This window comes from Eucalyptus grandis, chromosome 6, assembly GCF_016545825.1.
Source record: "Eucalyptus grandis isolate ANBG69807.140 chromosome 6, ASM1654582v1, whole genome shotgun sequence".
NCBI classification, from domain to species: Eukaryota; Viridiplantae; Streptophyta; class Magnoliopsida; order Myrtales; family Myrtaceae; genus Eucalyptus; species Eucalyptus grandis.
Genome location: NC_052617.1, coordinates 23,125,503 through 23,186,450, shown reverse-complemented (window position 1 = coordinate 23,186,450; position 60,948 = coordinate 23,125,503). Strand labels below are relative to the sequence as shown.

At 39.2% G+C, this 60,948-nt stretch overlaps 6 protein-coding genes across 10 annotated transcripts; 2 read left to right on the top strand and 4 right to left on the bottom strand.

Annotated features, from left to right (window-relative positions):
* Window positions 1-717: 717 nt before the first annotated feature.
* Window positions 718-2,481, bottom strand: LOC104448960 (secoisolariciresinol dehydrogenase). 2 transcript variants are annotated; one of them, XM_010062926.3, is made up of 3 exons: window positions 2,359-2,481; window positions 1,976-2,077; window positions 718-1,762 (listed from the first exon to the last, which is right to left on the bottom strand). In XM_010062926.3, the coding sequence occupies exons 2-3, from the start codon at window positions 2,011-2,013 to the stop codon at window positions 967-969; spliced, it is 834 nt and encodes a 277-aa protein (XP_010061228.2). In that variant the 5' UTR covers window positions 2,014-2,077; window positions 2,359-2,481; the 3' UTR covers window positions 718-966. The 2 variants fall into 2 exon arrangements, with proteins under 2 accessions (XP_010061228.2, XP_018731995.2); XM_018876450.2 differs by lacking the exon at window positions 2,359-2,481 and having other exon boundaries at window positions 1,976-2,142.
* Window positions 2,482-4,206: 1,725 nt separating this feature from the next.
* On the bottom strand, window positions 4,207-11,131 carry LOC104448959 (AT-rich interactive domain-containing protein 6). Of its 3 annotated transcripts, none has more exons than XM_010062924.3 (14): window positions 10,873-11,131; window positions 9,580-10,098; window positions 9,353-9,486; window positions 9,227-9,266; window positions 8,335-8,387; window positions 8,034-8,079; window positions 7,321-7,413; window positions 6,228-6,323; window positions 6,057-6,108; window positions 5,816-5,888; window positions 5,525-5,591; window positions 5,376-5,426; window positions 4,869-4,961; window positions 4,207-4,516 (listed from the first exon to the last, which is right to left on the bottom strand). In XM_010062924.3, the coding sequence occupies exons 2-14, from the start codon at window positions 10,036-10,038 to the stop codon at window positions 4,406-4,408; spliced, it is 1,368 nt and encodes a 455-aa protein (XP_010061226.1). In that variant the 5' UTR covers window positions 10,039-10,098; window positions 10,873-11,131; the 3' UTR covers window positions 4,207-4,405. The 3 variants fall into 3 exon arrangements, with proteins under 3 accessions (XP_010061226.1, XP_010061225.1, XP_039171462.1); XM_010062923.3 differs by having other exon boundaries at window positions 9,580-10,065; XM_039315528.1 differs by lacking the exon at window positions 10,873-11,131 and having other exon boundaries at window positions 9,580-10,603.
* A 2,073-nt stretch (window positions 11,132-13,204) lies between these two features.
* On the bottom strand, window positions 13,205-15,460 carry LOC104448958 (cyclin-dependent kinase B2-2). The gene is made up of 8 exons (XM_010062922.3): window positions 15,092-15,460; window positions 14,557-14,698; window positions 14,409-14,470; window positions 14,203-14,314; window positions 14,019-14,112; window positions 13,843-13,912; window positions 13,578-13,716; window positions 13,205-13,492 (listed from the first exon to the last, which is right to left on the bottom strand). Exons 1-8 carry the CDS (start codon window positions 15,319-15,321, stop codon window positions 13,400-13,402), a joined length of 942 nt encoding a protein of 313 aa, XP_010061224.1. The 5' UTR covers window positions 15,322-15,460; the 3' UTR covers window positions 13,205-13,399.
* A 7,099-nt stretch (window positions 15,461-22,559) lies between these two features.
* Window positions 22,560-28,576, top strand: LOC104448956 (AT-hook motif nuclear-localized protein 10). 2 transcript variants are annotated; one of them, XM_010062918.3, is made up of 6 exons: window positions 22,560-22,715; window positions 23,253-23,768; window positions 25,230-25,282; window positions 26,762-26,893; window positions 27,291-27,452; window positions 28,007-28,576. In XM_010062918.3, the coding sequence occupies exons 2-6, from the start codon at window positions 23,300-23,302 to the stop codon at window positions 28,241-28,243; spliced, it is 1,053 nt and encodes a 350-aa protein (XP_010061220.1). In that variant the 5' UTR covers window positions 22,560-22,715; window positions 23,253-23,299; the 3' UTR covers window positions 28,244-28,576. The 2 variants fall into 2 exon arrangements, with proteins under 2 accessions (XP_010061220.1, XP_010061223.1); XM_010062921.3 differs by lacking the exon at window positions 22,560-22,715 and adding an exon at window positions 22,756-23,040.
* A 109-nt stretch (window positions 28,577-28,685) lies between these two features.
* Window positions 28,686-32,554, bottom strand: LOC104448955 (short-chain dehydrogenase/reductase family 42E member 1). The gene is made up of 5 exons (XM_010062915.3): window positions 32,298-32,554; window positions 31,498-31,840; window positions 30,843-31,114; window positions 30,459-30,655; window positions 28,686-29,499 (listed from the first exon to the last, which is right to left on the bottom strand). Exons 1-5 carry the CDS (start codon window positions 32,485-32,487, stop codon window positions 29,068-29,070), a joined length of 1,434 nt encoding a protein of 477 aa, XP_010061217.2. The 5' UTR covers window positions 32,488-32,554; the 3' UTR covers window positions 28,686-29,067.
* Window positions 32,555-37,306: 4,752 nt separating this feature from the next.
* LOC104448954 (probable inorganic phosphate transporter 1-8) lies at window positions 37,307-40,029 on the top strand. The gene is made up of 4 exons (XM_018875283.2): window positions 37,307-37,538; window positions 37,730-38,033; window positions 38,143-38,430; window positions 38,942-40,029. The coding sequence occupies exons 1-4, from the start codon at window positions 37,463-37,465 to the stop codon at window positions 39,765-39,767; spliced, it is 1,494 nt and encodes a 497-aa protein (XP_018730828.2). The 5' UTR covers window positions 37,307-37,462; the 3' UTR covers window positions 39,768-40,029.
* The last annotated feature ends 20,919 nt before the right edge of the window (window positions 40,030-60,948 follow it).

The window sequence follows — 60,948 nt, the reverse complement described above, 5'->3', positions numbered from 1 at the left end:
GGGTCTTTTTATCTTTTAATATTTTTTTCTTTTTTTCTTCCTCTTCTCTCTTCCCTCCGTCAGCCATGGCGGAGAGAAGTCGGCGTCCGGCGAGGGTCACCCTCGCCTGAGCTAGCTAGGGCCGCCCTCGCCGGCATCGGGCAAGGGCCGTCCTCACCTGGGGTGGTCCTCGTCGGCGTCGGGCGAGGGCACCCCTCGCCCAAGTTTGGTGAGGGCGACCCCTGCCGACGTCGGGCGAGGGGTGCTCTCACCAAATCTGGCAAGGGCTGCCCTCGCTGAGTTGCTGGGTTCACAGGTCGCGCCACAAGGGAGCGCAGGGCTTGGTGTAGAGGCTGGAGGAGGTCGTGGTGGTGCCGACAAAGGGAGGCCGAGGTTCGAAGCGGGTGTAGGGGGATTGGGTGCTTTGGCGTCACTAGAGCTGTGGTGAGAAGAGAAGAGGGAGGCCAAGGAAATACAGACTTGGTGGAGGAGCCATGCGGTGGGCATCCTTGTCTTGTGGCCTCGTGCAGTGGGGCTCGGCGAGTCGCGACAGGGGGAGGCGTCAAGGTCCCTTCGGTGGAATTCTGCATGTCCCTCCCGTGGGTCGGCGAGGGTGGCCCTAGCCTGCGTCGAGCGAGGGCGACCCTTGCCGAATGCCAGCTTCCCTCCGCCATGGCCGACAGAGGGAAGAGAGAAGAAGAAGAAGAAGAAAGGAAAAATAGTAATGAAATGACTAAATTGAACATTTGTTAATAGTTCAGGATCAAATTGAGCCAATCAAAAGTACATGGACGAAATTGAACATTACATAAAACTTCAGGGATCAATTGTGACATTTTCCCAAAAATTAAAATTAATCTCTCCCTTCTTTTTCAGCAGATCGATGCGGCCGTGGGCCCTTCAGATCTCCGGCCTGACCCGAGAAAATGAGGCCGTAATCGAATCGGGTCGAATGGGGGCAATCACATGAGACCCGGCCCGGCCCAATCAGGCCTCCTCGGGGGGATAATGGAACAAGCGGAACGAAGAGTTGACGACGCTGAAGCCGCCATCGATGGACAGGTTGTGGCCGCTGACATACCTCGCCTCGTCGCCTGCCAGGAACAGGGCGGCGTTCGCCACGTCCTCCACCTTCAACGTCACCCCCTTCAGGTTCGCCACCGCATCTATCGCTGCCTCCAGCTCCGCGGGGCTCATGCCGAAGAACCCGGTCGCCAGCGGCGTCGCGCAGGCGTTGGGCGACAGGCAGTTCACCCGGATCCCGAACTGCCCCAGCTCCACGGCGGCGTTCCTCGTCAGCCCCAGCACCGCGTGCTTTGCGCACGTGTAGGCATGCGAGGTCATGCCGGCGAGGCCAGAGCTGATGCTGGCGGTGTTGATGATGCACCCGCGCCGCACCGGGATCATGGCCTGCGCCGCGTGCTTCATCCCGAGGAAGACGCCGGTGACGTTCACGGCAAGGACGCGCTCGAAGTCCGCCTTGTCGTTGTCGATGATGCGGGTCTCGTTCGGGCCGGTGATCCCGGCGTTGTTGAACATGATGTCGAGCTTGCCGTAGGTGGAGACAGCCTCAGCAACAGCGGCCTTGATTTGGGACCCGTCAGTGACGTCGCAGTGGACGAAGGAGGCGTTGTCCCGGCTGAGGGAGTCGCGGACGGAGTGGCCGAGCGAGTCGTTGACGTCGGCGATGACCACCTTGGCACCGTGGTGGGCAAAGACCCTGGCTGTGATCTCGCCGATCCCGCTGGCTCCTCCGGTGATTAGCGCGACCTTGCCCTCTAGCCTGTGAAATTTCAGAAAATGAATTGAAAATGGTACTTGTTTAGTACCTCAAATCCATGAAGAGATGCATGTTGAACATGAATAGTGGAGCTCGAGTATGGTAAATTAGTGAAGCAGGAGTCAACTACCAGAACGAAGAAAACCCACCAAAAAAAAAGAAGAACCAGAAAAGGAGATTAAAAAGAGAAAAAAAAAAATTGAAGGAATTACTCACCTTTTAGTGGCTGCGGAGATGAATGAAGAGCCTGCCATTGTTGCACAGTAAGTGTAGAATAAGACTGCTGCTGCTGATGTTGTTATTGCTGCATATGGTAATCTGATGATGAAGAGAGATGGAATGGAGTTTATCATCTAGGACATTAAGCACTTGGTTCACCATTAAAAAAAGGCTCCACATTTGTGCTGTGATTAAGATATAATACACGTTTATCAAGCGGTATAGTCAAAAACCTATTCCAGCCACGACGAGTTAGTGAATTAATCAAAGAAATGAGAGAAATTCTATTAAGGTACCATGTTTATGTCATGTGGTCGTATTTACTCAATTTGTTTCTTAAAAAAAGAAAGCCTATGTCGTAACCAAGAGCCAATACTCACTACGAATTTGTAGGCTTGCCCAATCAAGAACAGATGGCATTTTCTTCTTCCCTATTGGAGTAGATCCCTCCATCTCTACCTCATCAATGGGCTAACAATGACAAACATACCTTTCAAGTCTCATCCGCCTCTCCTCTGTTGCTAATAACGCGACATATTGATAACAAACCAATATCCACCAACTCAACATTTTATATTGTTTTCTTTTTCTTTACATCCAGTGTCTCACAGTTTCGTTCACCTACTACCTTTTCAAAGTTAATGAAGATCACCATCCCTAGTCGAATGCTTTAGAATTGTACAAAACAGAGGCTGTTCGAGAATAATATGAGGACTATAGTTAGTATATATTTTAACAAATATAAATTTCTGAAATACGTGCCAAGCACAATGATATCTTCATCATCCAGCTCAAGGAAAGGGAAGCTCAACCTTCACTTGGTTGGATGACTATTGCATCATGAATGTAGCTCTCATCCAATTATTATGAGCATGCCATCAAAGAGTTCATTCTGTGTCAGTATTGATTTGTTTCATTTTTATGTTATCTATTTTGAACTTTTTATTATTTTTTATTCTATGTGTTTATCTTTTATTGATTGTTGCTTTTGACCGACTATGATTTTTGTCATTGCGTTTACTTTCATTTACTTAGTCAAAAACGAAAAAAAAAAAAAAGGAAGAAAAAAGAAATTTATTTAGTTTTCGAATTGATCCTGAAATTGACTCTAATACTTATTGATAGGATTTTCAAATTAGAGGATATGTAAGGTGGCTTTGAGTTCCAAAAATTACAGAACTGATTTTGATAGAATATATTCCAAATTTTGGATAGAATTTAAATTGATTTTGAAACCACTCACTTTTAACATACATTGAAGTCCTAATAAGTTCGGATGCTTGGTAATAGCTAGATTAGCTTTGGCCTGCAAGAATCGTTCCCGATTGGGACACTTAACAAAGTCAGATCGATTTGACCTACGTGGGTATCCTATTCGATCGTGACCATGTGCTGCAGGTTGTACTTGCGTCCAGATCCAATCTGACTTGTAGGATTTCATTGTGAACATATACCAAAAGATGACATCACGAGGGAAGTCCCAGAAGCCAGCTAAACCACGATCAGTGACCCTGACTAGCTTCATCGATGGTCAGATCCCCATATGGATTTGAGATCACGCCGAAAGAGACCTTGACATGTCATCATGTACAGTGATTACGGGCGCACATGGATTAGAGAGGCTTCCACGTGAAGGACAAAAGGAGCAAAGGTCAAACACGCCCGAGGGAACTTCTCCTGCTACTCGCACGATGAGGTAAGGCTTTTCGAGTTCTTCCGATCACGTTCATCGGTAGGCCACTAGACTTGCTGGCCGAGGCCGTGAAATAGTTAATTTATTGCCAGCCAATCCCCAAGTCAACTTCAATTTCCTGGAGTTGGGCATGGAGATACCTGATTGAATTCGAAAACCTGATTGCACAGCACACATCACGATTTTGATGACCGAATCAAGAACAAGAAACGCAAATTTAGGGGCCGAATATGCACATTTTTCCCTACGTCACAGAAGAGGCTACATCCGGATTCTGTTTAAAAAGTGCCGCCGAGGCACTTGTCTAGCAACCATATACAGACATAATAAAATTTCCAATTCACAAAAACTTTGCTATGAAAATCGAATATTTTCTTATTAGATATGCTATAACATATGCCGTGAGATTTCTCCTTAACAAGTCACAGAAATCATTCCAAACATCAGAAGCGGATCTCGAGAGGACTTACAAGCCCTAAGCGGTGGAGCATAACCAGTTCAGGAACCCTCAATTAGTTCATGGCATCTTACTAGCTGCAGGACGTGAAATTCAAATAGACATAGCTTGCACGTAACACGTGGTACATTTTTAGATCATTAACAGGATCCTCATTTTTCTTCCCTTCTGAAGACTGAGGAGAGTCAAATGTGATTGCAAAACTGACATTCATACTCAATCTGCTCTGAGACAGCCTCCAAGCAATAACAAATGACAGGACTTTAATATTCATATATTAAGTTAATGCCGATCCTTGTTCGAAAGGTACGCGTACAAAGAGTCTGCCATGAAGGCTAACAACAGCTGATGTCTGCAGTGGGTCGATTCTCGATGGTAAGCTCACAACCTGAAAATTGCAATTCCATTAGTTTCTGAAATTTAAATCCTCTAAAGTAATTCTAGATAATTCTATGGCGTGAATGTTTTTTCTGTATCCCACAAAAAATGTGAACATTCTACTGCCTGTCAGTATTGCATCTATTAAATAATTCGTAATTTGACATGGACATATTGGTGCCTCGCATAGTTTGAACCCATTGGTCTAAGGAGCTAGATCCCTAGTGATGTAAGGTAAAAGGCCAAACAAGAACACCCTCGCCCGAAATATATCCTTCAAAAATGGAAAATTGAGAACTTGTAGGGCACTAGTTATCTGATTTATCTTAGTTAGTCTCAACTTTAAGAATTCAAGAAAACACCTTCTTAAAGGGAGTGATGCCCCAAGGATTCTCGAGCTGCTCTGGTTGACCTGTTATAACTAGACGTCCAGCTGGATCTGACTGAACTCGCACCTGAGTGAGTAGACAAAATGAGAAGGTCAAGCACAAAAACATACATCTGCTTAAAGTTCACAATTCAGACCCATCTAGAAAATTGCAAGTGTGAGCATGTTCAAAACAAAACAGATGTCCCATTCTAAGGCATAACAGGAAATTTATGAGGTACCTCATTAAGTGCTCTTCTATAACTTACTCTTATATCACTATAGACGAGCAAGAAATGAAAACATGATGTAACACAAGACACGGTGAAGAACAGTTACTTCCTTTTATGTGCCCTTGTCTCAGTAATTGTGACTATCACTTATCTTGACTAACCTTTTCATATGATATTGCCAAACAAACCCAAGTTAGTTCCAGTGCAAGACTAAAGAATAATTTGGCAAACTAAAAGGTTGAGCAGACAAGAGTTCCTGGAGTTCTTACTTCTTCACGCAAAAGGCCAGGGACCAGAGCATATACTTCGAAGCAATCTTTCTGTAAACAGAAGAGAGGCATTCAATATATATTGAACTGGTCTCAGCTGAATTATAAATCTAGAGTTAGCACAAGCCTCTGAGAAAGAAAAAGCATACAGCTTCCCGAACACTGATCTTCACCCAATCAGCAGGAGGTCCAACATCAACGACACTCGTCATAATCCTAGCAAAAGGAAATCATTAAAAGCTTTTAGAAACCAGACATATCAGGAGGTCTTCAGCTCAATCAGTTCCATTCCTCCCCTATCTCCTAAGGAATCTACAGCATTAAAGGCTCCTTTTGAGGTCAAAAAGTATAACAAACCTCATCAGACTAATATTGCACACAATGCAAAGGAGGATTGTTAAAAAGGAAAGAAATAGAAAACGAGAGAAAGTAAACGGAACTGCTTATCTGCCTCATGATGAACAGCTCTCTCCCCGTGCTCCAAAGCAGTTGCTGTCTTCTCTCTAGGTAAACCTGTCTCCACACGCGATAGATAATATGAACATATGCTGGCATCAGATATATATTTCAAAGGAGGGATCTTCAGGGAGACATATCTTGCTTAATATGGGATACACATCATAATAATGACACTCACATGATCATGGACGTTCAAAAGGAAAGATATTAAGGAAGGTATACCTATGCTTTTGAGATTCCTTTCACGCTTCGTTGTAGGGGCAGAGTTTTTGTCCTATAAAAGGACATTAATAAAGAGTAACAACAAATAAGTATCTTTCTGTGCTGGATTCTAAAGAAAGAAACATACTGCAGGAAATAATTGCTGTAAGCTATAGCAACATGTTGGCAAACCTCGCCATATTCAAGATAGCGCTGAGATTGCCAACCCTTCATAGCACGCGATGCAGCACCCCTGCGTGCCCTATTTGATCCTGAAGATTGGTTTGCCTGTGTGTGAAATTTCAGAATAAGAGAGGAGAAAAAGAAGATGATTGCTGTCAGAAGAGTTTTCCAGCTAACCAGTGTTCTTCAAATCAGCCTTCTGCTTTAAAAGCGAGAAGTCAATAGTGTCCAAACAATAACTCAAGATTAAGAGAAGGGGGACTACAGGAAAAGCAGAGACGCCAGTGTCTAGGGAGCAATTATAAGTCCCCAATCCAATAAAATCATCGTCTCAGCATGTCACACAGTATGAAGAGTTTTACAGTGCTAATGACACCAAATTAATTTATTCCACTTTCTAAAGGTTTAACTAACCTTCTGACAGTAAAGACAGTGCATCTTGGCCCAATATAAAAATCTCTAGCCTTCTACATTGCCAGCAAGTATGCAGTTAAGAAGGCAAAACTAGTCCCATTTTAATCCAGCGAACTACACATGAAAACAACTCTCTCCACCTAATGATTATTATGGAAATGAAACTGAACAGCCACTTTGACAGCTCCACGTCAGAATTGGGCTTAAGTCCAATCAGGTTGAACCTCTTGATCTAGAGTTACTGAGAACCAATCTTACACAGGCTCCAGCTAATTAGGCTGATCACCTGCCAATCTAGACTAAATAGGTGGCATTTACAATATGGGACAAGAATTGATAGAGGACACTTGAACATTTTAACCAAAGATTCAGAAGAGGTGACTCAGCAGAATTGGATTTTGCTAAGAACTACGATTCCGTATCTTCCATTTAATTAAAACTTGAGAAGACATAAGCATCTCCACTATTGAAAAATTGCACCTGACTAATACTCTGGATCTTAGTACCTTTTTATCAGCTATATGGCCTTCTCAAATAACATAAAGATTTTCTCAAATCTATTGCTATCCCATGTCGACTACCAGCCACGCAAGTGAAAGAACAAAATGTACACCAAACGAAAAAGTCCAAATCAGCAAGATTGATTAAAATTTAATGGAGGAACATATATCAACCATGAAACCTATACCTCCTTTTCAATGCTTGTAGGTTGAAGGATGGGTGCGGCAGGTAATTGGAGTGCACCAGTTTGTGTCTTATGCCTTTCATATTCCAAAAGAGCCTGTAATAACCATATAACATCACAAGGTAGAGACTGGCAATCATGAAGAATAAAGATGCTATGACAACTCATCCATAAGGCGATTAGCTATTTTTAAGAATATCAGATAGATTATAGCAACTTGATAATTAATTGTGTCTACTGTCCTTTGTTGTTCAACGTAAACAGCACTCTTAAGGACGTACAAGGATACAAGTGAACACGTCCGTTATAATATTTTAATCACTAAGTTGATATCAAGACACACATGAAAAATATTTAACTGTTACTAACATTTAAGAACAGGAGCTGGCTCGAACTTGCTGTGGCATGAAAATAATCCAATATACGAGTTGAGCTTACAAGAACCAAAGCCATTGATTTGCGCTTGGAGAACGCTAGAAAAGAATACCCATTTTACAACGATGACTAGCTTTTCATGAAAAGCACGCTCGCACCTTGAAAGAAAAGATAGCTTTCATACATGCGAGTCCACCGAAAATATGTGCTGATTTTAATGGATAAATGACAGTTCGCCATAGGAAGTTTCTGCTAACAACTCAGTTATTATGGGACTGGAATTTCCCTTTGTAAACCATCTTGCAAAGCAAACAAGTCCCAAAAACTGATTAGAGCATTACCTTCTCATAGAAAATTCGAAATGTCCAAGAGACTGTCGTGCAGGTCCTGAGAGAGAGATATCATTAAATTGGACATGAATGTGTGAGAAATAATGTCTTGCCATGCAAACTACAAGTTTGAATATGGAAGTGTAAGCAAGAAATCTGACTAAAATCAAATGGCAAAGGCACAGAAGGCATTTTTGCTGCTAGTAACAGTCTTATATGCAAAGCACCTAAGGCAAATTGAACTTGAACTGATTATATCGACTAAATGAGATCTCCTGAGAAACAATTCATTGAATTTTTAGAAGGTACTTACTTTGGGGGATGGAAAGACTCTCCTACTATACGCCACAATTTGGATCCAGTCACCTACAAAAACCCATCCCATGGCAGCAGGTAAGTCAGTTGTTGCCAGACAACTTATATTGGAAACTATCAAGCCATATTTGATCCTGTCATTGCTTTATCAAAGTGGAAGACAGCAATTGAAGAACTAAATGTTCAAGAATGCTATATGATATGTAATTTTACCACATTCTGATAGCATTAAATGCAAAAAGAAGAAAAAACCTATAAATATGCAATCCTTATGGGGAAATGACAACCACCGAAAGAAAGAACGCAAACAAAAGGTTCCCTTGTGTAAAACCAAAGAAATTTGTGTCACTGGGCTTCAATAAAATACCCTTTTTTAAACAAAGCTCATAGTCCCATTCTCCAAATAGATTCTGTTATTCTGTTTTGCAGAAGTAATAGCACTCTAAGCCATATTACCTTCCATGCCATTTACAGCAATTATTGGATGGGCATTATACCTGGATTACATAGACCTATCTACAACAAACCATAAAATTTTGCTTCGCATTGAAAAAAATATAGCATAATCAAGTCATACAAAAGATATAGCTGTCTGGAGCACTTTGTGTGTCATTCGCTGTTAAAGCTGATCTAGTCAGAATCATGATTTCATCCCACTAGCAAAAGGATCAACTGTACATCCACATCCATAGCCATTCTCAACTAAATCATGCAAGAGCCCTCCCACTAGAATTTTGATCTTCATGTTCGCACTTCTTCAGCCTCATATTATTGTTCACACACAAGAATCCAAAGACAAAGGTAAACAGATACAAAGCTCAACACAGGAGAACTTAAAAGAATGTACCAACATAAAACAGAAACACCAAAATACAGGAGAACTTACGCACCACGTCATAGCCACCAAGTTTAATGACAGCTCTCCATAACCTACTCCAAGAAGAAGGATACAGCTATTAGGCACACAGAAAAGCAAACCTATACAGTTGCTTCAAGAAAAGACCAAATGTACTAACTTCAGACAATTCAGTGGCTCTCCATAAAACTTAGGTGGTTTAAATTCCAAGGCCTTGTCCTTGTGAAACCTTTCCAGTTCCTTCATAAATGCCGCTTGCTCCTCCACAGTCCCGGATTCATCCGCCATCCCCATCTGTAATTTTCATGAAGTAAATAAAAAGGGCTCTCTTTGTTTAGACTAAAAACAATTAGGTTTATTAGCTCTTTCTGGTTTGACCGGAGTTACCTTGGGATCAATCAACCAATTGTTGGAATTTCTCATGCTCTCCGCCTCAGCCTTTGGAGTTACTACTTCCTCAGCTTTTGGAGTTGCTACTTCCTCATGATGAAGTTTTTGGGAAATTTCTGACTGATTCCGGTCTTGGTCACGCGTCATGCCCTCGTTCTTATTTTCCTGGTTTTCATCTAGAGGACCGACCTTTTCCTTAGCACCATTAGCAGCAGCAACTCCATCATTGGCCTTCTCAGGCATTTCATGACTTTCTTTCATGGGAACATCACTCGGTAATGTAAGAGTCTTGTCATTGTCAGTCTGCAGAGCAACCAATTGCCCATTCGTGCTATGTTTTTTATCCTCTTTATCCTCACTCGGAAGGGATGGCTCTTGCTGTTCTATGCTGGCATCAACAAGAGTGGCAACAGACTCATCTGGCAATCTCTCTGCTGGCTTCTCAGTGACATCCATCTCTCTGTTTTGATTATACTCCACAGTCTATTATGTAAGGTGTGTTATTATGCCACACAACTAACCTCATCAACAAAAAACAATATACAAATTTGGGTTTATGCGCACAATAGGTAACTTAAATGTCACAGACACTTCATCACGAGGAAGGGGTAAAAATAAGTAATTTTGCAAGAAGAGCAGCACAATAGATAAAAAAAATTACACAGATATCAGTCAAATCAAACCAAATCAAATTCCTCCTTTACCATCTCTAAGCAACATTCAAATTACACCTTTTGCAAAGGGTTATACCCTACTTTCCGTTTAAGACATATTGTACAGTACACTATAAAGGTTTAACTAGATAACAAGTCGAGAAATTTATGCTGGAGCTTAATCAAGTCCACAATAAAAGTCGAAATGAATCTACCCATTAGCACTCCTGGGCAAGGAACCATACATGGATGTCTGACGTATGTCCAACTATCACCATCTAACCCGTATACTCAGCAATCAAACTCCTCATGAACACAGTAACATTCTAAAACCAAACCACACATCTAAGGCTTATCATTACCAGGAAAAATAATACCTCCTAATAGCAGTCATTCATGTACTCTCTCGCGTTTCTTCAAACAGAACTAAAAACAGTGCTTGAACCCCCCAAAAAAAAAAAAAAAAAGCACCATAAGTGCCCGGACAACGAGATAAATCGGATGAACAAGGCATTTTATTTTATCAAAAACTAAGGATCTTCTTCTCCACACACTCGGGGCAATTTCCTTCACCTCCCACAACATTCGCGCAAATTAACAACTGAAACAGAGAGACACGAAAAGCGACTGCCGGAACCTGAACGCCCTCGCCGGCGAAGCCCGAAGAACTCAGAGCCCTCGCGCACCGGAGAAAGGAGGAGGAGGAGCGGGGGCCGAGAGGCAAAAAGGCGAGGCGGCGCCGCGGAAAGGATTTCCTCGGCGGTCCGGAATGCGACCGCGACGGAACCCGGCGCGGAGGGGCGAGGTTTTGAATAGGACGCGAGCTCCGATTGCGGTCTAATTTCCGGCGAGGCGGAGAGAGATTTCGGTCGCCATGGCTAGAGAGAGAGAGAGGGGGGGGACTGAGGTGAGGTAAGCGATTTTTAGAGTTTCTCGAACAGCGCCAATTGACTCGGCAAAACTCGACACCTGGACTCACCTCGGGCGGCGGAATTACCAAAAATGTCCTCCCGAGGATTCGAATCCTCGCACCGCAGATCGCCGATCAACCGAACGGCCGTGGCGATTTTTCTTTTTTTTTTTTCCCCAGTAATTTCGAGGTTTTCGTGTTAGATGTTTATTAGCATCATTAGAGTCGACAGAAAGTATGAAATCTTCGGGCATTTATTAAATTTAAGCCCCCATTATACGGCTATTGGATGTATTGATTAATTCGAAACCTGTTTGGGGAATTTCCTTTTTATATTTTTCTCAGAGCCTATATGGAAAAAAAAAAAAGGAAAAAAAGAAGAAGGAAATATCCTGTTGTGGAAGATTTGTATCTATTAAATAAAGAATTCGATACTAGGCTGTTTTGGGAACGTTATTTCTTATTTGTCTATTGACTAACGGCCGGATCAGATCGGACGAAATCAGATCAAGTGATTGGTCCCTTTAGAATTGGTTGCTCATAGAAAAGATACAAAATGTGTATATTAGTTTTTCTATTTAGCTGTCCACTACATAACAATTAGCATATACGGCAGATACGCATAATATAGAAAAGACTAGTACTAGTATGTCCAACTCTTTTTTTACGCTTTACTTGATTTGCGAGGATGGCAAAATAATCGTTGACCCCAAATTAATTTTAATGATTCCGTAGTCATCTCTAAATATATTTGTTATTTATTCCAAATATTAGAGGTACAGGTTTGTGAACTTTTGAAAGGTAACAAGTAATCAAACTTATAGCCCAAGTGATCGAACATTTGTGTAGAATGGCTCAACCCACTCTAGCCAATGTTCGAGCAACTGCAAGAGCTCAAGTAGACAACAAAAAGGAATAACGATCCAAAAATGAGCCGTTCAAGTGTGTATTTGATAATTTTTTTGTTTTTCTAAAACAATTTATTTTTATAAATATTTTTTCTATTTTTATTCCCTAAAACAGTTTATTAATAAAACAATATCTTTGGTAACTGTACAAAATTTTTATTTCTATAATTAAAAAAAAAAGAACAAAAATGCATTTGGACTCACAAATTTTTTTTTTTTTTTTTGTGATGTAGAATTTTTTCTCAATTTTTTAGTAATTTTTTTAGATTTTTCTTTTTTTTTTTTCTTTTTCTTTCTCCTCTAGCCGATCGTCGGGCGGCGAAAAAAGGCAAACAGCGGCGGTCAGTGAGTCTCTACCGACCGATTAGAAGAGGAAAAATAAGAAAAAAGAAAAGAAAGAAAATGACTTATTTAGAAAAATTGTTCATGAAAAAAAAACAAAAAAACCATTTTTTTGTTTCTTATTTCAATTCCATATTTATTTATTTATTTATTTATTGGTCGATTGTTCCAAATTTATTTTCTTGTCACTTTTTTAACAAGAATAAAAATGTTAACTGACTCTAATAAATAAAGAAACTGAAAAATTGAAACGTTACCATGCAGATCCTGAACAACTAAATAAGCTTAATTGTTATATAACCAAAACAATCTCTTGTCTAAGTGAAAGGGATCCTCGCATACATCCAAATCATGCAATAATCAAATAATTTGTTATATTAGAGGCAAGTATGATTGAGTTGGACTCCAAATCTTCAAACTGTTGTAATCAAGCTTTCGACTAGTACGGTACATTATAGCTCCCAAAAAGGATTCGGAAAGGATATGTACAATTTGTTTAATTTGTTATTCCCGGTTCCACAACTCTTTTATTTTGCGCATGCCACATATTCGATAAAAATGTTTAATTTGTTATTTGGTTAAATTGCTGAATATTTTGGCTTATTCAAAATGGATAAGTTGTTGAATATTTTTGACTTTTCATAGTGGATCATCAAAGCAGAACTTCTATCTGGCCAAAGGATTGAACAACTACTATTCTGCTGACAGTTCTTATTTCAACTGCTGAAGCTAGTGAAAAATATTTGCAGGCTTGCAGCTGGTATCTTTCAGCAGAAGGGTCGGTTCGTATAACATGCTTGCAACATCAATTGACACAAATTGAGATATATATATATAAGCGTGAGGATGCATTAACCATATCATCCTAGAAAAGATATTAATTGACAGAAGCACATGGTGCACAAAAGGTCATGCTTGAGGCAAGCAATTAGTTTTCAGTACATATCTTTTCAGTTCGCTAAAATTCCAAATCCCGGTTCCTAATCTACACACTTTGCGCAGTCTCATAGGCAAGTCTTGTTGACGTCATCGAAGTAAGGATGCTCCATGGCTGCCTTTGCAGAAATCCTCCTCGAGGGCTCATAATGCAGCATTTGCTGCAGAAATGATCAAATTTCAGTTTATCAGCGAACTGACATTGATTATTTCACTAGTTGAACTCATAAGTTAGTGTCAACTTACAGAAAGCAGATCCAACCCATCCTTGTCCAGATTGGGAACCGCGGTGGACAGGCTTTGAGGTTTCCACTGTGGATACTCATGCCAGTTCATCAAACTGCTAACCCCTGGCCACATCTTTTCATTTGGAGTACCCAACAGTCTGCACACAATCACAAGCACGTGCCCATGAGAGACGAACAATGTTCTCTTCCCTTTTGGCTAAGAAAGGGAGGTCATGTTAAACAGTTTACAAAGGGCACAACTAGAGATGGATATCCTAGCTAACCTGAAAATGTGTAGGAGCTGTTGCAGTTCAGAATCTCCAGGGAAGAGTGCTTGCTTGGTGACTAACTCAGCTGCAATTCAAGTCATCAACAGACAATGAGTAATCGCTAAAACAATTCATAGACAAACACATTAAATTGCCCGAAGAAGCACACAAACGGAGAAGAGAATCGGTACCAAATATACAGCCGACAGACCACATGTCAACCGCGGTTGAATAGTGAGTAGCCCCCAAAAGAACTTCAGGAGCTCTATACCAAAGAGTCAGTATCTGTAACAACAAGGAGCACTCGCATTAGCTAATGCTAAAAGCAGAGGTGACTTGAAGTCAAGATAAAAAGAGAGGAGGTGGTCAGTTTACCTCATGAGTGTATTTTTTTATTGGGACTGTGAAAGCTCTGGCAAGTCCAAGATCCGCTATTTTAAGAGTCAACGTCTTTTTGTCCATGAGGAGATTGTGAGGCTTAAGGTCCCTATAATAAGAATCCATTGCAAGAATGATAAATGACTCCTTTTTTTCGACGGAAAAAGGATGATCATTTGGATGGAAATGACAGATTCTCCTACCTATGCAAGACCCCATGCCCATGGCAGAAAGCCACGCCCTTGCAGAGTTGGTACATCAAACTCTGATGAAATAAATCAGAACTCGCGATTAGTCCAAAGACGATTTCGCAGAAACCTCTTTAAGTTTGAAACAAATGCAAGCACCAACCTTAACAATGTTGACAGGGATGCTCTCTCCAGAGCTGCGGAAACCGCGGATGTACTTCTTCAAATCAGTTTCCATGTACTCAAACACCAGGTAAAGTACCGTCTTGCCTTCTTTGTTCTGACCTTGCTTGACATCCATCAACCTGTAAAGATTCAACCATAAAACCCCTCAATAAAGCCAGGCAGAAACAGAGAAGAAGAGTCCAAAACTCCCCTGACCGACCACCAATCAAGCTGTATATAGCACTGCAATAGCGCGCGGTACATCTACAATCACTGACTAGCTTAAAAGTCTCAAACCCTAGCTATAAGCCCTATGAAAACGCAGATTACGCACAAAACCCTAGAAACGGCAACGACAGGATCGAACAACATATCAACAAACGACAAAACGAGCACAGGCGTCGCGTAATCAGGGCTACGAATTCGCAGATCGGAGATCCGAGACGCGCGAGGATGGATTCCGCCGGACGAAAACGGGGTTCCATCCGAGAGGAAGGAAAGAGAGGGGGGCGAGAGATCTGGAGCGAACGGACCTGACGATGTGAGGGTCGCGGGAGAGCATGCGGAGGATGGAGATCTCGCGGAGGGTGGTGGGAGGGACGCCCTCCTCGTCCTCGTGGAGGCGGGTCTTCTTCAGGGCGACGATCTTGCCCGTCGCCTTCTCCCGGGCCCTGTACACCTTCCCGTACGTCCCTTCCCCGACCTTCTCCAGCTTCTCGAACGCCTCCATCGCCGACACCGCCGCCGTCGCCGGTCTCTCCATTCTCTCTCTCTCTCTCTCTCTCTCTCTCTCTCTCTCTCTGTGTCTGCGAGTGCGTGAAGATGAAATGGAGTGACGAATCGAAGGCGGAGTCTGTTATGGCAGGGCGATTAAATAAACCGTTGGAAGGGAAGAGGCTCCAAAAGGGGATCGAGCGAGGCGCAACGGCACCGAAGTTTTGAAATTCAAAACCGAGATTCGGAGCTGCGGGGGTGATTTCGTATTTTGAGCAGTACGCCACGTCGTCCTAGGGGAGCGCCTGTACATCGTCAGGGATGTCGAATGACCGGGGCATTGTGGTCATTTAAGGTAGCGATCCGTTTGAACGCAAATAGATATCAATCCATGACATCATTTTATTACCCGTTTTTTATTTTATTTTTTGGTCCAAATTTTCTTACCCGATTTAACATATTAATCTTGATACATCTAGCATCGGTCTTCTTCCTTTGGCAGTTCGCCTTAAAAGGTGACTGGTTTCCAGTTCTATCCAATGGAACCGATTACTTTTATTTCATCATTACTTGATACCATCTATTTTAAAATTTGAATTGTGCTCCCCATGCTTTTTTTATTAAAAAAATCCGAGTAAAAGAACCCTAACTATGTGCTCATATATCTTCTACGATAATTATAAATTAAAAACCAGATTTATAAACAACAATGACCCAAGTGCACTAACATAAGGGAGGAAGAGACTAGATCTATACGTTTTATTGTACAGCAAACCCATTAAAGATTGTTCATGTATAACAAGAGATAGTGACAAGTTTTAAGATATTGAAGGAAGCGACAACAAGTGAAGAATCATTGTGCCGCAACTTATAGTGCTATTAGACGAGATAGTATTTAGCTTACACTTTATTAGTTTTTTTTAAAAGATAAAAAAATTTATGTAGTTAGTCTGATCTAGTCCAGTTTCCCTTGAAATCGGAAACCGAACAATCAAGACATCGGTTTTACTTTTAGGAATTGGGAATTAGACCGACACTTTTAAGAATTGTCAATCAGTCCGGGCAGCTCTCAGTTCGGCCACGTGGGGGTAAAGCTTACTTCAAGTGGTTTTGAGGCCCTATTGGTTGTGGGTTTTTTGGTGAAGCCCGGTTCATTTGCGGCATAGATTCGGCCTTGTCTATGTGTAGGATGACCCCAACATTACTCCCAGTCTCCAGGTAGCATCATGTGTGGAGGGTGATGTAAACAGGCTTGCTCAGAATGATTTAAAGAGAGCATCTCGTCGCTGGCGTACATTCAAACATTGGGCCATCCCAAATATATTTACCGACGTAAGACTTGACGAGCGTCAAACTCAAATGAGAAGGTCGCTCCATTGAAGTTAAAGAATTGAATTCGCTACGAGTAGAGGGTTCATTCGCATGGAATGCTAAGTCAAGCTCCATGGGCCCGAGAGTTTAGAGTACTTCATCTTTTCGATCAGTATAGTTTTCGCCAGTTAGAATTGGAATTCGAGAAAAATCATTCATCAAATTAGTTGGAATAGCTGCAATAATCAATGGAATATATATATATCGGCTTTCTAATGGATAATTACATAGAATCTTACATTAATAAATTGAACAAGTAAATTGGAACCTTCCCATGGATAGAGGTCGCACCATGCATGAATTTTACTTTGACTTACATGTAAGGTGCACAGATCAATACACTGTTCACACCTTGGGGCCTAGAATTATTTAATAAACTTGTCAATTACCTTAACCAACAAAATATACATAGCATAGTCCCCATTTGCTTAAAAATAATAATTTATGTTGGGTTCCAAGTCTCACTATAAATTTTTTTATTTTATAAAAGAATCGTCAACTTTTACTCTGTTGAAATTTGATCCAGTTAACCCTCCCTCCAAAATTACTGTTAAATAGTAGGCCGGACTTGCACGAAGGCTTGCCATCGAGGGCATGGTGGTCCAAAGTGGGACGGGTAGCGTCGTCCTTCTCATCATCCCTGTCGTTCTTGTCGACCAGGAGCCATGGCTGGTCGACGGAGTTGATGTCGTGGATGGTAAAGCTGGTGGGGGAAGGGCGGCGGATGCCGGCCTCGGCCTCGGCCCGCTTGGAGGAAGCGCAGCCCATGTCCACGGCGTGGAGGACGAGCAGCTTGGGCGCGGAAAAAACAGAGGAGAAAGAAAATGGGGAAGGTCCAGGGCGAAGAAGACAAGGAAACGGTTGGGGGACTTTCGTGGTCGCTATGTTAGTCGCATTGCTCCCCGACAGATTTCACCGGAAGAGCAGCTGAGGCTCTCTTCTTCGCCGTTCATCTCCTTCTTCATCACAAGGGACAAGAAAAAGAAGACAGACACGTGAAGAGAGGGAAAGAGATGTACACGTGAAATTGACGTGTCAGATATTTAACGACGGCATCTCCTTTTGTTTTGGTCAGAAAATAGCGACATTGGATGGGAGAGCTAACGGGATCAAATCATCGGGTCAGAATTAGGACGGGACTGAAGTTGATTTCTTTTCTAAAGGAAATTAGGCTCGATATGGCAGAGTCTTAATAAATTTGAACTTGCAATTGTCCGCGGTGAATGATTTATCGACCGAGTTAGCAACGAGAATGTGCAAATCTACATCTTTTTAAGCCCCGATAGTTTAGAAAGTCACGAAAAATATTTATTGATAACATAAGATTAAGGGTAGATTTAATTTGATTTTGGAAATGGGCCTTAAGTATAATGCAAATGTTGAAAGTAAAAGCTCTTTGGGGAAATGCAAATTGTATTCGGTAAAAACTCTTCTCAAAGTCATTTTGAATTCAAGCAGTGTCTAGCAAAAAAAAAAAAAAAAAAACAAACTTTTGCATGAAGCTTTGGTTGTATTTTTTTTTAATGTTTTTCAATTAAAATAACGCTCAAACCCTTTGTCAAAGTTGGCGAAAAGCTCAGGCCGCAAATAAACCATATCTGGCACCAACAGCCGTTAATTGAGGTCGGCTGACCTTGGGGGCCTCGGCGACAATCGTGCGACCCCAGGGGAGGGCCACCCGAGGTCCCACAACCTTGGGCAACCCTCGCTAACCAATTGGCCTCATCGGCCCTCGTCGAAGGTCGCGCAACTCTCGCTAACCGCCCTCGCGCAAGGAAGATGTATAATAATAAGAAGGGGCAAAACCAGAAAACCAAAAAATTAGTGAGAGTAGTTTTGGAAAGAAAAAGAAAAAGAGAACATTTAATCCTAGTTTCAGCATTTCTCAAATACTAAAATCTCAATGCCGGTCCTTACTAGAAGTGAACTTTTAGCCTTCTTAAGATTAGCCTTGAGAAGTCTTGTCAAAGACCCTAACAATTTTTCAAGGCCTTTGATTTCGAAAGCTCCTTTTGGAAAGCTAAACAAAACCCATCCTAGCATAATAATGACGAGGTAATTTATTAATGAAATATAAATAAATAAATCGCTTACCATATTACAATTTAGAAAGAATTTATACTCGAGAAAGAAAAACACACGTCTGGCCATTTCTTCTCGAGCAAGATCTCGAATTCCTCAGCCCTTTGCGCCTGTATTCTTGAGTTATGAATACATTTGTCCGCCAGACCATATCAAATATCTCGATGCAACAACGATTTCACGGTGTCCTTTTCACGTATTCATCTAGAAAGCTTTCGTCCGTCGGGGATGGCTCCATTGAGCTCGTGTTATCACGATCGAAATGCAAAAGATGCGGCCCCGTTTAGTAGGCTCAAAAGCATCGAACACAAATTCATTGCGCGTCCGATTCTATGGACCGCAAAATAATGCATTCGGGAAAGTATTCGACAAGAAAACATTAATTGCGTGAAGCGATTGTTATAGCCTACAGATACTAGGGTTGCCACAATGAAAAAAAAAAGTAAGAGAAAAAAGAAAAAAGAAAAATTAAAATTCAATTAAAAAAATTATAAAAAATCATCTACATCTACACCGATCAACGGTCGCACTACATAGAACAATTTGCATCCACGTTAACGATTTTTCACTCAATTGATACATTGTCAAGAGATTTATGATTGGATTGGATAAGTTGAAAGATTTATTATTGAATTGATGTAAGCATGATAAATTTATGATTTTTTAATTAATTTTTTTGAGTGATAATTGCAGGGTAGGAAGGGGGGGATGGATTGTGGATAAGTTGTTTGCTTTTTCTCCTTTTTGGTCTTCAATTTTATAATGATGAAAGATCAATTATGGAGGTCTAAAAAGTGGTGATCCGGGGTGGATTTTTGTCCGATGCTCTTGTCATTTCTTGTTAATAAAAAAGATTCCAGATTTCCTCACGCAGGTGTTGAAAAATCTTGCTCGCTTTTCGCCATCCACTTAATAAAAGTCTTGCTCCTTTCGTCTTTTAACGTCGGTGTTCTAGTAATTCTCTCTTCATATTGGGGCAAGCCCAAAACTAATTTTCTTTATTCACTTATATTTTTTTAATCCCATAATCCAGTACCCAGGGTATATTTATACTATAAATTTTGTCTAATACAATATCGTAGACAATTATCATCTGATACATTTATGGTGCGTTTGGTAATATTTTTGTTTATGAAAACAATTTTTATTTAGAAATAGTTTCTTTCATGTTTGTTCTTGAGAATGGAGAAGATTTCTTGTTTCCATTCTAAATTTATTTCTTGGCCACTTTTCTATTATTTAGAATAGAAAAATTATGAGATATTATCAAACGTATTTCTATTATTTTTTATATGAGAAAACAGAAAATTAGAAAAATAAGATGATTATCAATAGACTTTTACAAACTTTCACATGGCAACTAGGACTCATGATCTAAATCTACTCCACGTTATCCCATTAAGATCCATCGTTGATGTGAATTTTTCGCATTGAATCTATCATTGCTCAAGTCAAATTTGTCTAGCGGTCGTCTGCCATGTATTTTTAATAAATTGGAAAATGTTAATGGAAGTTAGATTTAGGCTTGGCTATTGATTTGAGATTTTTTATGAGATGAAAGTCTATTTGGGGTAAATATGTCGTAATGATACTAACTTATAATTTTTTGCTAGACAAAAATCTTAATTATGAATTAATGTTTAATGAGGTATCACATTGGGAATTTTTTACTGCATAAATCGCTGTACGTGAAAGAGAAAAACAAGGTATTTGATGAATCACCCATCAAAACACTAGATATAAATGTTTAATAAAAACATTTACATATATTATTTCAATAAAGGGACAAATACTCATATTGACGTTGTATAAGGGCGCAAATAATAATTATTATGTTCCATAAATCAATTTATATTTCAAAAATAGTTTCCCCGAACAAATTTCCAAACAAAAATACATATTTAATAACGATACGAAATTTCTATTTTTGACATCAATTACTCCCTGTCGGGTGGTGGCAGCTATTGGCGACCAACCGGATGTCAATTGGTGGACGGCGGGGGTAATCGGCAACAATGGACGGTAGTAGCGGATGATGACCGGTGCTGGCAAACGATAGGTGGCAGTAGGTGGCCAGCCAACTAATAGTAAGGATGAGTAATAAATAAAAGTTTTTATTTCTCATTTCAATTCTAGCAATAAAGAAGTAGAAATTTTTTTACTAATCATTTTTATTCTAAATCTATTTATAGACTAAAAATTTGTTTCAGAAATAATAAAAAAAATTATCTTGTTAAACAGATTTCTGTGCCAAATCTATTATAGAGAATAAAAAAAAATAGTTATGATAAAAAGCAGAATGATTATCGTTCATCCCTTAACTCAATGATCAAACATATTCACTATATATATAAAGAGCAGATGTTTGCTATTACAACACTAAAAAAAACAACAAATGGTCCCCTTAGCGATGTTGGCCAAAAGGTGCATATGGTGCATTTGTTTCATAAAAAGATAAATGATTTGAAATGTATATTTTAAAAATGATTGCTTATATCACTTATAGAAAATAAATGAATGAAAAATATATTAATTGTTAATGAAAATGTTTAAACATAAATTAACGTTTGGCAAATTATTTTAACCAATATAAAAAATTCTAGACAAAATATTATTCACATTACTTATTTTTTATCGACTAATTAATTTAGACAATCTAAGCAATCATTTAATTTTTTTAAACCATTTATTTTTCATAAAACATGTATCTTTAAATTAAATGAAAATAGAAAAATCCAAAAAAAGCGGGAAAAAAAGGAAATCGAAATGAGAGAGGGACAAGAAAATGAAAAGAAAAATGGCAGTAAGAGATTGGCATGCAGAGCGTGTCTGCAATTTCCCAGTTTCTACAAATGTCGAATCGCTTTTATGGACCAACCACCCCCTTACCTAATTGCCGGTGCAACCATAAATCCTCAAATCTGATTTCTATTATCTTATGATTTTTTTTTATCATTAAAAATTACGTTGTTCGAAGTCTTGTAATTTTCAAGAAAAATGCTGCCGACACGAAAAAGTTTGGGATGTTGGTGTTGTGGTAAAAAACGGAGGGTACTGGTGTTTTTGCTGCATATAATTTAAGATTTCTTTTATGATATTAATCATAATTTTTAGAATAAACAATTAAATAAGTCTCCACTCGTCCAGATTTATATTGACACGTGGCCTGAATTATAGCGAGTGTACAGAGGACACCGCTGGGGATTCGAGCTGGTCAACAATCAAGGGGCTTTAAAAAGTACAGTGCAAAATAATTTCCTCCTTGTCCTGTTGTAGGCGCACCCCTTTCAACCCGCTTTTTCTTCTTTTTTTTTTTATAATTTTTTTTCAAATGAATTATAGGGAGACTTTATATTATATTGACTATATTCCAAAAAACTTAGATTATTTTGCAAAAGCTAAGTTAGTCCTGGTTTTCGACAAAAAAATAAGTTAGGCCTGGTTTCTTTTCCTTTAGATTTGAATAAAAAATTACCTTTTAACTTTTTTCCAAAATATTCCAAACATACATAGAAAATCATACGCAAATTTGCATTATGTGACATGTAAATTATATTTTCCACCGAATAGAAATGATTCCTATACGTTACGGGAATTTCATGTATTTTCTTTTTTTTACTAAAGGTAGCTAAAATGCATATATAATCGCGAAAATAAAATGAGATGGGAACTTTATAACGTAAAAACCTAATCCCGACGCCCCGTACCTTTGCGGTAGGCTCTACGTTTCTGCAAAACCAGATTTTATTTCGAGAGAAGAAAAAGCGGCCCACCCCGGAAAAAAAGTTAAAAAAAGAAAAGCAATATCCGAAATAAATTGATTGCCTTCGTGAATATCTGGAATTCAAATTCTCAGTCGCATTCGTCTCGGACCCTTAAAAAAAAAAAAAAAAATTCACTCCCGCTTGCATTGCACCTCCATCTTCCATTTCCATCTCGTGCCTTTTCTCTCAATTTCTGGGTCCCTGCAACTTTTCCCTCCGATTTATGGTGAGCGCAAGGCAGTTTTTTTTTTTTTTCGATTTTCCCGGAAAAAAGCCGTTTATTTTTTTTTTTTCCGGGAAAAAGGGAAATTTACTCTCTCCCGAAATCTTCCGCTCCGAGTTTACTTCCGTTGGTTTAAACACTGGTTTTTGTCGATGATCTGGGAAAATCTGTTTCGACTCGGTGTGGGAGTGAAAATTGACTCGGTCTTCGATTTCTCTCTCTTTCTCTCTCTAGTTTGCTGGTGATTAGGGTTTTTCTTCGATAAATTCGTGCCGGAAATTCGAGGAATTAGCTCCCATTTGGAGCTGGGTTATGCTTAATCTCGGGGGTAAAATCGCTGTAATCTCGATTAGTTTGGTTAATTCTGTGGGCTGGTTTCGAGTCATTGTCTCGCGAAGCGGAGTTGCTAATCCTACTTCAAATTTCTCGGGCTTTTTCCAGCGATTCGTACTCCATGATTAGGGTTTTTGAGGTCAGTGAATTTACCTTGCTGGGAGTTCTCCGTCGCCGATCTCGTGCGTGCTTTGGTTTTTCTTGCAGGTTTGATGGCGTTTTAGTGGGAAGAATCGGGGAGACGAATCGGAGAAATGTCGGGAGACGCCTTCAGTGCAAGCCTGCAGCATCCCCCGGTGCCGTCGCCGCCGGTGATGGATAACTTGCGCTTGGCCTTCGGCTGCGGCGACGGGCCGGTGGTCCCCTACAAGCCGGCCGCGGCGCCCGCTCCGGCCGCCGTCAACGGCGAGATCGGCGGCGGGGCGGACGGGCTGAACATGAACGTGGTGGGAGAGCCGGCGGCGAAGAAGAAGAGAGGGAGGCCGAGGAAGTACGGGCCGGAAGGGTCGATCGCGTTGGCGCTCAACTCTGGGAGTGCGGGCCACGCGGCTCTGTCGCCCGCCGGCGGAGGAGGATTCGGGTCCCCACCTGCTCCGCCGTCGCACGGTGGCTCCCCGACTTTTGCTGCCCCTCAGTCTGGAGATTCCGGGTCGGCTAGTCTGTCGAAGAAAAGGGGCAGGCCTCCTGGATCGAGCAACAAGAAGCGGCGATCGGAAGCTCCGGGTAACTTTCTCCGACATATCCAAGTTTGAATTTTTTGGCTTTTATAATGTTAAAGCAGCAGGTGCTTTTGATTGGATCTCTTGCTTTTGCCTATCTGCATATTGTTTTGCATGTTGGAATTCTTTATTTGTCTTGGCCTCTCTCCCCTCGGACGGGGGCCTTTGTTGTCTCCTCGACGTATTCTATTCTGCTATTGCGGACATGGTTGTCCTGCTATTTTCAGTTTGCCTGTAGCGTTATGTTCGGTCCTGCTTAGATTCTTTAGTGTTTGAATTACCATTGTGCCCTTTTTGTGTTCTGAGTGCTCTTTGCCAGTAGCCACTGTGGTGGGATTTCTCCTCCAATTTTGTATTAGTTTAATTGATTCTCCTTCCTGCATAACCTGGACACAGTTCTTAGGGTTTTGTTTATTCTTTTCTTCCCGGAAAAAAATTCTTTTTCTTCGGCAGACAATGTATATGTTCCCTTTTTCTCCGCTTCGCCATTTTTTGAAAAATTCATTTTACATTTCAGCATACTAAAAATGATGGCAGAACTGTAGACTCGTGTGCATTACTTTTGTTAATAATGGGACTTTTTAGGAGATGGGCTTATTTATCATTTCTCATCGACTCCCCAATGGGCAAGAAGGTAATCTTGTGCAGATTTTTTCAATGTGAGGGATAAGGCCGAAATTTGGGAAAATTATCAGGTACTATTGGCATAGGTTAGTTCCGCTAGCACGAACCGTTAGATGATATGGGACCTTTGTGGCACCCACTTTATCTAACGGCTCATAAGGAGTGGGCTAACATAGTGCTGGCAAAAAAAAAAAAAAAAAAAGAAGAAATAGAAGCTCCAAAATTTGTCCACTGGTGTCAGCTGCTTAACTGGATGTCATAGGATGGGTTACTACAGTGCTTCTTCATCCTTGTTGCCTATTTTGATTTTTAAGAAGCTTTGACTTATTTGGTGTTTGGATTGGTGAACATTCGCTTCTGGATGCCATTGCCATTAGGGTCGCCAATATGGCAATCGATGACACAACAGTTAATACTTAGTCTATAGCCAGGTGACCTTTAGGCATCTGGTGTTTAAAGCTGATATAGATCTCCTCTGCTCAAACGAGTGTTGAACTGCCTTTACTGAAGAATTCACCAATTAATTGTTCAATCTATTGACAAAATGAAAGAATTATACTCTTTGATCCTTTATGAGCCAAGAATATCCTAATAAGAGAGACATTTTTTTGACAAGTTTGCTGCTTGATCTTGCATGAGACAGGGAGTGGACTTCCCTGATCTTCCCTGTCTATTTACCTTTTCTTCCTTGGAGACAATTATTATGAAACTGGTTTCACTAGTGGTTATATCATTTTTCAATAGCGAAAGCACATGAAAATCATTGTGTGAATGTCCTCTTTATTTTGATTGGCATGGTGGTATAATGGAGAGAAAGTAGCTAATACTACCACCTCTGCAGGAACTGGTGGGATGGGATTTGCGCCACATGTGATCACTGTTAAAGCTGGAGAGGTCCTTCCTCCTATTCCTCCGAGTGTTCTTTTCCATATTGCATTAATTGTTTCATCCTTGTATGAGATATTGCCTCAAAAGAAGTACTGCTTATGGATGCCATAATGGAAATGGTAATTTGATTAAGGGATAAAGGCACCGGTAGTTCATGAACTTTTTCAATTTGTGTAATCTAGTCGCTAAACTTTTTATGGCTAATTGAGTCCCTAAACTATATTATTTTTTGTTTGAATTGGTCCTTCCATTAATAAGGTAAAGGAAAATTCAATCAATTAAGTATAGCTATATCTTTCAAGTGTGAAATGGTATAAGTAAGTTGGATTTGCTTAAGTGGCCAAGCAATTCCAATTTTTATTACTTATTTTTTAAGTGATATGATACTGAATAAAAAAACTAATATTGACTTCAGTTGAAACTAATAATGTATTTAATGGTTTATTCTTCATATATCTTATATGTATTTCAGAGAAATAATACTTATGTTTTATCTATATTGTGATGTGCTATGCATCACTCAGGCTCAATTCTAGTGTCGTATTTAGGATAGAGTGGGTTTGACTTTTGAGAGCCAAAGAAAGAAGGAAATAGAGCTTTTGGCTTTGAGAACCTTTAGAGGCATCGGTAATCCTTTCACCACGTTCTTTTATGTGCACGATTAATTTTTTATAGACTTAGAGAAATGGAAATCTATAGAATATATTACAGCAACCATCCTTCTAATTAATTTCGCTTCACATCTTCTAGTTTCAGAGTCTATACTTTGCCCTCTGGTTTTGAAATCCCATTTGCAATTTGCCCTCTGGTTTCAAAATCCCATTCACATTTTGGGGTGTCAAAAAGTTATCTAGACTTTGCACCCTCTATTTTCTGTAGCTTCTTAAATTTAAAGTGTAAAGTTCAGGATTTCAAAATCTCTAGTTGCAAACTGTGTATGTAAAAATAAAAATAGAGAATGTGGAGTGTTGAATAAGAGAAAATGGGAAATGTGGTTTTTGTTTCTGTTTCTCAAATCTGAATGAAACATTTTTATCCTAATATTTAGCTCAATGTATCTTCGGAAAGAAAAATATTTTGTTATCTGAGATTTTCCACACTTTGGCAAAAACAGGAAAATAAACTAAGTTAACTAAATTGATATTCATGATTGTTGTGTTAAGCTATTGGAAATACAGTAATTGGACTCTGATGTATTAATATACCCTGCTATGTTCATGATTGGGAAGGATTCATCTGAATGTTTGGATCAGGCTACTAAACTTAATATCGATTAGAGAAAAGAAACCGAAGTTTATAATGGTAACTTCACCGTGCTTTATCCAGCATAACAACATTCTGGCTAGGCTTATGCTTCTATTTGGATGAGAAATGTTGTTTCAATTATCTTTCACCAAGTGCTTCTTATTTCTAATTTTATCTAGATACATTAGTGAGACTTGAGGTTTTTCTGATGATTTAGCAACTATCTCTTTGGTTTGTCAGGATGTATCATCAAAAATAATGTCATTTTCCCAGAATGGTCCAAGGGCTGTTTGTGTATTGTCTGCAAATGGAGCTATATCTAATGTGACACTTCGCCAACCTGCCACATCTGGTGGTACTGTGACTTACGAGGTTTGTAACACTGATCCTCAGCCTTAACATAAGAAGAGTAGAAATTGGTTAGCACTTGTTATGGGAGGAAGATTGTCTCTGAGGATCTTAATGTAAAAGCCCAGCTGAGGTTTTGATTATCAAGTACTTAGCTTATCTCTAATGTTTAGGCACTTGGACATGTGGATATTACCAATGCACTACTAACTGAGTATATTGGGGATGGAAACTGAGTGGCATTGAGAGGTGTCTCGGTTGGCTTCACCCAGGACTAGATGATAAATGCACTAATAACTGAGCACTGTTTCTCTTTCTTTGGTGCAAAGCACTCATCAGCAAGTTACAGTGACCCCTAGTCGTGATTTGTTTATTTTTGTATATCGATGTATCGTAGTTGACTTATGGTTTAATTTTGCAGGGGCGATTTGAAATACTGTCACTTTCTGGATCATTTCTTCTATCGGATAGTGGTGGACATCGCAGCAGAACTGGAGGCTTGAGTGTGTCTTTGTCTGGCCCAGATGGTCGTGTTTTAGGTGGTGGGGTGGCGGGTCTTCTAACTGCAGCATCCCCTGTTCAGGTGTACTTCCACTCTTTCCGTCAGTTCCTTTTAGTCTCACATAGAGATTGTACCAAGTACCTCTCCTTGTGGCTTTGTTCTGGTGGCCTAAAGCAATTACCATAGTGCTGGAAAATTCCCTAGTATCCATGTGGCTTTTAAGGGTGGAATAGGAAAATACTACGTTTCTGACTTATGATTTTGTTCTACCAAAATTTGGGCAAATCCCCAGTGTTGCTGGGGAATTTCTAGAGAATAGTGATAGTAATACTAAAGTTGTTCTCCTTTACCAAAAAACAAAAATACTAAAGTTGTTCTCTAAGCTAGTCTATAGTCAATTGATGGGTCCCTCTGCTCTGTCTTTGTTAGTTGATGACAATTAGTACCGGATCTTGGAATGTGAAACCGATATCATCCTCATGGATATGGTTTAGTTTCTTACAGTAAAAGCAGAGTCAGATCTGAGTGAGGCTGTGGCTCTGATCATATATGCTTGGTGTCTTTGTCTGTTTTGAATCTATAAGCAAGAAAATAAGAAAAGTCAATTATCGATGATGACATCAAGCTTAATGCAGGTTGTCGTGGGCAGTTTTATGGCTGAAGGTCGTAACGAAAAATCCGCCAACCAAGTTGAGTCCTTTTTGGTTCCAGGAAAATTTGGCTCCAGTGGACCGCTTGTTGGGCCTAATAGCCCACCATCCCATGGGACACTCAGTGAATCATCTGGTGGGCCTGGGAGTCCGCTGAACCAGAGTACAGGCATCTGCAACAACAGTAACTCACAAGGCATGTCTAGCATGCCATGGAGGTAAAACTAAATTTGAACTGATCCTGTGTCCAGTGTGGTGGCATAGGTCGCTGACCCCTTATGTTTGCTGATGTTGTAAGTTTAGGGACATGTAGCTCGAAGCCCTTTAGGAGATTAGTTTAATAAGGACGTGAGTCCTTGAAACCAGATTTAGTACAAGTCCCTCTGTATTTCCGTCATTTAATGGCTTAGGAACTCGTCGCAATGCTATTATCGCTAGAACTTCTAGGTAGGACGTTATTGTTTCGTTATGCTTCAGACTGTAACTTTAACCTTCAGGTTGTTGGATCGTACCGGAATATGTACTTTCTTCATCAATATGAATCATTTCTGCATCCCTTATGGCTCTTAAAAAAGATTAAAGAACGTATCTTGCGACAGAAGACCAGCTTGTTATACATATTCGCTGGGGGGCATGATGCTTATCCAGGAATGATCCATGTCTCTGAAAGCAAAAACGTAGCTGAGCTTATCCCACAAAAGGGCCACTGTTCAGGTGAAACGCGAAAGCTGCAAAATCTTTAACCAGCGATGCTGCTGGGATAGGGGCCGGGCAAGTAATACTTTTATAAGGTCCTAATGACATGGTACAGGTTGGTCCATGACAGCTTACGGTCGTAGGCCAGCCGGGGCCCATCATGTGCCTATGCGATGAACGCTTGCCAGCCCTAATCACCCAGTTATAGTATAATCACTGTTAATCATGATACATACTGTGTAGATCTATCTTAGGAGAATGCTGCCTGTGTGCTAACATTTTTGGGTTCCGCAAAATTCTAGTGAGAATAGTATGCAACGTACGGCAGGAGTACAAGTTGTTTCCGAGACCTACTCAGCTCTCTTCAGCAGAAAACGCAATGAAAAGATCCCGAGTGCAAAAGTTTGCCAAAACCATCCTCTTGCATTGGCAGGGTCGACCCTTTTAGCGAGGCGCCAAGCATATATTGCCTCCCCGACATGCGCGGCCACAGCTGCCGCAAGTACCAACCTGACCACCCACATTGACTGGTAAAAGAAAAGGCTGAGGGCTCTTAAGTATCTCACAGGCCCCACCTCTGGTAAGCAAGCAGCCGCAAATAGTGAAGCCATTCCTATTATGCAGAATAACCATGCGTAAATGGTAGGGCCCTCGAGGCTCTTCCTCTTCCTCTCTTGCAAGTATGCAATCGTCGAGGCCACGCCTTGATGAGGGGACACCATAGGGACATAGCCCAGCTCTTCTCTAGCTTTAAGAGGCGAGAAGTAGTGGGTAACGCCTACCTGTTGATTGAGAGAGATGCCAGAAATCGAAGGGGAAAATGGATCAATGTCTGACATGCTAGATAACATCGAAAAACACAAACCCAAACATATTACTCCACAAATGAAAAGGAGAAAAGAAAAAAAATGCCCGTAACCACTCTACCCATAACATAAGTATGACTAATTTAACATTATGTCCAAAAAGTATACCAAAGGAAAAGGAACCTACGCTATACTAGCGGCTTGCAAATCAAACTGTCGGCCAAGAATAACGAATCCCAAATACTCGCCAAGGTTTTTGTTGGAACTCGACCATCTCCAACCGTCTTCTAGGTCGGAAGTAAGCTTTGTCTTATGGTATGACTCGATAGCTTCATAACAGCATTAGGTCCGCACAAAATGGAGTCTGGTAAAGTGAGACTTTGACGCCAGGAAATTTATTGTGTGACCTGGACAGTAAATTTAGCAACATGCCCATCATGTGGCATGGCCTTTTGGTGGCGTGTAGTGATCTTTTGGACTTTTACTTAGATTTTTAGCAGTAGCAATGAAGAGTATCCGTGGGAAATAGCTGATATCTGGATAATATGCTGGCCTTACATGGCTGTCTCCATCATGTCAAATGTGTTCGTTTTTACAGTGCGGGGCATAAGAGAATAGATTCATGGATTGGAGATCAGGAACAACAAATACTCTTACAAGATTTAGAAATCAACAGATTTAACTTTGAAGGCAACCAGCATTCCAACCTTGGGCCTTCCGAGACTGCTTAATATAAAAAAGATAAAAGTCCAATTTCCCATGTTGACATCTCTGCACTGGAAGACTCTCCCCTAAAAAGGATCTAGGATTGACAGAAGTGAAGATTTTATATGAACAACTATAGACCATTTCACTCCCAAGTCCCATTTCCAACAAGATTGAGCACACAGCAGGCACTCACAATCAGCAGAAGAGCTCAGAATAGAGATACTTACCTTATATACTTCTGCCGGAAGGATGAAAGGCTGTGGAAGCCACCACCTATTCAACCATGGATACAATATGGTATAGACAACCCCAATAACCTTGCCCAAAGAAAGCGCATGAGGAACAGATAGGGAAGCCTTGGGTACATCATAATCTAGACTCCTAAGAATAGGTCGCAAGAATTCAAAAGTGTTAATCGGAGATCCTGCAAGTACAAAGGGTCAGTTTCTTCTTCTGCATTATAAGAATTATCTAAGATCCAAACCCATCACAACCATAACTACAGCTAGAAAAAAGAATCCTTATCAGGAAGATCTCCTACAATAGCCACCACTGTTTTTCTTCACAGGATATACTAAAAACAATCCAGATGATTAATGTCGGATTCTCACCATCGGATACAAAATATGGTTGGCCAGCAGCTACTGGTTGTCCTTTAGTCCCAGGAATGTCATCCAAAAGACCCATGCTTGCTAATATAAGAGCAAGGACAAGATTATCGACATAAATCCAATCTGTCTTCACAGTGGGTTCACCAACTTTGAATACAAGGAGACCCAACTTCGCCAGTGATACAATTCTAGGAAGGTGTCTATCTTCACCTGGACCATATATTGCAGCTGGACGGATAGCACATGTGTAGAGATGTTTCCCCTTCTTTTTCCTGTATAGCATAGTCATGTCAGAAACTGTCATGGTGGAGTTTGGCATGCAGCGGAAAGACATTAAAAAACAGCCAAAACCTATATTGAGATTGCACAAGAGATGCAGCCAATTAACTAATCTAGCAGCTGGCCAAAATAAAATTGAATAATCTAGCAAGTGTTCAAGAAGCCAAGACTTAGCTTAAACCAAGAGGCCATGAAATCCCCTCCAAGAATAACTAGTATATAAGTCGATTAGTTGTTTTACTTGAATTACATTGCTTTGGCAAAGGTCATGCAAAGGAAGTTGGAAGAACTTAACATCCGCAGTAAAAGTAGCGAAAAGCACATACAAGACAATTAAACGAAGGTCTTGCACAATGTGGAATCCAGTATCACTTACTTCAGAGGACGACCATTGCTCTTCAAAACCAATTGTTCTGCAATTGACTTACTACGACCGTAATGATCTACATGATCGTCTAAAGGGAAATAAGGCAAGCTTTCATTGCCATTCACAATCTCCTTCCCCCCATACACAACATTATACGTGCTAACGTAGATGAGCCTTCGAATCCCCAACTCAATGCAAGCTTCCAGCACATGGCAGGTGCCATTAATGTTCACCTCATCGACTCGACCGAATTGCAACATCTCTTTGCCAGACATGCCATACGAAGCAAGGTGGAAAACACAGTCAGCACCGCGCAGAGATCTATCGACGTCAGCTTTGCGCGCAACATCCCCTGTAGATGCAGAAAATTCGACCCCAAATCAGCTTTCGAATCTAAAAGACAAAAAAGAAAGATCACTGACGATAGCTCAGGACAACGAAAGCACCTGTCCGTCCACACTTGTTAGATATTTTAACTACAATCACTCACTATAAGCTACGGCAACTCAGCATTTCAGCCTAAGAAAGCACCAAAGAACGAGCATCCCATATCGATCTACTTTCACTGGTCTCCTAGACAAAAATTTCCGCACTTTCCTCGCATTTCAAATCGCCAGCGGCATTTCGCATCGCCTCCGAAGCAAGACAAATCGATCGCCTACTCCGACATCAGCGCGACAACAGAAATTCAGACACCAGTGAGCTATTCAACGCATCCAGACAAGATATCTACTTGGGAATCACTCCGGGCAGCACCGAGCCGCGATTCAATTTGGGGCCGACTACGAAAAAAAGCGATCGGAACCTACCGCGGATGCAGCGGACCCCATGATCCTGGAGATCGCGCGACCAGGGGGAGGCGAGGCGGAGGTCGAAGGATCGGACCTCGCGAGCGCCTCGCCGGGCCAGCTCCTTGCAGAGCGCGGCTCCGACGAAGCCCAGCCCGCCGGTGACGACGAAGACGTTGTCCTCAATTCCCTCGTTTTCGCTCAGATGCATCTTCTGCTTCTGCTTCTGCTTCTGCTTCTGTTCTGAGTCGCGGGAGGAGGGATCGAGGACGGACGGGTCGGTCACTTCTGTTTAGAGCGAGTGAGCGAGTCACCGAGTCAACACCGTGGCGACCGGTCCATGGGCTGTGACTCGGCAGGGTCAACGCGGGCATTTCCCATGAAGGTTTTCTAAGACATAATGAAAAAAATCTCTTTATTTTTATTATTTTTAAATCACATTACATCCGGTATATAACATATGCTTTCTTGAAGGTTCAATTATTATTGGAGGTCAATCCAAATTATAGAGGCATCGGCTTAATATGGTACCATGTATCTGCATTTTAAGACTAGACTATTAACATCATACTTGCATAAAATCCATTTCACCATTTAAGGTCTAGTCCTTTTTTTTTTTTTTTTTTTTATAAAGATTCTTTGTTATTTTTTTGGGTCAAGCAGTTAATACAAGTCGGAGAGTGAATATCTCAAAACTCGAACAAGTTGATAATATGAGAAATAAGCATCATCATGTAGTCGATAAAGAGAGATATGCATATGGTTTAATGTGGGATATTTCAACATCTTGCTCACCTACAAAATGAGTGATGTGTGAATTTTGACAAACAGCATGGACGTACACTTGAAATAAAATGAGAGAGACTAAATGTTAAGGCTGATAAGTGAAGGGTAATTATATATATATATATATATAATAAAAAAGAGAGCGTGTAAACCCAATAGAAGGAGTGTAGCTATTGGTGTTTTTCTTGTTAGGAAATCTTTTAGCTATATTTAGTGGTCTAGACTTTTAATCAGGATAAGTGAATAGGATCGGATATGAAACTTAGGGATTTTGTTATATCCCATCAGTTGTTTGGTGCAACGTATAATAAAGTCAAATATATTTATATTATATTATTTTATTATTTGGTATAAGCAAGAGATTAGTGTAAATGACTCTAAAAATTCACAAAGGAAAAGAGGTAAAATCCCTTGCGACACTCTTGGCTACTTTATTTTATTTTATTTTATCAAATTTTCATCTCTTTTTAAAATTATTTTATTTTTATTTTTCCCCTCCATCCTTCTCTAATAAAATTTTATTAAATAGTAAACTATACTAGTATACCTAATATATGTGATAAATATAAATATATATTTATATTATAAGATAAAATTAAATTTGAATATATAAACAAAAAAGATATATATATTTTTAAAATAAAATTTTATTTTTTGTTATATTGAATTACTTATTAGAATTCAAATATTATTTACATTTCAATATATGTATTATTTATATTAAAATATAATTTTAATTTTATTAATTTAAGAAGCTTGTTATTTGAGAAAAATAACTTTTCTATTATAGATATTAGAAACCTTATCTATCTTTATCCAATCTCTCCATTTTATAAATTTATCTGGGCTATATTCCTTTAATATTCAATTTTTTATCCTATTTTGAGCATGCACCAAATGAAAAAATGATAAATTTTATTCCATTTTGAATTTTATCCTACCAAATATATAGTGTAAATTTATACAAAGAACTAACTCAAATCGATATAAATGAATGCATCATGTCCAGACAACATCATAACCTTTCCAATAATATCGATGCAAATGCAAGGAAGAAATAGTTTTCTTAGCTAACATATTCAAACAATAAATAGTTTTAAACCTATTACATTTGTGCCATTTTAGTCAAATTTTTTTTTTTTGGCCAATTGAATCCTTAACCTTTTATATTTGTGCCAATTCACTTAGCATTAACATGGATGTTGGCCATTCTACATGTTACCACTACTGTTGATGTAGATAATTTTTAATAATATTTCAAAATATTTTTCAATATTTTTCAATTTTTTAAAAAATTTTAGTCTTTCTCCTTTTTTTTTTTCATCACTTCCTTCGAACCGGCTAGAGGCGGGGTTCCTCCCTTGTCGGCCACAAGGAAGCTCGATGGCTAGGTGAGGCTCAACCTCTCCAATTAAGCCTTAGCAAGCCTCAAGCCTCACCCAAGCCACCCGCTAGGCTAGCAAGGGTTAAGTCTCGCCGGCCATGGGTGAGGCTTGACCATGCTGAATTCAGCGAGGGTGAGCGTTGCCAGCCTGGCAACTGGCTAGGGCGAGGTTGCCCCTACGGCCTCTAATGAGGCTAGAGGCTAGTTGAGGCTTGATTGGCGAGGTTGAGCCTTGCCCGGCCTTGGCCAAACTTCGTCGAGGCCAATGAAGTCCCTTACTGACCCTACCTCTAGCTAGTTGCTGGCAGTGATTGGCTGGACAAAGAAGGAAGTGATTAAAAAAAAAGAAAAAGAAAAAAGAAAAAGAAAAATTAAATAAAAATAAATAATATTAGTATTAGTGACGTCATATAGGATGACTTGGGGCTATGTTAGTGCCAATCAACCAAAATTAGCCGAATTGATTAAATTGGTACAAATATAAAATGTTTATGATTTAATAAGTAAACAAAAAACCTTAGAACTAAAATAACATAATTGCAATATGCTTAGGACTTTTGTGATGATTTTGCTTAAAGTGATCTACATACACATGAGAAGAGATTTGCTTGATAAATTAGTTTAAAGAAAATGAGAGGCACGTCAATGGAATTATAGGGTATCTCATTAAGATTAATTAAACATTAACTCACTCTCTTGATTCCTCCATTGATTATTCTATTTCCTTATTTTTTCAATAATTCCAGTATTATGTCGGAATATTAAAACGATTCTTTTTTATCACTATTATTAAAAAAGATAATTCCTCTGGTGAAGAGTCTCGAGCCTCCCTAGATTAGGTGAGCTCACGATCTCTAGCGGAAGGCCTTGAGCTTGCCCCCTACGAGTCGGCTGGGGACGAATCGCTAGAGGAAGCGGAGGGGGATGGTGTAAGAGGAAGCGGAAGAGTGATGGAGAAGAAAAGGGGAAAAAAAGGAGAAGAATAAGAAGAAAAAAAGAAGAAGAGAAAAGTAAAAAAAAAAAAATTAAAAAAAAATTATTTTTATAATAAAAAAATTGATTTTTTTAAAATTAAAGAATAAAAAAAATCATTTTCCGATGAAATCCAAACATCGGAAATCGTTTTTATCATATACCACCAAACAAAGAAAAATTAATTGTATTCCTGGATAATGCTTTCTTGGAAAACATTTTCTTTTATTATGGAGTTTTCTGCATGTTTTCCTTAAACAAATACATTATTAATATGATAGAGTTTCTTGTCTTCCCATTCCAAACTTGGGAATTTAGAGTCTTCTTTCTATTATTGTGCAAGTTTGCGTGCTTGCGATTTGCCAGTCAGGATGCGAATAGATCTTTCTGTTTTTACCTAACTCTCTACCGCATCAATCAGTATCAGAGACGGCGAGATTGCCGAAGAACCGAGCCAGTCTGGGCTCGACAACAATGGTGCGGTCCCACTAACGATGATCAGGGGGGCCTTGGTTGTCTTGAGGCGTCTAAATGAGCCATGGAGCAGAATTGGCAACGAACAACACAAGTTTAAGGAGCGGCTCGGCCGGGCGAAAACTAGAAAAGGGCTGAGGAACCAGCGCCGAGGATAAATAACACCAACCGGACCTGCTATTGGGATATAATACGCGAAAATGACAGTATCTCAATTTACGTCAACGCGAAATCACCAGAAAAAGAAATGATAAATGATAAGGATACCAGAAATTCATGAGATTCGATCTGAATATCGGTATCTACATTCGCGGGGAAAGTCAGCAGCAAATAATCCACTATAATTGAAAAATCAGAGTTTACAATCACTCACACGCTCAAGTGTTTCTTATACTTAGATTTAACTCCAAATCAAAATTCAAAGTATTTGTAAATAAACAATTCATTTAGATATAAACTCATGACACAAAAATACCACGCGTTCAAGTCGTACGCCAAAAAGAAAAAGATCTCAAGCTTCCTTTTTCCTTCTTTCGTGCAGCTCCTCTTCGGCGGACGTGCGGCGTGAACGGGGCTTCTTATCGGCGGACTTTGAACGGCAAGGGAAAGAAAGACCTCCAATTCCTTTTTGCTTTTATACGTGTGGGCCCACCACGATTTTGGTTTCTTCACGCATGCAGAAGACTTCTTCCTTCGGCGTGGAATTTGTGTGAGTGTGTCCAAAGTGAAGACTTGACTTTGGGCGCCCCACGAGGATATTCACTTTCGGATTCCGCAGGCTCCGCATACGAGGAAATTCGTATTTATTTTATTTTATCTTTTGTAATCCTTCATCAAGTCCAATGGAGTTCTTTTTACTTGAAAAATATTTATTAATAAAATTTGGTATAATAAATCGTCATTCGAATTTAAATTCGAGATATTAATTTAATACTTACTTGGGTAATTTGAAACATACGTTGTCCGGGTTCTGGTTGGAACAGGGACAGGTAGGGAGAGGACTTTGGAAATCAGCTAGAAGGTCGCGGCTTCAGCCTACGCGGAAAGGAGGATCGACGATCCTTGTCCCATTCTAAAATGAACGTCTTAAAATGCCCGCGCAAGGAAATTTCACTCCATCGCGACAAACATTCATGAACGTTAAAAACAAGCCGAGCATTAACTCCTCTTTAAACACTTGTAGAGCTTTGTCCGGTTGGAGAAGACATTGAAGTTGACCCTGATAACTCCAGCTCATAACAAATTACGTAATAGGCTCAAACGGCAGATAGTCAAATGGCAGGTCCCGGAGTAATAGTCCAATCCAACGACACGAAATGGGTCTCACAAAATGAGAGGCAGAGGAAGGCCGACCCATCCGTTCGCTTCGACTGCATTCGGAAACATCATCGTCAAAGGAAAACGCCTTGTTGCTTCTTAGGCGTACGCTACGAAGCAATGATTTCCATTGGTCTGTATCTTCTCCTCCATCATCTTTATAACCGGACCACAATCATTACGCAACAAAAGCATTAGACTGCTGCATTCGAAGGTTGTTTCTTGAAGAAGCAGAACTTTGTGACGAGCGACCATGCCGCTGAGAGTTCTCTCTACACTCGATGCTGCCAAGACACAGTACTACCACTTCAAGGCCATCATCGTGGCAGGTAAATTAGCTTGTGTACTTCGCATCTCAATCCCAACAATTAGTACTCACGTCATGGGCTGTTCTGTTTCGTGAATCCGTTTTGATTAGTTATCGTGTGCATCTTCAATTTGATAATCCCGCTTACGGAAAATGCATCGTTCTGTTTCGCTCAATATGATTCTGAATTCGTGCGTCTTGTGCTCGACAAAGGAATGGGGATATTCACCGATGCCTACGACCTCTTCTGTATCCCGCCTATCACGAGAATGCTCGGACATATATACTACAAATCCAATAACAGCCGAATCCAGCCTGCCGCCGAAGCAGCCATGCTGGTCGTCGCTCTACTCGGCACCGTGATTGGACAACTTGTATTCGGCTGGCTCGGCGATCATGTTGGGAGGAGGCGTGTGTATGGCTTTTCCTTGATGCTCATGATCGCGGGGTCAATCGGGTGCGGATTCTCCATGGGCACAACACAAGCCCGTGTCTTGGCGAGTCTAGGGTTTTTCAGGTGATCGAAGTGCTAGAACCCGCCGCCACGTCAGATTGTAATAATTAGTCTCTATTCAATTTTTCTGAGTACTGATAACACACGAGCATCTCTCTTTAATTATTTTCAGGTTCTTGCTCGGGTTAGGGATCGGAGGAGACTACCCGCTCTCGGCGACGATCATGTCGGAGTTTGCTAACAAGAGGAAGCGCGGTGCATTCATAGCGGCCGTCTTCTCGATGCAAGGGATTGGGATTCTGGCGAGCTCAATTGTCACGATGGTGGTGTGCAGGATATTTGGCCGGAAAGATGACAGCACAAATGACGCTGATATTGCCTGGAGGTTGATATTGATGCTGGGTGTTGTTCCTACCGCATTAACATATTACTGGCGGATGATGATGCCTGAAACTGCAAGGTATACCGTATCCTTCTTTGCTTAATTTATCTTCTTAATTGATTAATCAAATGATCGTTTCATTTTGTTGATAAAGATTTGTTTGGTCTATGGTATTTACGGCTATGATCAAGCATGTCTCTCTCTTTGGTTGCTGGGATTGTGTTAGTCCTCCTAGAGACATCGTCCCCATAGATTCTTAGGAGCATTTGCTGGGTGCTGCTGAATGGACTAAGTTTCTCGGCCAACGACCCAAAAGACAAAACAGAGTTAGCCCAGTCGTGCCGAACAATTCGTGTCGACCATGGAGTCCCCACAGTTTTGTGGAACGCATTAGAAGTAGTGATGTATTTGAATTGAATTCGTGTCGTTATTGAAAAATTTGCTAGTATCGGTTTGCATATGTTAAATTTGTGCCATGATCGGTCCCTCTAAGAAAACACTTGCAAGAAATGGGTTTCGTGAATTATTGTTGAAGAACTTTCTAAAGATGCTGACACATTTCTATATATATATTTTATGGTATAATTAGGTACACCGCTTTGGTAGAGCTAAATGTGCTCCAGGCTGCCCGGGACATGGGGCGAGTCCTGGACGTGCCCTTGAGCCAGATTGCCGAGGTAGATCTCGTCCCACCGAGCCCGCCATCCTACCCTCTCTTTTCCAGGAAGTTCTTCTTCCTTCACGGTCGCGACCTCCTTGCTTGCTCCGCCTTGTGGTTCCTCATCGACATCGTCTTTTACAGCAGCAACCTCTGCCAATCCCACATCTTCGAAATAAAAGATGATGGCAGCGCCTTTGACGCTGCCTTCAAGGTCGCGGAGTTCCAGGCCAAAGTGGCTTGCTACTTTACAATCCCCGGTTACTTTGCCGCCGTCTTCCTCATCGATCGTATTGGGCGACTCAGGATCCAAGTGGTTGGATTCGTCCTCATGGCCGGCCTTTACTCCTTCTGCACGTACCTATATATAAAAGACAGCAAGGGCGTGCTTTTCGTGATGTACGGCATGGCCTTCTTCTTCGCCAATTGTGGGCCCAACACGACCACGTTCATTGTGCCAGCTGAGCTGTTCCCTGCGCGATTCAGGTCGACGTGCCACGGGATCGCTGGGGCTGCGGGGAAGCTCGGGGCAATGATTGGCGCTGCGGGGTTCTTCCTGATCTCGAAGGGTGGTGACGACCCAAATAGGGACGAGGAGAGGACAGGGATAGAAGTTATCCTGATCACATTGGGTGGAATTTGCGTGACGGGGACGGCGGTGACCATGTTGCTCACGAGGGAGACAATGGGGATATCGCTTGAGGATAATGAGAAAGAGTACGAGGGTGAGTCTGTTCAAGGCAAGTGCTTTCCATAGTTCGTGGTTACAAAATACGATCATGTTGAGTGATCCCGTGTCGTCTTATTGTTGACTGTTAAAAATTTAGAATGTTGCGGAAACGTAGTGTTAATACGGTGATAGTTTGTGGTTTGAATTTCTGTACAAGTATACATGTGTATAGTATTTATTCGGTAGAGGATGGACAAGAGACGGGATGCATAATACAAGATATGAAAGTCATGGGATCAACGGAGAATAATTTTATTAGTTGAATAAAATAATTTGATGGAGGTATTAATGGAGGAGCATCTTGATATGGAGTTTTAAGCTTAACTCCTCACGATAATGTGTCATTGCCTATTTAGAAGAGATTCTCCGACTTCAAGCATAAGAATTTTGACTTTTTCACCAGCATAGTGAGCCCCTTTTTTCTTATATGGCAATTAATGAAATGTCAGTTATACCAGATACCGTCGAATCTTTTTTGCTTAGTTCGAGTGTAATTACTCCTTTCCTTTTCTCAAATTGATAATATTCTTATTATGTTTTACCAACAATCTAATTTCATTTTTTTTTTTTTTTATCAAAGCCCATCAAATATTGGGATTAGCTTGACTCAGAAAATTCGATCTAAACTAGAATATTTTGTTGCCTGGACATCTTTTATGACTAGAATGTAAGAGACTAAGACAGGGGTTCTTCATGTTCAGTCTAATCCTCTTCTCCTGCCAAATCATCGTCTACGAAAAGATTGAGAAGACAACTCATTTTCTTTCTCCAAGTATTCTTGCTTCCCACATAGGACTAGAAACTTAGGGTGCGTTTGTTTGCGTTTCTTTAAAAATTGTTCCAGGGAAATGAACGAAATAGAAAAAAGTGTTTACATTAGAACAATTTTTGAACAAAAAACGCGTTTGGTAAACTTGTTCTAATAAAAAATAAACAAAAACACGTTTGGTAAATTTGTATAATTTTTTTATTTCTTTTATTTTTTCTATTTTTTTCTTATTTTTCCTTATTTTTCTTTTTTCTTTTTTCTTCTTTTGGCCGGCGGCCTCGCCCAGCCACGGCGAGGCTCACCGGCCCCCGGCGAGGCCGAGCCTCGGCTCGCCGTAGCTGGGCGAGGGTCGGCCTCGCCTTGGCTAGGGTGAGCTCGAGCTCGCCCGGATCCGGCGAGGACCTCGCACCGGCCCGGCGAGCTCGATCTCGCCCGGATCCGGCAGGTCGAGCTCGCCCGGCCAAGGCGAGGCCGACCCTCGCCCGGCTACGGCGAGCCTCGGCCTCGCCGGGGACGGCGAGCCTCGGCCTCGCCGGGACGCGAGGGGGTGAGCCTCGCCGTGGCCGGGGAGGCCGCCGGCCCTCGTCGGCCGGTCGCCGGCCATGGCCGAGGCCGGCGACCGGCGAAAAGAAAAGAAGAAGAAAATAGAAACAAATTTTGTGTTTCTCGGATGTGTTTCTCATATGTGTTTTTAAATAAGAAACACAAATTTTGTGTTTCTTATTTCTGTTTCTTTTTTTGTTCCCGGGAACAAAAGAACAAAAAACAGAAAAAGTGTTTAAAAACAAAAAAAGAAACATAAACAAACAGGCCCTTACTAGCTGGGGATTGGCTCTAGGCTTCTCTAGATTGCTTGGTTAACTAGCTGCAGCTAGATCTTCAAGTTCTTGACTTCATCATTAAACTAGTAGTTTCTAGAATTAGAAAATGGATCACAATTTCCAACATTGACACTAGACCCAAAACTTGAGTCCATATATATTAAGATTATTGGCCAATATAAATCATGACAAATACGCCTTTCATAAAACTCGTCGGCAGAATGGTAAATAAGCTCATCAATCATGAATGTCATAATAGTACAATCCACAAAGTCCATCGATAAAATGACTCAATACCGATCATAAATACCATAATAGTACATTCCTTGAGCTGATTGATGAAATGCCTTAATAAGCTCATTGATCATGAGCACTATAACTGTACAATTCACAAGTATGAATGATAGAATGTTTGATGAACTCATCCACCACGAGTTTCCAAAAAAATAGCGTTTAAAGAGAAGTACATGGCATGTGGCCACGATAATGCGCATGAATTAAGCTTTGAATCACAGAGAATCGACCGAGGGATAATGGTAACTAAGGAATTAGAAGCAGTTAAAAACCATCCCCAGAGCAACGCGTAAGTCAAGGGGGGTTTAGAGATTTTCGAGGGAGAAGATCATGATGCATAACGAAATGGCTCGATAAAGATGCGGAGGAATTAAAGTAGATATATCTCTTGATATCTGTCAGCAGTTTAGCTCAGACAATAAACTGCGAGCAAGAAACACACAACACGAGTCAAGGCATTATAAATTCCGAAGAGCCCAGCAGAGTTTGAAGAGGAGAAGATCATTCGCAATAGATTGATTTTGGGTTCAAATTCTATCTAAGTTGGAATTTCAAATTCAAAATTAGATCGGGTTTCTTGTTTCCAGTGTTTGTCTTTGACTATGAAAGTTTTCCAGTCGTGTCTTGTCAACATTGTATGTTCTCTACCCACTTCATTGATATCCATTAAGAACTTTATGTTCAATTTCAGTTATTGACTAAGCATGACATCGAAGAATGTAAGCCATATTTATTTAGATTCAATGAAGTCTCTTGCGATTTCCTGATTTGTTTTCAAATTGTTGTTTGCATGTTATTTTAGTAATTAACTTTACAAAGTCCTTGAAATTTTAAGGCACATTAGAATCCATTTGCTTCTAATTCGAAGTCCAATTTAATACAGTAATCGGCATTTGATCATTCTCGATTGGACATTAATCATTGAAATTACTGAGTTTCTTGCGACTACAACTTGAAAAATGTTTGTAGAACCTCTATATGGTTTGACGTATCAAACTAAATTCACGTAAGCATTCGACAAGGAGAAAACAATTGGACTGTCATAAATTGACAAAATGACGCAAGAAGCGGGAGAAATATAAGTTCTCATTAATGAAAATAAGTTCTGAAAAGTCGAGATAAAAACGATTTTGGTTAAAAAGTGATTTGGGCACTCATATTTAACCAGTGACTTAATAAAGAAAGGTCATTATTCTTGTGATATACTCAATTAATATATTGAAATCAATTATTTTCTCATTGAATATGTTGAATAAGTTCCCGGATGAATCTCAATGAGGCCTTTTATTTTTTGTTCCTGGAGGAATCGCTCATTCGACAATGCTTGACGACTGATCACTGTCTAGATCCTTTCTCAGCAATGTTTAGTGCATGAACTTGTTTCGGCAGTCAATCACAATTCTATTTCCATGCAATCATGGATTATTTACGACATTTTCTTTTCAAATTGTAGGGGTGATGCACTCCATGTTGAGTCGAAAGACTTCGACCTATGTTGCTCCGTCATGTCTGTTTGGCGAATCTTTGTTCTATCGGAATCATTTCTATTAAAAAAGAAAGGACATGTCGTTTTTGCACTAAGCTGAATTAAGATTAAGAGCGAAATACGTCCTTTTTCTTTAAATCCGATGATCCGGCACTTCGTGCCTCCCGGGCTCTCAAGCACTTCCTACGGGAAGAAACATGTTAGTTGTTCATATAGAATTAGATGAAGATTAGGACTGAAATACACTTTTGTTGACACTTGATTTTTAATCAACGCGTTATTAAAAGGTAAAAATTGCGATTTGGGTTTCTGATTGCGATAGAACCCTATTTCTCGGTAAAAAAGTATCAATTTTCTTTTCTTTTTTTTGCATTATTATTTTTAAGCAATTTCTAACTCATTTTTAAGAAAAACTCGAAAAATCAAACGGTTAACTTTCGGATTAACTTTTTGGTCAACCCTTTGACCAAAAGTCAATCATGAGTCAAAAACTGACATTTCACCCAAAAAGATTCCATTTAACTTTAATTTCATTTTTTTTTTCAAATCAATTTATAAAAAATTCAAAGATTTGACCAAAAAATTAATTTTTTAGGAAAAGACAACTAAATGGTTGACTTTTGGTCAAACTTTGACCAAAAAAATGCAAAATAAAACATTTTTTTTTAATGTCAATTTGACTTTTTTGTCGAAAATTTCACAAAATTCAACAAAGAACCTTGATATCTGAAATTTTCAGTTTTAGGTTCTAAATCGACCAAAAATAAAATTATTTTTATTCTAGTTATAATTAGGTGTAGTTCCTTTTTCGACATTTGATTTATGGACTATTTGAAATTTGCTTGCGCATTTAATTTCGTGATTTACCATGTCAAAATGCGAATTGCTATTTTGAGCCATAATTAGGAGACCAAAATCGATTCTTCATGATTAGCGAACGGACGATTGTTTCTCACTCATTTTCTTAAGATGAGTCCAAATACGGGGTCAATTTTGGGAGATTCACTTGGATGCATTCTAATTTGGTCAATTTGGCGTGTTCAAAGATTAGAAAGCCCAGCGAAGGTGCTTCAATTTATGTATTTCGACTTCACCCATTCTAGACTACATTGCAATTGAAGTAATTGAGCTTCAATTTGGCTAGTTGAAGTTCAATTGAAAATATGAGTTTAGTTTGTGGCATCCCTTCAATAGAAATTCAATGAATTTGAACATTTTGTGCACAATTAGTCAACTTGAGATAGCCCAATTGCATCTAATTTAATCCAAATTTTTTTTTTTTGGTCAGAAATATGCATATTTCATTAAGTATGCAAAGATAAGAGGCCCGATAAATAGGCATCATTACATAATAAGTCTAGCAAAGTTTGGGGAGGGGATAAGACCCAATCCAGAGGTAATTGTTTTTTCTTATGGGCTTTAGCAACCAAATCTGCAACCATATTAGCCTCTCTAAAACAATGGGCTATATGAGAATTTGTGAAGGCCCGCAGTTTTTCCTTGTATTTACTGATAATAGGTTGGATTTCCCAACTCAACTGATCTGATCTGTTCATGGCTTGGACAAGTTGCAAGCTGTCTGACTCAAAGATAAGTGCTTCGTATCTTTTCGGATAGAAAAAGTCAATGGGCAAAAAAAAAATCAGAACAAAATTCATACAAAAAGTCAACCCGGTCAACCTGGCTTTGACCAGATTTGACCGACATTGACCAGCGAATTTCTCCGGCCATCTTTTGGCCGGAAACCATCTGCTGGCCCACTTCATGGCCAATGCATCCACACCCTTAATTTTCAAATTTCCAAATTTGTTCCGGATTTTACGAAATTCGCAAGTTAATCCCCCATGTTATGAAAATTGCAAAAAAAGACCCCAATTAGTACCAAATTGATCATCATCCTTTCATTAAGAATGCATTGTAGCAATTGAAATAAACATGCGCTCACTTAGGGTGCTCATAACAAATTGAACAAACCAATTAGCTAAGAAGACTAAGCCTTAGTCTTTGGATTAATCCAAGTGCTAAGATTTGATCTTGCCCAAGACTACATAACCAACTTCCCCTCTAAATTTTAAGGGAGGACTCATAATTTCAGATCTACTTTCTCTCACTAAGATTATCTCTCTACATTCCTCTCCATCTTTCTTCAAGCTTCGGCAAAAATCAATCAGAATTCAAGGGAAAGCGAAATAAGAGTTTGCTCAAGAAGCTGGGCAATTTTTAGCACTGATTCTCTCTCCGCCCACTCATTCTCTTTGTAATTCTCTCCACCGAGGCTTTCCTTTTTTCTCATTTTGTTTCATTCGAGCGAGCATTTCAAGAAGAAATCCACTTATTCTCTCTTTAGCGCAAAATCTCCATGGATTTCTTCTTGCCGAAAGACAATGGAGGCCAGCGATTTTGCATTTTGTGGAGAAAATTATCCGGTTTTGCAACAATCTCCTTGAACTTCATTGTCTATTCCAAGGAAAAGATCAACAGCAAAAGTCGATTCAAACTCAGATTTGAGATTAAAGCTAAGTCTTCTCAAACTCTACTTTGATATTTGTTGTAGTTAGATCTGTACTTCCACAACTTATGTTGAGTTGATTTGATTGATTTTTGTTGAAGAAAACGCATCTGTATTGCGACTTCGAAGAGGCAGCCATGATTTTCAAGTAGGAAGCAAAGGCGTCCATTGATGAATCTCGAAGCTTGGAGATCGACGTTGAAAAGTTCCGAGCATATAAAATGGATTCGAGAAAAGCGATAGTGATATGCAAGAATCATAAATCAGAGCTTGAAGATCAGTGCTGAACATCTCTTATACCAGACTCTAACTCGGCATTCCTCACGTTCCATGGTCCTCGAAGCAAAATTAGAGCTAAGTGCTCCATTTCCTTTTTCTGTTTTGATTGCAGAACAAAATAGATTTCGATTCTTCACTGATTTCGATGTATTTCTTTTGTTAAATAGCAGCTTCATCGTCACTGAATGAGGACATCTCCGAAGGTATGTTCTTCGCTAATTCATTATGAGTCGTGGTAAGTGTGATAAAACTCCTTTTTATAGCATCCAATGAGGCTGACTCATGATCGACAACGAAGGTTCGGGGTCAGGATGCATTGCAAATCTGATTAAAATAATGCTTGTATGATCTAGAATTGATTGTAGTTGGATTATGAGATTTTGTGATTTTTGAGTTTGGATGAGTGACTTTCTCTTTTGGCTTGATTGATGCTTTCAACTCGAGTCCTCTTAGGCTTAGATAATAGACATCCCGAGCTTCGAAATGATATGTCACATGCCCTAATCGAGCATCATTTTCCCCTCGAAAAACATCTCTGAAGATGAACGATTTTGCTGTAGTTTGGTTGGATTTTTGGTTCTATTTTTGCTCAAAAATGAGACTTTACTACTTTTGTGTAACCTTTTGTGATGATTTTTGGATAATATTTCCTTCATAATTTTTGTTCCAAATAGTTTTGTGCATATCCTGTAATTTTTTCATAATTTTTGGATGTGCTTAACTAGGTTAGATCTACTTAGATCTGAGCCTAGGTTAATCTGTTTCGTATTTATAACTGATTTTTTCATTTTTCTGCTGATTTCCGTGTTAAGTTTTGGAAGAACTTACCTTCATGAAAGTTTCTTATAATTGTATGGAGAATATTTATAATTTTTTCGTGATTTTTGGATTAGTTTAATTAGGTCAAAATTGCGTAGATCTAAACATGTGACAATCTGTCCTGCATTGGTCTGAATTATGTTTTGATGAAATTGAGTCCACAAATGCACTTAGTTGGTCTCAAATCCTTCATGAGAGTTAAAATACATGATACATATGTTCAATTGGTGCATGCTTTGCAAATTCTTGACATTGGCAAGTGAGTCAATTGTATGAGTTAATAATGTTAAAATGTGCTGCACATAGTCTAAATGTGCATCTATGTTTTGTCATTTTTGCTGCGATTCATGCGATCACATTTATACTTCAAATTCTTAACGAGAAACATTCATCATTGCATGTTTTGTATATAGGATTTTTTGTAGGATTTTTGCAAGTCTTGAGATGGCTGAAATCAAGCACGTTCTGTGAAGTTAATGCTAAAATGAAATCTTACCATATATGCATCTTACCATGTTTGTTTGAGACATTTAGAGACTAAATTTTGCGAGAACTTCTCCTTGATACTTAAACTATATGTTATAAGGTTTAAGTACATGTTTACGCCATTGCATTTGAGTGTCATTTTATATATTAAATTTGTGTCACAAAAGAGCATGTTCACCTAGAAACCCCCAAGCATTTCATCATGAATCTTGAGTCATCTTGTATTGTCATCAAATTGTATAACATCTTTTCATGCCGACTTAGGGTTAGATGATCACCCCAATTGTTTGTTGCATTCAATTCTATGTTGCATGTGATTTTTTCATGCCATTTGTGCATTACTTGAATGGTTTTGAGATTTATTAATGCATGTTTGGGTTCTGGTTTTTAGTTGCCGACATGCACACTTTTAGAGATCTTGATCTTAGGGTACCAATTCGACCTAGTTTGGACTCAAGTCCTTCTAGAAAGTCGAAAGGCACACTTAGAAGTTTTCAATGCCACTAATTTCATACAAATCACTTATTGTTTGAACCACTTTCCTTTTTTTTTTTTGAAACTAGATCAGAATCTGAACATAAGATCAAATTCAGACCCCTATTGGGACAGACTTTTAATTTTTTGGTTCCATTTTCTTTATTAAGATTATGCACTTTTCCTCTTAATAAAACTTATTTTTCAACATATTGGCTGTGTTGTATGAAAATTTGGTGATTTTTAGATTTATTTTGATAAGACAAATCTTTGTGATATTGACTAAGGATCCTGTTGTTTTGACAATTTTCTGACATGCTGTTACTTGTTGTCTGATTTTTGTAAAATCACGTGTAGCTTGTTTAGGAAAGCTTCCTTCCCGAAAATCGTTCATTATCATGTCGTACATATTAGAGAATTTTTTTATAGCTAGATTGTCAATTGGTATTACTCAATTTTGTTGTTTTTACATATTTGTTCTGAAATTTCTTGATATAAATATGATTGTGATTATTTAGTTATACCTTTTAGGTTAGTTTGTGCATGGAATTAGGCCATGCCATCTTCATGGAAGCTGTTCTAAATACTTTGATCTTTGTTGTTAAACAATTAGTCTTTTCAAATTGTACCTTTCAAAAATACTTTGGTACATGTGATATTTCTCAAAAACAATTTCTAAGAAATTCTTTTCCAAAGCTCAATTTGACTTAAGGAAAAATCGTAGTTTGGACTATATTCAAAATGCATGCGACATTTGTGAGTGCATTTATGAGAGCCTCGAGCTAACCTTAGTAGTTGAATGTGTTTCATAACTTAGATATACCTTAATCTTAAATATTTCCAAATCTTTTTAAAATTATGATTTGATATTGTGAAAGTTATGGTTTGAATTGTACTGTGAGTCCCAGGCTAGCCTTGGCAATTGAATGTCTTTTATAGTCAAGACATCACTTTGTCTCAAGACTTTTCATGGATTATTTCGAAATATGTATTTGAAATATCATATGTACCCCTTATACATATAATCACGTCATTTATTTAGTAACGTCTATATTTGTGATTGGCGCATGCTTTGGTAATAAGTGATTCGCCGACGACTCATTCATCTATTTGATTGGTTGAGAAAATAAGATCCAAAAGACCTGCACACAAGTTTAATTTCTGCAATGCATGTGATTTTTAGATGAATGGTAGAGTTGATGCATGGTATCGAGAGAAAACCTTAGGATCACATAGATCGCTTGGTTAGGAGAATTATAAGTGTTATTGGCCATGCAAGAATACAATTGGTCAATAATTGCTATAAGTCACAAAAATGGATTGGGTAGGTGTTTTAGTGGGACCCTCGCATAAAAGATAAAGGCCGACCCCGAGGCTTCAAAATTTGACTTTTGTATCGAACTTTCTTTAAATGATTGATTTTGACATGATGTCATATTTTTATTTTATTTTATTGTTTTGATGTGTATGCTTGTTTCGTTCCATTGTATGCACCTAGTTATAGGTTTCTAGATTAGGACCTCGAAGATGGAGAAAGCGCGAAGACGGTGGAGATCGATGTCCATTCCGATCATTATCATGTATTATTTGTTTCCCTCGACATATGTCACGGATTCTCTTTGTTATATAAAGCCTGATGAGTTGCGAGTTTTCTCTCTTCCTCTTATCTTTTTTTCAATTGTGTTTCTTTTTTATATTTTCTAGGATTGCATGATAGATTTACTGCTTTCTTTGATTGTTTACTTACTGTTTCGTAATTTCAATTCTATTGATTGCTTTTTTTTTTTCTCCTTGTTTTCTAGAAATAGAATAGTATGAAAATGACCAACCACACATAATTGCTTAGTTTAGGACTAATGATCCCGAAAATGTAAGAAAAAACGCATGGACACATTAAGAAAACACAACATATTGTTTATGTATCAAAATGATGCTAATAGAAATATTAGCGTAACCCAAACCCTCGAACATAAATATTTGGTTGTGTAGGAATCGAGGGAACACTCCCGACCCTCAATTGGGTTTTCTAGCCGACTCTCAAAACGAGACTAATGACGACTCTTGTCTTATTTTTAGGTTGTCATAAACAATTAAACCGTATAACTAAACCTGTCGCACAAGATATAAGTTTCGATAAAACTCACTATGGTTTAATATACTTGATATGGGAGTACTTCAAAGGATGAAGTAATGCCATCCTTATGGGCGAAGCATCTTGTCGAAAGGGCTACCATGGTAAAGGTACTCTTAAATACAATATCCACATTTGACCTCTTCTCCTGAGATGTGTTGCCTGTGTGGATATAGATTGCAACACTCCGCTGTCACGTAGGGTACGAGCTTGGGAGAGCTTTCGATCTCTAGAACTCACGAAAGGCTTGATTTGAAAGGTGAGGTGATGATGTATTTTGAAACGCGAGTCGTGAGGGAACTCTTGTGATCAAGTACCCCTAAATCCGACATTTCTCCCTTTTCTCTCCTTGTGATGGTGAGGGATCGAGGCAGCAAGATTGGGTTGCGACAACCCTTTTTGTGTTTCATTGTGATTGGATTGTGAGAGCTTGGTGAGACTACTGCCAAATTTTCTAAGAACTTAAATTGTTAGATGAATGCGCGGTTTATTATTTAAATATTCTAACATGGTCGGTCTCAACATTTGGAGCTCTATCGTGCTTGCCTGGCGATCCTATAATCTATCAGCATTACCCCTACACAAGAAAAGATGTACCATTTCTATATTAAGGTGAATTAAAAGCTAGGAACAAAATACAACATTTTCAAAAGTCGGGTGATTTTTGGTTGTTTCCATTCTATTGTAGTCAAGTCCCGTTTCATTGCTTGGGAGTCAACTACTTTATTTGAATCCTTCTTTGGTAATCAACATGTAAGGAAGTGATGCGTTATTTCCATACTAAATCAAGTTGAGTTTGGGAACAAGATAGACCCTTTTCAAGGTTGGATGGTCCTCTATTTGCTTTGGTCTTATTGACACTCTTTCCCCGTTTTATCCCTTTGCAAAAGAAGGAATAGTGTTAGACATATTATCAAAAAGGATTGAGATTGAGAAGAGTACTCCCTTTTCATCCAAACGTGAGCATGCTCTTCTTTTGACAAACATGATTTGCCATCGGACCGTGTTGCTATACCACAATGCCAACTTTCACTCCAGGTTTTTTTCGCCAAATCACACTAGTCACGAGATTTCTATTAATTGTTAAAAGCGCAAGGTAAAAACTTGATATCTTTGCATGGGGAGATCGCCAAGAATAAATCCAAAACTGAGCCAACATATTTAGTTGAACCCACTTTTATTTAAAAGTTTAAATCAATGAGTTATGAGTGAGTTATGGGCTAACTAGGATATATTAATTACTCCACACTATACCTATACTCCAATGTTCGACTTTTTAGTTCAATCACAACTTACACGTACATCTCAACAAAACTAGCTAGCTCCTAGCAATATCCATTTCTATAACACTCGAATCCAAAGTAATAGTCCAACCAAATCACACATTTTTTGGTTTCGCCATATGGGCAGCAAAGAAACGTTAACTTTGCCATATGCTTCGACTGCAGCCAAAACATCTTCGTCCAAGGAAACCACCTCATTACTTTCCATGAACACACAACGAACAATGACTTCCTTTACTTATTATTATAGTTTCCATCATTTTCATAACCCAACCATCACTAATACAAAACAAAAGCAACAGATCGATGCATTCGAAGGTTGTTTCTTGAAGACGGAGTAATTAGTTACGAGCGACCAAGCCGCTGAGAGTTCTCTCTAGACTCGACACGACCAAGACACAGTACTACCACTTCAAGGCCACAACGGTGGCAGGTAATCCGGTTTAAATTCTTATTCTGTGTATCTTAAGTTCGATTATCCCACTGATCATGATATTGATCGGGCACATATACTACAAATCCCACCACAACCGGATCCGGCTGCCGTTGAATCATCCATGCTGGCCGTTGCTCTCCTCGTCACCATGATTGGTCAGCTCATCTTCAACAGTCTCAACGATCGTGTAAGGAGGGAGGGGGGTGTATGGCGTTGCCTTGATGCTCATCATGGTCAGCTCTGTTGGTGCAGATTCTCGATGGGCACGACACCAGGCTGTGTCCTAGCAAGTTTAGGGTTTTTCAGGTGATAATTAGTCTCTCTTTTCAAATTTTCCCAGTACTCATAACATGCAAACAACACTCTTTTATTCTTTTCAGGTTCTTGGTCAGGGCAGGGATCGGTGGGGAATGCCCGCTCTCGGCGACAATCATGTCGGAGTTCGCTAACAAGAGGACTTGCGGCACATTCATAGCGGCTGTCTTCTTGATGCAAGGGTTTGGGATTCTGGCGGGCTCAGTCGTGACGATTGTGGTGTGCAAGATATTTGCCTGATTTGACCCTTTGTCGCCGGAAGATCCGCTGCCAAAGCAAGTCGATATCGCTTGGAGGTTGCTATTGATGCTTGGTGCAGTTCCTGCCGTGATAAAATATTACTGGCAGATGATGATGCCTGAAATTGCAAGGTACGTATGCATCTTGCTTTGCTTGATTTTTAAATTGATTAAGTGACTGTTTCATACTCTGGGAAAAAAACTTGTTTGGTCTATGGTATATATTACTATGATCAAGCATGTATCTCTTGAGTCCTTCTGGAGACATTGTCCCCAGCAATTCTTAGGAATTGCTTGGTGCAGCCGAATAGGACGACAGAAATGACAAAACCCAAGTTTTGCTGAACTATGTCATCTGTTAACTCGTCATTTCAAAACTTTAAAATTTTGTTGAATGTGCTGAAAAGGTGGTACATTTAGGGTCTTTTTGGCAACCGGCCAAATAGTACCCGATTTTATTCCCGAGAATAAAAAAGAATATAAATATGTTTGGTAAATTATTTATTCCTTGGAACAAATTTGTTTTCGGAAATAGATTTGAAACATAATTAAGTTTTTAAAAGAAAGTTGCTTCTTTATTCCCAGGAATAATTCTAGAATTAAGCCAACCCAATTTTCTTTTTTTCTCCTTTCTCTTCTCTCTTCTTTTTCTTCTTCCTTCTTTCTTCTTCTTCCACCGCTGCCGTCGTCACCCACCACTACTCGTTGCCAGCGATCGGTTGGTGAGGTTTGATGAGCTTGCCGGAGGGTCGCTTAGCTAGCCTCATCGATGGTTGGGCCAGCCTTGGTTGGGCGAGGTCTGTTGGTGTTTATTTCAATAAACAAGAATAGGTGTACAGGTAAATTTGAATCGAAGTCTGATTGTAGAAGAAGTAAAAATGCCCATACACGTATTTCCGAAACATTGTTCATGCATTTCAAGAAAAGCATATAGAAATGATAAATGGGCTAATCATATTAATCTCGTGCTGTACTCCAAAAATTTGATTATGACGTTCTTTAGATTCTAAGCACAAATATCAAATGTCCTCATCAATGTTGGTTTTGATGTTCTTCAAATTTAGACTACGAACGTTTGATTTTCTGGTAACACCGATTCTCATATGCTTAGAATTTTGATCACGAATATCTGATATCTTCTAGTAATACTGGTTCTAATGTTCTTCAAATTCAAAACGTCTGAACTCTTTATAACGTGGGTTTTGATGTTCCTCAGATGCAGTCCTACGAGTGTCAGGCTTCTACTTCAAACACACCACTATTCTCATGTTGAATAGAAGAGAGAAATTGAGAGATCTCACAATTACGATTGTGCTGGCAAGTGTTTTCGTGTGTAAATGACTTGATTGATCACTATCAACACTCTCAGTTATCAATTGTCGATCATCAATCATTTGCTCTCATAATGGCCCTTTTATAACCAGTCCAAATCATATTTAAATTGGCTCATTAACTCTAAAACTGTTTTAGAATTAATTTAGTCATAACGTCTGATGAATGTAAATTCTAATACCGTTTTAGATATTAATTTGGGCATTAACTCTATAACCGTTACAGAGCATTATTCCCAGCATTAATTTGTAATAGTTACAAGTTTTTATTTTGGCCATTAACTTTGTAACCGTTACAAATACTTAATTTGACCATTACATCTGAAACCGTTTCAAAACATTAAACTGCCCATTGATTTTGAAATCGTTTCATATCATTAACGTGATCGCTAAATCTAAAATTGTTTCAGATTATTGATGTGGCCGTTAAGTCTGAAACCATTTCAGAACATTGAAGTGATCGTTAAATCTGAAACGATCTTCAATTTAGCCGTTAAGTTTAAAACCGTTTCAGACCATTAATTTGACTATTGGTTTTTAAAATCACTTCAGATCATTAATGATGCCATTGATTCTGAACTCACTTTAGATCATCAATGATACTATTGATTATGAACTCATTTCGGATAATTATTTTAGTAATTGAATCTTGACGCACTCCAAATCTTTAATTCGATCCTTAAGTTTGAAACTCATTTTAGACTTTGTAAAGTGTGAAACCCCTTTCAAATATTTTATTATTAGCTTGACTCAATCTGATTAGCTCGACTGCAAGCACATTTGCAATATTATCTCTCTCATTCAAACATCATTCTAGTTTGTCATGGTGTGTGATATTCCTAGGTTCATCACTGAGCTGGCAATAGGACTTATACTAACACATTAGCACAACCAAGGGAACTGATTGTCCAGATCAATCTCTTGCTCTTCCAAACCATAAGTGACATCTAGCAATATATCATGACTACCTAGATAGTATGAAATGTTTCAAGAGCATAATGAACCTGTTCGTTTTGGCGACTATACAATTCGATCATTCTGTCTCACTATGTCCCAATTAAACAAAGGCCATGTAATATTGGTTAAGCCACAAATTTGATCATATGTCCAAATCTGATTGACATGTATTTTTTTGAGACATAAACTATTCATTCGTGGTTATAACCTTGACATGTCACGATTAGATCGCATATGACATCAATTTTGTATATCTATATATCATAAGAAGACAGATTCTATATTACACGCGCATGTGCATTCGTATATGAACAAACTATGACCATCAAGTATAGAGATGGTTCGACAAAGCGTTAATATGCGCACTTGTAAACTACTACCATCCAACATACAAGTTAGCATCGTGCCTTAAGTTTAAGGATCTTACACTAAACCAAAGCGTGAACGATCAGACATTGACCTTGTTAAAAGTTTCCATGTTGCCAATTGTTATAGGCATGTCATGTTTAGTGAATTTATTTGAGACAAGCACCTATGTTCTAGCTCGGATATTACTATATCCAATGACTTGTGACTCATCATTCCCTCGGTATCCAATATTGAATGGTGAAGCTTGAGAACACACTGGCCTCAACGGATCATCAATATCTTCTTAATGATTTATCGACCCGGAATTGTTCAAAGATTCAGCATAATTGTAAACCTATCACACATATTCTTAACATCTAAAGAATAGGTTTAGTCGTAACTGATTTTATGGACTCATTTATATAAATAGGACGGTGAATGAATATTTATTTGCCATTAAAATAATCCTTAACATGTAATTATTACATGGTTGCTTTAGAGCATATAACTAACAAGGTCGACCTCACTCAAATCTAGCAAGGTCGAGCTTGCTCAGCTGTTGGCGAGGTTGAACCTCGCCAGGCCACCGTGAGGTCAGTGTCAACTAGCCAAAGCTTAAAGGAGAAGAGAAAGAAAAGAAAAAAAGAATAAAAAGAAAAACTAATAAAATTATTTAAAATTAAAAGAAAATGATTTGGATTAGAAATTTTGATGGCAAGTGCCAAACGCACTTCTATTTTGAGAATAGAAATTTTGGGTAGTTACCAAACGCCTTCAAATGCTTAGAAATCCGACTAAGGAATAGAATAAAAAATAATCATTATTTATCAGAAATTGTTCCTAGTAATCAAATGATTACCAAACAAGCCCTTAGAATCCATTTCTTTTGCGAAAAATATATCATTTTTGGAATTTTTTTTAATGACCTCATTTTCTTGTGTTTGACTGAAATATGAAAAAGACTCGAAAAGTATTTTCCATCGTTTGGTAAAAGGTGGTAGCAAGTTTGAGGTTCTTGAAAGCCTTGCGGGCGTTGGAGATCGAAGTTACGTTGATCATTTTGGGTGAGATTTGCATAGTGGGAATAGCGATGACCTTGTTATTCGCAAGTGAAACTATGGGGAGATTGCTTGGGGAGAATGAGAATGAGGATGAGTATATCCAAGGCAAGTGCATTTCAAAGCTCTTAATTAAATAATACGAATTAATATCTAATTGATTTATGTAGGGAGAAGGACATTAGAAGTGCCAAAAGTTTTTACCAACTCACTTAAGTGTCAAATTGAAGAAAAAATGATTTTTAAGTGTTAACGGCAAGAAATTCTGGTTAAATTGATTACGCGGCATTTGTAAATAAAAATTTTATGTGACATTTCTTATTATTTTTTTTAAAAACTCAGTCCACATAGATGTGTGAATCGTTCAGTCCAACGTGGTTGGCTAATGAACAAAACAACATCACAAGCCGTTCGAGGCAAAAGTGCCGTAATTTGAACTTGAGTAAAAACGCTAGCTTCGTCGCATCTCTCCCTGTCGCTTGCTCACTTGCTGGTGCACGCCCACCTTTGCTCACCATCCACTCGTCGCTGCTTGCTCATTGCCCATGGTAAAGATGCGTTTCTCTCTTTGTGTCGCTCAATTGGAGGGGAAAATTAGGGTTTGTATGGGATAAGTAGGGGTTCATAAGGGAAAAATTAGGGTTTGTGAGAGAAAATTGGGGCTCGCGAGGGGAAAAATTGGGGTTGTGAGCCGCTACTAAAGCCTCTGCTCTCTATTTGCAAGATTGAGTTGTTAATTTTGGGTGCAAACCAAAATAAGAAATGACTTTTGGTTTAATGGTTAGTTTTGGTTTGATTTTTTTTTTTTGGGGAGGGGGAGGTGGGGTTCTATTTAAATTTGGGGATTTAGGCTTCTTATTTAGCAGAATGGTACCAAATGGCATTGTTTTAGGGTTTAAATGTCGACTGGACTCTTCGGCAAGCCACGTCGGCTTAAGAAACTAATAAAAAATGGCTACATTGGATTTCCAACCAAACAGATCGGAGTTGGTAGTTAAAAGATCGTTTTTCAAAAAAAAATTTGGCACTTAAGTGATCTAAAAGAAAATTTTTGCATTAAAGTGAGTGTTGTACATAATTTTTGATACTTTTAGTGTTCTTCCCTTGAAATATATGTATTATGAAGTTCTTTTAGTTATGTTTCTATTTGTAATTAATGTTGAGTTTGTGCGTTTCCTTATTAATGTTGCACAGAGCAGTTCTCTTTTGCCATGCAACTGCGTTTGAACATGGAGATGTGTGGTCTGAACTTTACATCCACTTGAGTTGTTTATTTGTAAACATTATGGTTGCGTTTGGTTATTTGAATTTCTAATCATAATATGACCAAATAGGATAAGATAAGAAATCTTGGCATTTTGTTTTGAATGGCTACTGAACAAGGGATTAGATAAAACATAGCCTAACTTTTATTCGGACGACCAAATGCAACCCATGAGTTTTGGCTTATTTAGGTATGAAAAACACTTGAATTTGTGAGCGATAGTAACTAGTGGATTATTGTTCCTAGTTTATTTCTCTTGTGATTTTGTCTAGATATAATTGCAAGATCTAGCCAGTTTCCACATTAATTTGAAGAAATTTTTTGAATTTGACTATAATTAATCACTCTTGTAAATATATGTCATGCAATCCCATTTATGGTTAAGCCACCATAAATACTCCATCATTATTCTATTTCAATCTAAAAATCAACATGGTATGAAAATAGGAAAACACATCAAATTCTTCAATATTTTAGTTCTAAATCATCGCTTCCCTTGCTCCTTGTCTATCTTGGGGAAAATACACTAGAAGTGCCAAAAGTAGTGTACGGTGCTCACTTTAGTGCCAAAAGTTTCTTTCAGATTACTTAAGTGCCAAATTGGAGAGAAAACAATCACTTTGGTGTCAGCGGTGAGATATTTCGGCCAAATTAATTTGTGGCTTTTTATTTAAAAAAAAAAGTTGACATGGCAAAAATTTGAAAATGCAATCCATGTGGAATGACATATACGATGTTGTTTTCCGTCCTCCTTAAGAAACAACGTCATTTTGCCATCATACGTGGATTGCCTTACAAAAACGACGCTGCATAGCTCATATGGCCAAAATGACGCGTTGAACAGGGATTGAATTAGGGTTCTTCGTTTGCATACGGAGTACGATCCTCGCTTGATGCCGACCGTAGCTCACTCGCCCACTGTTGCTTGGCCACCGTCACTCGGCCACTGTCGTAGTTGTGCCGTCGTTTGTCGTTGTTCGGTGGCTGTATCCTTAACTCTCACTCATTCAGGTTTGTCATGTTCTCTTCTTTGGTCAATTGAATGGAAAATTTAGGGTTCTGACGGGCACATTAGGGTGTGGAGGGCAAAATGAGGGCTCGGCTCAAAGGGAAAGTGGCGGGGACCTCACTTTTATTTAATAACATGATATGCTTTCTTTTGTGGGGACCAAATAGAAAAATAAGGTGTTGAGGGGAAAACGAGGGCTTGGCTTTGAGGGAAACAATGGTGGGATCTCATTTTATTTAATTAGTTGGAGTGCTTTTGTGGGGGAGCGAATGGGATTGAATTGAAAAATGGGTAGTGGGGACCTCACTTTGTTTATTTAAGTCGGCTTCATTTGTTCTTGTAAGGGGACCGAATTGAACAAATCGGCTTCCTTTATTTCTTTTGACAAAACAACAAAGACTTGCATTTGAAGTTGATGATTTTGCTATGTGGTCCCAAACACTAATGACTTTTTTTCCTCTTTAGGTGCAACATCGACATGGACGGGAATCATGTAAGCGTCATTGTTTGCTATGGTGGGGAGTTTGTTATTAGCGCCAATGACTGGGAATATGCCATTGGAAATGAATGTACTATCTATATTAATGTTGGGAAGCCATTATATATTGATTTTGTGAGGGATTTTGGTGTATTTTTTACGATGCAAAGTGCAAAAACTGCATTATTGTGTTCCTGGAAAGGAATTGAATGATGGTTTAAGATTTTTTAATGACCATAATGGTATTAAGGATATCATTTACCATTATCTTCATAGCGACAAAGTTAAGGTCTATGTTGAGTATTATAGTGATGATGAGGATGAGGATGAAGAGACCACTGAAAGAGGAGAAGTGAGAGATCCTACTTAAACGAGTAATTAGGTCGGTGATGAGTGTATATTACATAAAGGGAAAAATGAGAGGTAAGTGACGGAGGAGAGGGAGACAAATCATATTGACAGAGATGAGCAAATATGGAGATGTCCTGAAATCTCGAGGGAATATGTGGGCGATGAAGACTTAATTGGATTAGAATAGGAAGTTGTTGTATCTAGTGAATCAGAAGATGAATATTTGGCAACAATAAATTTCCCAAGCGATGAAGATGATGATAAACTTGCATAGTCAATACAAAAGCAAAGGAAATTTGTTAGAATTTTTTTTACAGCTTTAAGAGAAAGGCCCAAGCTAGTAAATAGGGATGGAGCTCCAGCTGAAGGTAATGGAAGTGAAGATGAAAAAAGTTGTGGCGATGAAATTGTTGGTTCGAAGAATGAGCTTGGTAATGATGATGAGGAACTTGTGCGTAGAAGAAAAAGTAAGTACCATTCTACGATCCGACTGTTGATAAACTTATTTTGTCATTGGGCATGAAATTTGATGATGCCAAACAATTAGAGAAACTGTTGTCAAGAGCTCCATTGTTGAACAAAGGAACGTTGAATTCATTAAAAATATGAAGGAATTTGTGAGAGCTAAGTGCTTACAACCCAACTGTTCATGGAAGCTTTATGGCATGTTGAGTAGAAAATGGGTCATTTTAGATTAGGTCCTTTCAGAAGGAGTATACTTGTCAAATATAATTTGACAATAAAAGGGTAACAAATGTATGGTTGTCGAAATATTTTTTCAATACTATCAAAGCAATACTCGAGATCAATAGTCCTCAGTTTCAGCTATTAGTGAATGAGCAGTTAGGGGTTAATGTGTCAAAGAATCGGTGCAAAAGAGCTAAGCTGAGGGTGATGAAAATATTGATGGGTCAGTACAAAGAAGAATATGCTTATGTATGAGATTATGTTTGCAAATGCATGCTTCAAAATCCATCTTATAGGGTATATGTAGAGGTTGTGGAGACGCCACTGCCTAATTATGGGCCTAAATTTGATAGATTTTATGTCTATTTTGATGCATGCAAACGGGGCTTTTTAGCTGGTTGTAGAAGAGTTATAGGATTTGATGGATATTTTCTGAAGGGTTATGCAATGGGAAGTTGTTGGTTGTTGTGAGGAGAGATGCCAACAATCAAATGTTTTTGATAGCTTGGGCGGTGGTGAAGATAGAAAATAAGGATACTTGGTCTTGGTTCCTTAAAAATTTAATGGCTGACCTTGAAATAACCAATGGTGGAGGATGGACATTCATGAGCGGCCAATATAAAGTAATATCATTGTCAAGTAATTCCCTTTTAATAATAATCGGTTGCATATTTTTTCTAACTTGTATTTGTTAATTTGAATTTTTGTAGGACTTGTTCCTGTATTGGTTGAGTTGATGCTATATGTTGAGCATAGATATATGCACGAGGCACATATACGCAAACTGGGCAAAGAATTTCAAAGGAGATAAGCTACGGAAGTAGTCTTGGCCGATAGCGAATAGTATCAACATGATTGATTTCAGATTAGCTAAATAGGTGTTCTTGCAGCTGACAAATGAAGGTTTTGATGCAGTCTTCAAAACATAAGCTAAGCATTGGTGTCGGGCCTTCTTCAGTGAAGAGTTCAAATGCGATATCATTGACAACAAACTTAGTGAAGCTTTCAATGGCGGAATTTTAGAGACCAAGTGCAAACCAATCATTAGCATGCTTGATGATATTCGAGTTATGGTCATGACTAGACTACATAAATAAAGAGATGAGACTATAAAGTGGACTAAAGAATGTGGTCCTAAAATTATGAAGAGATTGGATGTAAACATTACTCCTAGTAACCACCGGCCGTTGTGGCTCCGCTGGCAAGTTTTCCCCATTGTGGGGGGACCCACTGACCCTTTCTCGTAGGGCGAGGGTTCAACTCGCCGCGGAGATGCTTGGCGTCTTACCCATTCCACGGGGGTGGTGGGTCCTCCTGTGGGGCCCCAGGGTTTACTCCAGCTGCCCGCGGCGTACAGGGCTTCCCTCGGTCATAAAAAAAAAAA

Excerpts from the sequence above, each read along its gene's own strand:
- LOC104448960 (XM_018876450.2), bottom strand. The coding sequence starts at position 2,112 with ATGATAAACTCCATTCCATCTCTCTTCATCATCAGATTACCATATGCA. Across the intron at positions 1,763-1,975 it reads ATCTCCGCAGCCACTAAAAG|GCTAGAGGGCAAGGTCGCGC; the intron begins GTGAGTAATTCC and ends GAAATTTCACAG.
- LOC104448959 (XM_010062924.3), bottom strand. The coding sequence starts at position 10,038 with ATGGATGTCACTGAGAAGCCAGCAGAGAGATTGCCAGATGAGTCTGTT. Across the intron at positions 9,487-9,579 it reads ATTGGTTGATTGATCCCAAG|ATGGGGATGGCGGATGAATC; the intron begins GTAACTCCGGTC and ends TGAAAATTACAG. Across the intron at positions 6,324-7,320 it reads CTACAAGCATTGAAAAGGAG|GCAAACCAATCTTCAGGATC; the intron begins GTATAGGTTTCA and ends TTTCACACACAG.
- LOC104448958 (XM_010062922.3), bottom strand. The coding sequence starts at position 15,321 with ATGGAGAGACCGGCGACGGCGGCGGTGTCGGCGATGGAGGCGTTCGAG. Across the intron at positions 14,699-15,091 it reads CGCGACCCTCACATCGTCAG|GTTGATGGATGTCAAGCAAG; the intron begins GTCCGTTCGCTC and ends GAATCTTTACAG. Across the intron at positions 13,493-13,577 it reads ATGGGTTGGATCTGCTTTCT|CAAATGCTGCATTATGAGCC; the intron begins GTAAGTTGACAC and ends TCATTTCTGCAG.
- LOC104448956 (XM_010062918.3), top strand. The coding sequence starts at position 23,300 with ATGTCGGGAGACGCCTTCAGTGCAAGCCTGCAGCATCCCCCGGTGCCG. Across the intron at positions 23,769-25,229 it reads GCGGCGATCGGAAGCTCCGG|GAACTGGTGGGATGGGATTT; the intron begins GTAACTTTCTCC and ends CCACCTCTGCAG. Across the intron at positions 25,283-26,761 it reads TCACTGTTAAAGCTGGAGAG|GATGTATCATCAAAAATAAT; the intron begins GTCCTTCCTCCT and ends TTGGTTTGTCAG.
- LOC104448955 (XM_010062915.3), bottom strand. The coding sequence starts at position 32,487 with ATGCATCTGAGCGAAAACGAGGGAATTGAGGACAACGTCTTCGTCGTC. Across the intron at positions 31,841-32,297 it reads TGGGGTCCGCTGCATCCGCG|GGGATGTTGCGCGCAAAGCT; the intron begins GTAGGTTCCGAT and ends CTGCATCTACAG. Across the intron at positions 29,500-30,458 it reads TTCCGGCAGAAGTATATAAG|GTAGGCGTTACCCACTACTT; the intron begins GTAAGTATCTCT and ends CTCAATCAACAG.
- LOC104448954 (XM_018875283.2), top strand. The coding sequence starts at position 37,463 with ATGCCGCTGAGAGTTCTCTCTACACTCGATGCTGCCAAGACACAGTAC. Across the intron at positions 37,539-37,729 it reads CAAGGCCATCATCGTGGCAG|GAATGGGGATATTCACCGAT; the intron begins GTAAATTAGCTT and ends TGCTCGACAAAG. Across the intron at positions 38,431-38,941 it reads ATGATGCCTGAAACTGCAAG|GTACACCGCTTTGGTAGAGC; the intron begins GTATACCGTATC and ends TGGTATAATTAG.